This window comes from Staurois parvus, unplaced genomic scaffold (genome assembly GCF_062004578.1).
Source record: "Staurois parvus isolate SC_StPar_1 unplaced genomic scaffold, SC_StPar_1.0 ptg000303l, whole genome shotgun sequence".
Classification (NCBI taxonomy): Eukaryota; Metazoa; Chordata; class Amphibia; order Anura; family Ranidae; genus Staurois; species Staurois parvus.
This window is the reverse complement of record NW_028318099.1, coordinates 9,917,826-9,973,959: the sequence shown is the minus strand read 5'-3', so window position 1 is coordinate 9,973,959 and position 56,134 is coordinate 9,917,826. Positions and strand designations below refer to the sequence as shown.

Below are 56,134 nucleotides of genomic sequence, written 5' to 3'. Positions count from 1 at the left end.
CTTGTACCTTACACTAAGCTCTGTTTTCTCTCTTTCAGCTCCTGGCCCTCAGGCTTAGGACTTGTCTGTTCCATCACAGACTACACCTACACTGTGAAGATGTACACACTCTGGCTACTACCTTGCCACCTCATGGGCTCCTGGGGAGGATGGAGAACTTAAAGGCTGCTATGCCCTTTATTTAAACCAATGTACACACCTGCACACTTCACTTGTTGGTCTCCAGCTCAACACCGACACAGGGATAGAGGCTTCTTTCCTCCAAAAGCTCTTTGAAAACTCTAAAACTCTGATCTGGGAATTACAAAACCCAGGAAAAGAAATCAGAAAACCCCATTTTGTCCACTCAGAAACAATACTCTGGAACCCTTCACTCTGCATTACATGAGAACCACGGGTTGTCTTCAATCCCACTACTACAGTGGCAGGGCCTGGCACTCTCTCACAAACTCACACAAATTCTCCAGTTAATAGTGTTGATTTTTCTTGTCCTAGAAAGCAAAGTTGTGCTGCAACTGTCTGTAGTTAGCACCCCCTGAGACATGTATACATACCTGGGGGAAGGGGGACTAATTACAGAATGTTACAGCTGTTTTTCTGCTCCCAAAGTGAAAAAAAATGCAGCAGGCTAGTCCATTTTGCTTAAATTTCATTGCAGCAACTCAAAATGGTACTCAGTAATTTGTATGACCCCCACTTGTTTGCATGCCTGACAACATTGAGGCATGTCCCTAATGAGACGACGAATGGTGTCCTGGGGTATTTCCTCCCATATCTGGACCAGGGCATCACCGAGCTCCTGGACAGTCTGAGGTGCAACCTGGCAGCATCAGATGCACCAAAACATGATATCCCAGAGGTGTTCTATTGGATTTAGGTCAGGCGAGCGTGGGGGCTATTCAATGGTATCAATTCCTTCATCTTCCAGGAACTGCCTGCATACTCTCACCACGAGGCCGGGGATTGTCGTGCAAGCAGAAACACCACCTCCTGCGCTCAGGGACCCAGATCAGAAATAGGTGTATGGATCAGCCTCTATGGGAGTTTGACCATCAACGGAGCAAAGGTTGTGCAGCCCTTAAACAAGGCTGGGGGAGCCCAACCAATACTACAAATGAGAACAAAAGAAAGCGCACCAACCTTGTGCATTACCTCGATAAAAAAAATGTGAATTTATTAAAATAGGGTGTATACTCACAAACGTAGCAGTATAAAATGCATGTAAATTCCAAAATTGGAACACTGGAATACGAGACACATGCGAGTCCTATCAAATGGAATACGAGACACTCAGAGTACCCTAACGCATTTTAAAGGGCTCTGATGAAGAGGGAATCTCCCTTCCAAACGCATCAGCTGTACTCTGAGTATCTCCCATTTGGTAGGACTCGCATGTGTCGCGTATTCCAATTTTGGATTTTGCATGCATTTTATACTGCTACGTTTGTGAGTATACACCCTATTTTAATAAACTCACATTTTTTATTAGGGCATTGTCGTGCACCAGGAGGAACCCAGGACCCACTACAGCAGCGTAGGGTCTGACAATGGATCCAAGGATTTCATCCCGATACCTAATGGCAGTCAGGGTGCCATTGTCTAGCCTATAGAGGTCTGTGCATCACTCCATGGATATGCCTCCCCAGACCCTCACTGACCCACCACCAAAACTGTTGTGCTGAACGATGTTACAGGCAGCGCAATGTTCTCCATGGCTTTTCCAGACCCTTTCACTTCTGTCAAATGTGCTCAGGGTGAACCTGCTCTCATCTGAAAAAGCACAGGGCGTCAGTGGTGGACCTGCCAATTCTGGTGTTCAATGGCAAATGCCAATCGAGCTCTATGGTGCTAGGCAATGAGCACAGGGCCCACCAGAGGACATCGGGCCCTGAGGCCACCCTCATGTAGTCTGTTTCTGATTGCTTGGTCAGAGACATTCACACCAGTGGCCTGCTGGAGGTAATTTTTTAGGACTCTGGCAGTGCTCATCCTGTTCCTCCTTGCAGAAAGGAGCAGACACTGGTCCTGCTGATGGGTTAAGGACCTTCTACGGCCCTGTCCAGCTCTCCTAGAGTAACTGCATGTCTCCCGGAATCTCCACCATGCTTTGCGACTGTGCTGGGAGACGCCGCAAACCTTCTGGCAATGGCGCATATTGATGTGCCATACTGGAGGAGTTGGACTGCCTGTACAACCTCTGTAGGGTCCAGGTATCGCCTCATGCTACCAGTAGTGACACTGACCCAAGCCAAATGCAAAACTAGTGAACAACTGTCGGAAAAGATGAGTAAGGGGGGGGGGGTCAGTGGCCTCCACCTGTAAAACCATTCCTGTTTTGGGGTTCGTCTCATTGTTGCCCATATAGTGCACCTGTTAATTTCATTAACACTAAAATAGCTGAAACTGATTAGCTGCTAATTAACTGACCAGTTCAATATCCCAGGTGTTTAATTGACTTGATGCTATACTCTGATTAAACAGTGTTCCATTAATTTATTTGAGAAGTGTATAAACACGCAAGCAAACCCAACAGCAAGTAATCAAACATTCAGTGGTATCTATAAAGGAGGGCTGTATGTGTATCATGTCACTGGGCTCTAAGAAGTTTATTCCCCCATACAAACAGTGCAACATGAATCCACCCCTCTCTAACATGTTTCAACCTTATGGGCCTAATGATAGAGATTGCCCCAGTCTTCACAGAATTCATAGTTTTCTATGATTAAGCCTGAAATGGTGAAACACGGAGGGGTGGGAGCATGTTGCACTGTTTGAATACACTTTCTGAAGTCCGTGAGGGTATCATGGTGCAGTCCTTTCTTTGACTTGTATTTTAATGGATCATAAATGGGCTCTGAAGAACGACATTCGGCGTGTCTGCAATGTAGCAGGAGGCTGCTGAAGCTGTGTGCTTTTTATTATATACATTCAGTGATATCTATTTTATTTCACGACAAAAAAAAACAAAAAACAAACCCACCACGGTCATTTGCTGTGTATTTTATTTAAAAAACACACAAAGTAACACAAACATAATGGCACTTTTGGCTTGGCAGTTCAAGATTCACAAACATGTTTGTATTAAAGAGGCATTTCCTTTTATTAATGGCAATTAGGTTTACTTGTATACAATTTTTTACAGCATTAGAAATTTAGCTACAATTTTACAAAATATTGATGCACTCTATGCTACATTGGTAACACATCAAGCTCTTTTAGATTTTGGTATTCTCCCATTCTAGAGATCACAAATGGGATTTCTGAGGGACTGGTCCATACCACTTTTCACCTAAAAACAAAGAAATAGAACATGCTGGATAACATGAAACCCTCATTTGCTTACAATAAAGTCTTACTGAACAAAAAAAATATATTGTAGCTTATCAATCAATCATTTGGATGTAGTGACTGCATTAGTTTTCGTTTTTAAGCTTTCTTCCCTCTGTTTTCACCTGGTTATCCAGCCAGTAACATACCTCCTGTATCAGAGTGCCTACACTCTGGATGAAAGGAGCAACAGAAACACCTTTGGACAGCAACAATATTAAGGCTAAACTGAGGGGGGTTTGAGGGGAGAGCTAGATGGACTAGCAAATTTAGGTACACTAAAAATGTGAGCCGGAGTTTGGCTTCAGTTTGTTAAGCAGTTTCAGTTTTGTTCCTTTCGAGATAAAGGTTTTACATGAATAAAAGCTGATCAGTGCACCACACCAGTGTTAAATGGCTTGTCTAAACCCTCTAATTGCTATATCTGCAGTACAGCTTATTCTCTTGGGGGGGAAACTTACTGGCTAGATCACCGGGTGAAAAGTAAAGGAAAGAAAGCCTTAGAAAGGAAACTAATGCGGCCATCTCATCTAAGAACTGGTAACTGTCACTTAAATAGTTAATTTGGATGAAGATAGTGCAAATAAATGATCTTTACTAACAGATGCGCTCCCTGTGATTACAAAATTAAGAGTGCTCTGTGAAGTACAGAGGAATCATCTGGTGGAAGATTTGTTTGCAGCTCGATGTGATGCATAAAAATGCAAATATATCAGGCTATATGATCAGCACAGGTCGGCTGTCCATTTCCTTTTCCCACATGGGAGATTATGTAATGTGTTTGTTGTCTGTAAGGTAGATATGACTACGTCCCGAATGGGTGAACACAAAGGCTCCTCATGTGGCTCTCTTTTTTACGGTTCCTCAACACTAAAAGGATCCTCTAACAACTCTTCACGGAGCTGCCAGCTGTTTCCTTTGAACTGTGTACACTAGTACAATGATTCATGGGTGTTGCAGTCACATGTGCTGCTCTACTCAAACTAAACTAGAATGCACACACACTGCTCTTATTCAAGAAATAACAGGAAAGAAAAAAAAATAAATTATATCCATCTATATTCACACCTACACACCACAACTGGAAGCACACAACAGACCCAAACAACTGTATCTTTTCTCATTTGCAACACAAAGATGTGCTTTACAACATTTTGCAGCATTGGGAGGTTTCCTCTAGTTGGATAGTTCAGTGACATTTTAAGCAAGCATACAGCAAATACCGTTAGCTATATTGGAAGCTGACCAAGTAGTTTGGAATGATCTTTGAAAAATACTCTAAAACAAGCCCTTACGGACTGGTGCAGGTACTATAAAGTGCTTTTACTGTTAGTAAAGTGTACATCAAGCAAAAATAATTCTCTAGCACTGAAAAGAAAGGAGAAGGATTAGAACTCCTGTCTGATATTCACAGTTATCCAGGGCTCCATTAAAAAGGGATGTACCCTCATCTCCTGTCCTGATGACAATGGTTTCAATAGACAGGAAGCAAGGAAAAATCTGCAACAGGGACCAAACACAGAAATATACATTCAACCTGGGGTCTAGCCATCTTCTAGCTTACTAATAAAAAAGGGGGAATATTGATATATGTGTACAATCCTTTCTTTGGAATACATCACAGGACACAGGGTCAATCTCCATAACAATAGGGTTATGCTGCCAACTTCAGGAGACTTGATACTGCCAAAAAAACAAAAAAAAACAAAACCAAAAAACAGTTTTTGTAGCAAGCCATAAATCATGAAGGCAGATGAGTGTGATCTCCGTGTCCTGTGATGTAATTCAAGAAAATGATTTTACAGGTAAACCAAAAATCTCACTCTTACCATATATTCCAGGACACAGGGTATTTTCAACTCCACTACGACAGGGATGTCCCAAAGCACTGAATGAGGGAAGAGCAACACTGCAACCATGTTAGGTAAAAAAGGATGGCCGAGACTGGAGAACCACTTTGTAGTAGTGGAGCACCAGGAACAGTTCCCTACAGGAAAGAGCAACCAATTCTGACACTCTCCAAGCCAAAGTAATGCCAACCAGAACAATAACCTTCTGAATTAGAAAGACATAAGACAGTGGGGGGTAAAAAAAACACAAACAAAAAAAAACCCCACTGAAGCTTTGCCTAATGGGGAGGGGTTATGTTTACAAAGAAATTTCCCATCTATGAAAGTGGCAGTGTAATCTTATCGTAATAGAGATGAAGATATCCTATGTCCTGGAATGTACAATAAGAAAAGCGTGTTTTTTTTCTGTCTGTTGCTGCTGGAGAGTTCCTCTTACTTTCTGTCTGGTAAAACATTGTTAGCAGGACAAAGTTGAAGTAGTTTTAAAGCCTGAATATTTTTTACCTTCATACAGTCAGCTTTCCTCGCAGCCCCCTGCACCTCCTCATTGGCTCCCGCTGCTGTCAATCACAGCTAGTGAGGAGGGAGTGGGGCTCTGGAGAGAGCATGCACATGTGCCCTCAGAGGAACCAGCTTCCTATGGTGGCACTTGGCATTGGTAAGGAGCCCAGAGCATTGGCAGGGGACCCAAGAGGAGGATTGGGGCTTCTCTATTAAAAAAACAAAACAAAAAAAAACACCCTTGCACAGAGCAGGTAAGAATAACAGGGTTTTTTTTTTGTAAATATCAAAAGCACACCAGGGTTATTGCTACCGCCAACTTTTGGCCCTTTCTTGACTGCACAATACTGAACTGCTCCACTTTACCTCTTCTGCTTAACAGCAAAATCCGCTTAAAGGACAAGTTCACCTTTGGGCCACCGCCCTCCCTCCCTCCGACAGATATTACTGGGAGACTTCTTTACCTGTCAAATTTTAAAAATGTGCGGCCGTGCAGGGCTCTGTCCACACAGCAGCATCATTCACGGACTTCTGTGAATTAATGAACTGCAAGTTCTGACAGCCTTAGCGGCTGTCGCCTTGTAGCTTTCAATGAAAAATCTACACTATTACACAAAAACACATCTTCAGCAACAAAGAGACTGCCTGTTGGAAAAAATGTGTTTGGTTCCACTTTAATAACATGTAGTAGAGTTGCAAAGATGCACATTTTTTTTTTTCCCCATCAGCAAGTACCGATACTTGTGCTCAAGTACTTGCCGATACAGAAATCTTTGCAGTGCCATTTGAAGCAATGCAAAATGAATTGGCTCAAATTGCACTGCAAAGAACCACATGTGATTTGAACAGGAATGTGTTGAGATTTCTGTCCGAATCACAACACGGTGCGATTACAAAATGAATGACTCAAATTACACCGCACCCACAGGGAAACGGCATACAAGTCAGACAGAAATCACAATGCATTTCTGTCCAAATCACAAGTGATTCTTTACAGTGCGATTTGAGCCCATTCATTTTGTATGGGCTCAAGTTGCAACCATAAAAAGGTATCAGTTTCAGGTATCTGAACGAGCTACGAGTACTCATTACAGTTGCAAAGATACTGGTATCTGTGCTGATACAAAGCATTTTCATATGTGGTTTTAATAAATTATGTTTGGAAACCCACCTAGCTTGTGTGCTAAAAGTTCAAAGCGATCAGATCCAAAATACATCTCTGGCTTTCCATTTATGTGGGCCACAATAGAAGGCATACCAAACACCTGCAAGGAAAACAAAAATTAGGGAAAGGAATTAAAGCAATCTGCTAGTGTTCTTGCGAAAACGTTTGTCTCCATTTCCTTGCAAGCAAAATCTGACAAGCATTACTGAAGCTTACCCCATACTTTAAAGCAATATCAGTAGTCTCCTTGAGTTTGTTCTTAACCTCTGGTGAAGATATGGTGGCCAAAACCTTTTTAGCATTGTCCTCCGACATGCCTGCTTTTTTAGCAGCCTAAAAGGGAAACACAAAATAATGGAAATGTAAAAATTGTAACCAAAACACTATGAGAAGTACAAGCATGCCCTGTAAGAAAATGCTGTGGCTTACAGCATGAACCCCTTAACTGCTATGGTCCTTAATTGTTTTCACATCGAGCTGGGGACAATTTTCCAATGTACTTTAAAATCAGAGGAAGCAGATTATTACATAAATTAAACTAAAGTTTACAAATGACTCTAAAAGTGCTAGTAAAGGCTCAAGGTTTTTTTACCTTCATGCACTAAAACCTGTGTGCAGCAGCCCCCTAATATTTACCTGAGCCCCATCATGATCCAGTGATGCGCACGAGAGCCTTGGCTCTCCAGGACCTCTCTCTCTCCTTATTGGCTGTCAATTACAGCCAGTGAGCCAATGAGGGGAGAGGCTCTGTGTGTGAATGGACACAGAACAACGGCTCAAGATCAAGCCTGCTTGGATGTCCCCCATAACAAGCTACTTGCTCTGGGGGCACTTGGAAGCAGGGAGGGGCCAATAGCGCCAGTGGGGACCCGAGAAGAGGAGGATGGGGCTCCTCTGTGCAAAGCTATTGCACAGGGCAGGTAGGCATGACATTTTTTTTTTTTTAATTGCCTTTAAAATATTATCACTTTAAAATATACTAAAGGAAGAAAAAGGAAACATTTATAGAACTTAAGATTTTGAATTATTAAAATATATTTTTCCTAATAAGTTGCTACCAGAGCACACACTCAATCTCCAAAACTCCTACTAAGAGATAAGTGTGCCATTCTAATAAATCAAATCTAAAACTGTTTGCAGGCTTGGGAAATGAAAAAAATGAAGGCACACAAATATGTGAGTAAGACTTACTCCCTATACTACTACTCCTCTTTAGGTTTTATAGATTTGAAAGATGGGGGCAGCCTAATGTAAATCTTATCAGGGTGTATTAAAGAATTCCAAAACCTTGTTTAGTTAAAAAGGTAATCAGTGGGCAGATCTAATTTTTTTTTCACTCATACATAATTGATCATGCTCTAAAGCGTGTTCACACCAGCAGACATAGGGCTGCCTTGCCCAACAGACCATATGCAAGGATAAGGCAAATAGCCACATTTCCTATTGTTTCATTTCACACCAATGCACTACTTTGGTGTGAACTGACATTTTGCATTTTTGTAAAAAAAAAAAAACAGGAGCTTATTGCTCACACTTGACATTTCCTATGCCATCTGGATTTGGGGGTCTTTTTGAAATGATGAAATAGCATTGTGCTTCTTCCTGCCTACAGACTGGACTAAAGCCTTTTAAATTATGTATAATTTAATAGATTGTGATTAAAAGGTTATATTTTATTTACACTTTAACACTTTGGTTTTCCCAGATCTCATACATACATGGATCAGCCATAACATTATGACCACTGGCAGGTTATGTGAACATTATGGTTATCTTGTTATGCAATCTGAAAGTCAGCTGGATATATCAAGCAGCAAGTAAACACACTGAGGTAGATTTACTAAAACTGGTGCACTCAGAATCTGGTACAGCTGTACATGGTAGCCATAGTCTAACTTCAGCTTGTTCAATTCGGCTTTGAAAATAAAACCTGGAAACCGATTGGTTTCAATACAGAATTGCACCAGATTTTACACTTTACAGTTTTATTAAATAACTCCTGAAGTTGATGTGTTGGGGAAAAAAAAAAGGAAATTGCAGTTTGTTGTGTATGGGGCTGAGGAGCTGTAGACTGGTCAGAATGCCCATGCTGACCTGTGTTTGCAGTCAAAGTGCCTGCAATGGACAATGAGCATCACAACCTGACCACAGAGCAATGGAAGCAGGTGGCATAGTCTGATGAATCATGTTTTCTTTTACATCATGTAGATATCCATGTGCGTGTACGTCACTTACCTGGGAAGAGATGGCCCCAGGATGCAGTATGGCAAGAAGACAAACTGGCAGAGGTAGTGTAATGGTTTGGGCAATGTTCTAATCAGGGGCGGACTGACAACTCATGGGGCCCCTGGGCAACAGGGGATCATGGGGCACCTGTGTCCTCGCCCACACCCACAAAAGCCTATGAAAAAGCCAATGAAGGGTACCAGGGACATCTCATGGGGCCCCCTACTGACCCGGGGCCCTTGGGCAGTGCCCGAGTGCTCGAATGGTTCTAATGGAAAACCTTGATCCTGCTATTCATGTGAATGTTACTTATTACACACCACCTACCTAAATATTGTTGATGACAAAGTACACCCTTTCATGGAGCCAGTATTCCGTGATGGCAGTGGCCTCTTTCAGAGGGATAATGTGCACTGCCACACTGCAAAAATGGTTCAAGAATGCTTTGAGGAATGCTAGATTGACATGTTGACTTGGCCTCTAAATTCTTCAGGACTCAATATCAAACAAACATCTGTAGGATGTGCTGGAAAAATTTGTGAAATCCATGGAGGCTCTTCATCTTGCAACTTACAGGGCCTTAAAGGATCTGTTACTGATAGCTTGATGCCAGATACCACAGCATACCTTCAGAGGTCTAGCAGAGTCCATGCCTCGATAAGTCAGGGCTGTTTTGGTGGCAAAGGATGACCTACTCAATACTAGGTGAGTGGTCATAAATCTATGGCTGTTTACACACACACACACATACACACACTACTAGCGACAATGTTGTTGTATGCCTGCACAAAAACAGCTCCTTATATTTTTTTTTTTAAACAGGAATATATGTGACAGTATGACAAATACTGAAGCACAACAGGGACACAGTGGTCACTGCATAAAAATCACCCCACAAACAGAACTTGGACATTGGAATGTGCTGTTTATACAGATAATCACAGCCCATTATAACAGGAGAGTAATAATAGTACTATTACTAATAAAGAATACATATAATAAGATAGTCCTTACCTCCAGCATGCTCTCTGGTTCAGTAATATCTTTATCCTATAAAATCAATAACAAAATATAAGCACTGACACCATATACATCAATTACAGAAAAAAATAATAGGTATATGAAGCAGAACTGACTTCAGACCAGATTCGAATCCAAAGCTCCCTTGAAACTGGTTCTAAAAATTCAGGATGCGACATCTGAATAGCTGTGACAAAGCGCATGGCTGAGAGACTTCCTGTAAGAAAAACCAACAGGTACTTAGTATGGAGAAGCATGTGACTCATTTACCCTTCTAGAATGCAAAAGTGCTGGGCGATTGGTCCAGTATTATTAACATGAAAGGGACAATCCTCAGCTCCGCGGAAGTTCCAGTTGGATCAGACGTGTCAAACAAGCAAAACAATGGCCGGAATTGCATGAAATAATACTTCAAGGACAGTCTAGGATGGCTGTACTGCTCTTCCACAGATACAGTATAATGAGTGAGCATTGCTACACTATGGCAAGAAGAGTATTACTGGTCAAAATTAATAGATTGCAATACATGGAAAAAAAAAACCTGAAGAAATTAATACAGTTATGTTTAAAACCCATCTCCGGGGATAGGAAAAATGGTAAACGTGCGTTTTGTATTTGGTAACAATGGTGCTTGCCCCTTTCTTTGCAAGTGTTATACCTTGAGTTTGAGTTTGTTGCCATCTACTGGACTAATCAATGACAGCATCCATGTAATAGGCACACAGAAAGACAACTGTACTTGTATTTTACTTTTATTGAAATTACTTCCTCCAACCCCTCTAATGCCCACTAGGTGTTATACTTGCCTTCAGTACCAAGCAACAATCCTCACTATACGGCCCCTACACTTACAGTGGTTGAGGGGAGGGGGCGTTTTTTACAGGTGATTTTAAACTCTTATCACTTGAGACATATATAAAGCAGTGAATGTGACATTCAAACATTCACTGAAGGTAAATGAGTTTTAATAAACAAAACAATTCACCACCAGTGAATGTTTGCTAAATTCACATTTATTGCTGTTTGGAGGAGAAGTGGTCAACTGGCACTGATGTTGTGTATCAGCTGGAAAAGAAGCCCAGGAATATTCCACCCAAAAAATAGCAAAGCAGGAGACTATTTTGTCTATGTAAAAATTGGGTAACTGGCCCCATCTGTGCTACAAAAGGTGTGCTTGGACTGGTCCTACCAGCCCTACTGAAGTCAATGCATCTGCCCTTGGAAACTAATCTTTCATACCAGTCTGAGAAATATGCAATTTAAGTATTGTGGTATACATCAGATGGCCTAGAACTGCATGCAATTCATTAGCCAGTTGTTGGGAATCACCCCCTTGCCCTTTTTCCATTTCACATGGGACAATGATCACTTGACAGAACTGGGCCGGGTTCGAGTCCTCCACAAACATACAGCAATGCCTTATAGCGTATACAAGAGAAAACGCAAGGGGCCAAATGATGAGACTACTGTTAAACAATATGCCAGCTTGGTTGGCCAGACCTGTGCTGAGTGCATGTTACTATACCACAGCTGAGAGCCCAGAGCATTTATGATCTTTAAAAGGACTGACGTTGTAGGAAGACTGCATGTTATTATTATTGGCAATCTGGTAATTAATTAACCAGTTTGGTATGAGTGAGAGAGAGCTGGATCTGTCAGTTCTCCATAGCTCAATCATGTTCCACCCTAAATTGTAGTGTATAGGAGAACTATGCAATTCTACTCAGTTATGTTTAGGTTTTGTTTTATTTAACAACAAATGACAATATTGTCCTGTTATGTGCACTGTTTTTATATAGGATTTCTTTAGCTCCCAATTCCTAAGGTTCTAGGCCAGTTATCAGCTGAAAACATTTGCAATCATCAGTGTCCAGAGGTGTCTACTGATGGAACAGATTGCATTGTCTGTAATGGGAATGTGTGCACAAAAGTGGCTGATGCCACTGAATAGCTTCTACAGTTGTTATAGGTCAATACCCAACTTGCATCATTTGTTTTATTCCAACTCTACACCCATAAATAATAAGATGATACAGGTAAATCTTTCACAAAATGTTTAAATTTTATGTATTGTGGGCCTTCAATAAAATCTCCAGTTACATAAAATTTAACCTATGCTTGAAAAATATGGAGGCTGTACAGATAACCTTTTCAAAATTCAAGCGGCCTGACTGTCATATTAGGTCCTGACTTGAACAAGTATGCAGAATAGGAGTTACGATTTTACCTTGACCTCTAATATGCATGCTTATTCCAAGTCTGTGATTCAGAATATATTGCTGCCAGAAGCTACTTTTCTTGCATGGAGTTTAAGTGGTTGTAAAGGCTGAAGGTTCTGCACTGTTCTTCTATGCATGAAGGTAAAAAAGCAAAAAAAAAACAGAAAAAGAAAACCTTCCGTGTGTTGCTCCCTTCACAGCTCCCCAATACTCACCTAAGCACCCTCTTGATCCATCAATGTGTTTGGGAGCCTCAGCTGTCCTGGGTCTCACACTCATTAGCAGAGAAAGCAGCGGGAGCCATTGTACGTATCTTCAGTAAAGTCCATAGGACAGTCCTACAACCTTCAATTTCCTGCATAGGAAATTTATATTGTGGTGATTTGAGTTGGAACATACACCTGGATGTGTAGTATATATGGCTCTCTTTTGGATAGGGCTTTTGCACCATATAGGACATTCTTTGAAAGTGTATAAAAAGTATATAGACTATCCCTTTGGAAAAGACTATTGCATATAAGCACACCTTGTCAGTTATGGATTCAGATGCCTTCTCAACCATTGGTTCACGTACAGAGCCAAATGCCATTTTTTATGTTCCATACAGATCCATCATGGGACTTTATACAGTATGCTTCTGTTTGTAGCAGATATTACCCGACATCTGCCTTTATACTACTATATTGTACATAGATGAAAAAAAAAAAAAAAAAAGAATGGGAATTATGTATGATTTTATATTTGTGCTTATGATGTGTACAATAAAGATTGATTTGTATAGTACATTGGTCTAGGTTTACTCGGTTATTCATAGGAACCCAGTTCTATACAGATCTGAATTAGAGTCCTAAACTATCCTTTGTGTTTTATTTTTCGTATGGACTTTTTGCTAGGGACTCCCAAGCCTTTTTGACACATTATGAAAGCCCACGTAGCTGTGTGATTTTGAGGTCCTGGAAGGAACTCAATATAAAAAAAAAAAAAGTCAGGTTCCAAAAGGTAATATGTCACTTGTATGGAAACAAAAATTGCACTAATTGCAATACCTTAAAAAGGTGCATTGATCTCTTACAGTTATTTGTCAGAAAAAGCACAGACTAAAGTCAGCAATGGACTAACCTTTTTTAAGAACTACTTGAAAGAAATCACTTGGATGTTTCAGAGGAACCTGGAAGAATTCAGATAGTCTATTCAGATCCTGGTTCATGTAGATTCCTTTTTTGGGAACCAATGCAGGTGGAGAATTACCTATTAAAAAAATAAATATATTTTACACACATAGTATAGTCACAGTTTCTGAATTACCTGATGTAACCATTGCCCTATATACTGTATCACAACAAGGGTCAGGATGGAGTAATGCAACATCAGAGTTGGCAACCAAATGTTTAAATGGGGTTTCAACCTTCACTTCCTGGCTAGGGTCACCTGGTTCAGAACCATGTCAAGCACTTTCGAGGTCCAAGCTAAAAACTGAACCAAAAGAAAAAGCAGATCTAAACTCAAAAGCAATGTTAGTACTGGTTCTTGAAATAAACAACCTCAGATGAGGTCTCAGCAGGGAAACCTAACCAGTCAGCACTAGGCTGCAACTGAAGGTGGTTTTAGTATTAAATATAAAAGGTTGCAAACACCTAAAAAAATTTTCTGTTGTCAACTGAATGGGAAGCTTGCCTCTCTTTATATCTGCTTACAAATTAGCTGACTTTCACAACCTTTTTTTTAATCTCCAATTAAAGTTGCTAGTCCATGTTTGATTTCAGTTGCAGTAATGCCGATGGGAACCTCAGTTGACAACAATGACCAAATTTAGTCAAGGACGTAAATTGGGATTCCTGGAGGTAAACGTTTAATTAAGGCAGCTGGGAATCTCCCATTTAGCAGCAGTAGTGTGGTATGTACACCTTGGTTGGTGGTAGGTCATGACTGAGATGAACAATCTCGCTGGACACCAATGTGTTTATTTACTGAAACTGGAGAGTGAAAAATCTGGTGTAACTCTGCAAAAAAATCAGCTTCCAGGTTTCATTGCCAAAGCTTAATTGAATAAGCTGTCCTTAGAAGCTGATTGGATACCATGTACAGCTGCACCAGATTCTGAGTTCAGTTTTAGTAAATTAGCACAGATTACCTTGCTGAATGCTGTGACTGATGCTGGATTTACTTCTGGGGACATTAATAAAAACTTAAAATTTTAAAATCCTGTATGTGTACTTTTTTTTTGGGAAGGGGGTACTATTGTACCTCTGTGCTCATTCCCTAGGAGGAAATGTCAATAGACTAAGTATATAGTTTTTTTTTTTTGTTAAAGGATAAATTGCCTTCCTCTGGATCAACTGTGGGTATAGGATTATAACTTTTTTTTTTTTTTTTTTTTTTTATGGTTGAACTGGATGGACTTTGTCTTTTTTCAGTCAGACTACGTAACTTCACCCGTGAGAACATGCTACAGGTTCCAACCATTTTTTGGGTGGAACACGCAGCATGTTCCCACTTCCGGAGCTGCTGCCCACTCCATCTACTGACAGCTTGAAGGAAATATTCTCCCCCTGCTAGCTCCGCCCACCCGCATCAGTCACAGAATTCTATGAATGGAAAACTACAAGTACTGACAGCCTATCTGGCTGTCATTTTGCAGTTCTTAATGAACTACCATGGCACTGTTGAGTGATGTGGTAGTTCATAGTCTCCTCCTGTCAGTGTGTATTTGCCTGCCCTTACGAGCTACCAGCACACTGACACATCTGCAGCAGTCCTGCATGGCACCCACTTTTACCTGCAAAAAGATGTGCATTTACAGTTAGATCCATATATATTTGGACACAGGTACAATGTTAGTTTTTCAGGTATTTACCAAAACATATTCAAGCTACAGTTATATAATGGATATGGGCACACTCAGGTTTAATTTGAGGGTATGTACATCCAAATTGGAGGATGGTTTTAGGAATTACAGATCTTAAGAGAAGCCATCCCCCCTTTTTCAAAGGGACCAAAAGTAATTGGACAATTGAATCAAAAGCTGTTTCATGGCCAGGTGTGGGCTACTCCGTTATTTCTTCATCAATTAAGCAGGTGAAAGGTTTGGAGTTGATTCTAAGTGTGGTATTTGCATTTAGAATTTATTGCTGTGAACCTACATCATGCGTTCAAAAGGAGCTGTCCATGCAAGTGAAACAGGCCATTAGGCTTCAAAAATGAAACAAATCCATAGCAGCAACATTAGGAGTGGCCAAATCAACAGTTTGGTACATTCTGAGGAAAGAACGCACTGGTGAGCTCAGCAACATAAAAAAGGCATGGACGTCCATGGAAGACAACAGTGGGGGATGATCGCAGGATCCTCTCTATGGTAAAGAAAAACCCATTCACAACATCCAGCCAAATGAAGGACAATCTCCAGGAGGTGGGCGTATCATTGTCAAAGTCTACAATCAAGAGAAGACTTCAAGAGAGCAAATACAAGGTGCAAACCATTCAAAAGCCTGAAGCATAGAAAAGCCAGATTAGACTTTGCCAAAAAAAAAATCTAAAAAAGCCAGACCAGTTCTGGAAAAGCATTCTTTGGACAGATGAAACAATGATTAATCTGTACCAGAATGACAGGAAGAAAAAAAAAAAAGATTGGAGAAAGCTTGGAACAGCTCATGACCCAAAGCACACAATGTCATCTGTAAAACATGGTGGACGCAGTGTGATGGCATGGGTATGCCATGGGTTTATTGATGATGTGACAGAAGACAGAAGTTGCCAGATGAATTCTGCAGTGTTTAAAAAGATACTGTCAGCCCAGATTCAGTCAAATGCAGTAAAGTTGATTTGACGCTTCACAGTACACATGGACAATGATCCAAAACACACTGCAAAAACAACCCAGGAGCTTTTGAAGGAAAAGAAGTTGAATATTCTGCAATCGCTGAATCAATCACCTGATCTCAACCCAATTGAGCATACATTTCACTTGCTGAAGGCAAAACTTAAGGCAGAAAGACCAACAAAGAACAACTGAAGACTGCTGCAGTTAGAGCCTGGTAAAAGCATAAGAAAGGAGGAAACTCAGTCTTTGGTAATGTCCATGGGTTCCAGACTTCAGGCAGTCATTGCCAGTAAAGGATTCTCCAAAAAGAAAGCCTTTATTAATAAAGAACATAATGGTACAGAAGACATGTACAGTGTGCCTAAGCGAAACAGCAGGCACAACCTACAGCGACACAGCAGTAACTCAAACAAGAAAACACAGACAATGCAATGATACAAAACCCGACTACAATAAGGTTATGCTTGCAACAAACTGGAGCCAATATAGTATAGTATGGGGTGTAATTGCATCATATTCCCTGCGCTCGTGCTTCGCCATGCAGGGCTGTAGCAATAGGAAGAGTGGTCATGGCACCTGAACGTAGGATTCGGTCAAAAGCTTATGGCATGGGGAGAGTTACAAAACCGGCATACGTTGCGGTAGGAGCCGTTGATGGAAGTGGGGAGAGTGAAAGAATGGCATGTCTAGTGTTCCAGGTAGCATAGCAAAGCGAGAGGCGAGAAGAAAAGAGAAAGGAGAAAAGAGAGAAAGGGAGGTAGAGAGAAAAATGATAGAAGCAGAGAGGGGGGGATGGGGGTGGAAAGGAAAAAAAAAAAAAAATAATAATAATAGTGGGGGGGGGGAACATATGGGGTGAGTAATGACAGCAATATCTGGGGTTAATCATGTATGGGGATAGGAGTTAAGCTAACGCCAGAGTCGCGTGGGAAGGGATACATTGTCGAAGAGAGTCTCAGTGCCTACCACAAAAACTACTGTAAAGAAGTAACATCAGCAGGAAAGCCGGACCAAGTCAGACCTGATGGTCCATAAGAGACCTGTATGTAGGAGTAGTTGTGAAATAGATCCAGCAGGCCCAAATGTGGGAAAATTTAGTGTGAGTGTCAAGGGCCGACACAATTAGTTCCTCCATGTCTGCCATTTTACCCACACGGACAAGCCAATCACGAACAGAGGGGGGGCGAGAAGAGCCCCAAAGGACGGGAAGGCAGAGTCTGGCCGCGTTGACCATATGCATGGCCAAAGATCTATGATATTGTCCCCCCGGAAGGGAGGAGTGATGGAGGAGAAACTGGGCCGGACACAGATCCAGAGGCACGGTCGTCACCGATACTACAATCCTATGGACCTCTTGCCAAAACGGTTGAATGCTCGGACAGGACCACCAGATGTGTAAAAATGATCCGTCCGCAGCCCCACACCTCCAACAGGTATTGGGATAAGAAGGATTAAAATGAGAAATTCGTGAAGGGGTGCGATACCACCTCGACACCAATTTGTAACCGTTTTCCTGCGTCGAGACATTAAGGGAGCATTTATGAGAATATTTGAATACACGTGCCCAGTCGGAATCCGACAAATTATCATCCAAATCTCTATTCCAGGCCTGACAGGAGGGCAGGGAGTTATAGGCCCTATTCTCAATTAAGAGGGAGTAAATTTCTGAAATCAAATGCTTACGCGGTTCTCCTTTCGAGCAAATATCCTCAAAAGGGGTAAGAGGGCGGGTCCAATCACGGAAAGGTTTATGCGAGAGCAGATAATGCCTTATTTGCAAATAAACCCAGAGAGGAAAATCGCGGGTACCCAAGCTTTCATGCAGTTCGTGGAGTGATTTCATCTTGCCTTCGTGGAGAAAGTGTTTGGCCAAAATTTGATCAAGCGGCCAATGTTCAGATAGAAAGTCCTTGTGCATTCCAGGGGGGAAGTCAGGGTTGAGTCGGATGGAAGTGAGACAATTCGGAGACGCAGAAATAGATGCTGATCTGCAGGTATAGCGGAAGGCTTTCAGGGTAGGGCCTACCAAAGGGTGAGTGAGAAGGACCTGAGGCGTATGCTTCAGCGACAGCCAAGGGATCGAAATCAGGGGTGCGGACGAGAAGGCGTGTTCTAGTTGCACCCAGTCTTTAGAAGGAGAATGTACGTGCCAATCCACTACACGGCAGAGCTGGCACGCCAAATAGTAACGGTGAAGGTCAGGAAGGCTAATACCACCATTAAGTTTAGGGAGAATCAGTTGGGAATAAGCAATGCGCGGGCGTTTATGGTTCCATAGGAATAGAGAACAGAGCCTCCTACAGGATGTGAAGAAGGCAAGCGGTATGTGGATGGGCAGAGTTTGAAAGAGGTAGAGAAGGCGAGGAAGGATGTTCATTTTAATTATCGCAGCTCTTCCAAACCACGAAAAGCAAGGACGGTGCCATTTATTCAGATCCCCTTGGAGAGAACGAAGAGCGGGTAAAAAATTCTTAGCATATAAATCGTCGGGGTTGCGGGTAAGCTGTACACCTAAATAAGAAAGTGAGTCCCTTTCCCAATGAAATGGGAAACGCGACTCGCAATCAGAAACTACTTCCGAAGGCATGGTGATGTTGAGAGCGAAAGACTTGGAAAAGTTAATCTTAAAGTTCGACAAATAACGAAAAAATGCAAAGTCCTTTAGTAAATTCGGCAGAGTAATATGCGGTTCGGCAAGGAAAAGAAGAATATCGTCCGCGTAAGCCGCAAGCTTATATTCCTTATCCGAGACCGCAATTCCTTTGATGTCGGGGTTAGAGCGCAACTTCCGTAGAAGGGGCTCCAAGGAAAGGACGAACAAGAGTGGAGAAAGGGGGCAACCCTGACGCGTGCCGTTGCCCAAAGGGAAAGAGTTTGACAAATGGTCATTGACCCGGACACGCGCAGTAGGGCCTGAATACAGGGTCATTATAAAATTGAGCATCTTCTCACCCAGACCCAATTGCACCAAAGACTCCTTCAGATAGTCCCAGGCGATCCTATCAAAGGCCTTCTCCGCATCCAGGGAAAGGAAGAAACCGGGAAAGTTAGATTTACAGAGCCAATGTTGGAGGTTGAGGGCCTTAATGGTATTATCCCTGGCCTCCCTACCCGGGATAAATCCAACTTGATCCAAGTGGATCAAGGAGGGGAGCAGATGAAGAAGTCGATTGGCAAGGATTTTTGCAAAGATTTTAATGTCCACATTCAGCAGGGAGATGGGTCTATAATTAGAAACCTGTGTGGCATCCTTGTCACCTTTAGGAATAACTGTGATATGGTCTTCAAGAAGGCGATTTTGAGGTTGAGGGTCTTGAGAGAAAGTGTTGAATGCCGATAGGAAAGGGGTACCCAGGATGTCAAGGAAAGATTTATAATAGGCCGCCGAAAAGCCGTCCGGGCCCGGACTCTTACCCGGTTTCATCCGTTGCAGAGCACACAACTCATTCAGGTCTGTTTCCAACGATGCAGCCAAGTCCTCCGAGAGGGCCGCCGGGCCGTGAAGGCGGAGAAACTCGGAAATCAGGGAGGCCCTGGAAGTGTCAGTGGGCAGAGGGGGATGTTCCGGAGGGAGATTATATAAGGAAGTGTAAAATTGTTCGAAGTGGGTGGCAATGTCAGGGTTAGATGTGGCCATAGTGCCATCAGAACCCCTGATTCTGTGCACCGTCATGCTGGATCTTTTCTCACGGAGAGCTCTGGCGAGAAACTTCCCACTCTTATTAGCAAATTCATAGTACAGCTTTTGTGAAAGAATGTACCATTTCTTAACCACCCTGCCCAGTTCAGTAAGAAGTTGTGAGCGTAGACTCGTTAGTTCAGATAAGGTCGACGCGGCCAGAGACCGTTTATGCGCCCTCTCCAAGGAGTGTATCCTGCCCGTGAGGAATTTCAAATGTTCTTGTCTATCTCTTTTGCGCTTTGTCGCCGCTGCAATGAGGAAGCACGGATAACACACTTGTGGGCTTCCCACAGCGTAAGGGGGGAGATATCAGGAGAGGAATTTAGGGAAAAATATTCCGTCAGATTGGAGCGTATCTCCTGTAAAATAGCAGAATCTGCAAGAAGGGAAGCATCCAGGCGCCAGAATTTCGAGCGAATGAACACATCAGGGAACCGCAAGGTCATGGTGATGGGGTGATGGTCGGAAAGAACCATTGGTTCTATCGAAGCAGCATGGAGGAGTGGGAGATCCGATTGCGACAGGAAGAAATAATCTATCCTGGAATATTTATTATGGGGAGCAGAGTAAAATGTGTAGTCTTTCACAGAAGGGTGAAGGGTTCTCCAGGAGTCATGCAATTGTAGATGTTGTAGTTGTGTGCGTATTTGTTTAAGGGCCTTGAACGGCAGAAAGGAGCTACCTGAAGAGGAGTCTAACAGTGGGCTTAGTGGGATATTCAAGTCGCCCCCTAAAATCAACATTCCGGATTGGAACCCAGCCAGGGCGGTGGTAATTGAGCGCATGAAAGAAACCTGCTTGGTGTTAGGAGCATAAACATTGGCCAGCGTAACAGGTCGCTTAGCACAAAAACCCTTTACAAACAGGTATCTGCCTTCTGGATCAACAAGGGAGTCCGACACCGAGAAAGGACAATATCTAGCGAGTAAGATGGCAACGCCCTTTGATTTGGCTAGAGGGTTAGCAGCATGGAGAACTGTAGGGAAATGGAAATTGAAAAGTTTGGGGATAGAATCCTGGCGAAAGTGCGTCTCTTGGAGGAAGACCACATCCGCTTTTTGTTTACGCACGTAGGAGAGCAACATGGAACGCTTCTCGGGCACGTTCAGGCCCTTGGCATTGAGTGATAGGCATTTCAAGGACAATGGTCCTGAGACTGAGGTGGAGGCCGACATGATAACCCGTCAGTAAAATGCACTAGGGATGAGGGGAAAGGGAGAAAAGGGAAAAAAAAAAAAAGGGGGGGGGGGAGTATAATAAGAAAAAGTGGAAAAGATAAACGGCTTGAGGAAGAGACCCGCTGTTCCCTATGAGAAAAAAAAAAAAAACCCAGAAAAGAAGGGGGGCAAAAAAAAAAAAGGGGAAGATGACTAGGAGAGAAAGTATGTGGAAAGAGAAAGAAAAGAAAGAGAGGCAAGAAATGGAAACAAACGATATAGTAAAACACGCCGTACAGACGATCAGTAGGAGCTCACAGAGCCCACTGTGTGGGGAACGAGGAGGACGCCGAGACGAGAATAAACGCCACCACCGGCCGGTGGTCACGCCAAAATATGTAATCAGGTGAGAAGTTATGTGAAGAGGAGGGAGGAGTTCGGTAGTGACATAAGGTTTAGGAGGTTCTAGAAAAAACGTGCGTAGGAAGGGTCTCATACCAACTCCATGAAGTGGCAAAGTGTAAGCCATGTGTGGGGCACTAAAGCGCAGGCTGGGACAGGAATAAATTCTGAGAGGTGTAAATCAGGTCAAAAACCGTCCCCACGCTATCCAAGCCCGAGTGTCTGGTTAACTCTAGGACACATACAGTCAGGTCCATAAATATTGGGACATCGACACAATTCTAACATTTTTGGCTCTATACACCACCACAATGGATTTGAAATGAAACGAACAAGATGTGCTTTAACTGCAGACTGTCAGCTTTAATTTGAGGGTATTTACATCCAAATCAGGTGAACGGTGTAGGAATTACAACAGTTTGCATATGTGCCTCCCACTTGTTAAGGGACCAAAAGTAATGGGACAATTGGCTTCTCAGCTGTTCCATGGCCAGGTGTGTGTTATTCCCTCATTATCCCAATTACAATGAGCAGATCAAAGGTCCAGAGTTCATTTCAAGTGTGCTCTTTGCATTTGGAATCTGTTGCTGTCAACTCTCAAGATGAGATCCAAAGAGCTGTCACTATCAGTGAAGCAAGCCATCATTAGGCTGATAAAACAAAACAAACCCATCAGAGAGATAGCAAAAACATTAGGCATGGCCAAAACAACTGTTTGGAACATTCTTAAAAAGAAGGAACGCACCGGTGAGCTCAGCAACACCAAAAGACCCGGAAGACCACGGAAAACAACTGTGGTGGATGACGGAAGAATTCTTTCCCTGGTGAAGAAAACACCCTTCACAACAGTTGGCCAGATCAAGAACACTCTCCAGGAGGTAGGTGTATGTGTGTCAAAGTCAACAATCAAGAGAAGACTTCACCAGAGTGAATACAGAGGGTTCACCACAAGATGTAAACCATTGCCGAGCCTCAAAAACAGGAAGGCTAGATTAGAGTTTGCCAAACGACATCTAAAAAAGCCTTCACAGTTCTGGAACAACATCCTATGGACCGATGAGAAAAAGATCAACTTGTACCAGAGTGATGGGAAGAGAAGAGTATGGAGAAGGAAAGGAACTACTCATGATCCTAAGCATGCCACCTCATCAGTGAAGCATGGTGGTGGTAGTGTCATGGCGTGGGCATGTATGGCTGCCAATGGAACTGCTTCTCTTGTATTTATTGATGATGTGACTGCTGACAAAAGCAGCAGGATGAATTCTGAAGTGTTTCGGGAATATTATCTGCTCATATTCAGCCAAATGCTTCACAACTCATTGGACGCCGCTTCACAGTGCAGATGGACAATGACCCAAAGCATACTGCAAAAGCAAGCAAAGAGTTTTTTAAGGGAAAGAAGTGGAATGTTATGCAATGGCCAAGCCAATCACCTGACCTGAATCCGATTGAGCATGCATTTCACTTGCTGAAGACAAAACTGAAGGGAAAATGCCCCAAAAACAAGCAGGAACTGAAGACAGTTGCAGTAGAGGCCTGGCAGAGCATCACCAGGGATGAAACCCAGCGTCTGGTGATGTCTATGCGTTCCAGACTTCAGGCTGTAATTGACCGCAAAGGATTTGTAACCAAGTATTAAAAAGTGAAAGTTTGATTTATGATTAGTATTCTGTCCCATTACTTTTGGTCCCTTAAGAAGTGGGAGGCACATATGCAAACTGTTGTAATTCCTACATCGTTCACCTGATTTGGATGTAAATACCCTCAAATTAAAGCTGACAGTCTGCAGTTAAAGCACGTCTTGTTCGTTTCATTTCAAATCCATTGTGGTGGTGTATAGAGCCAAAAATGTTAGAATTGTGTCGATGTTCCAATATTTATGGACCTGACTGTATATAAGAGAAGGGTTAGAGTATGTGGAGACGGTCGCAAGGCCTGAAACGAGGGAAGACAAATGTGGGAGAGTGGAGGGCCAAGACGAGTATTGCAAGCATCTCCTTAACAAAAAACAAAGTTATCAACGGGTTAGCAGAGGCAAAACAAACGAAAATCAAGGCATTAACAATTAGAAACACAATGGAACCCCAAGTGGTTAGCAAATACAGACTCAACATCCCAGGATCAGCACCAGTGAAGCCGATACTAAACAAAGCACTGACCCTATACTGCGAGTGTATATAAGTAATATAATCAATGCCCCCATCATCACAAAAGGGACGAGCATCACCTCCCCCACAACCGCACGGCCACTAAGATCCTTAGAGCAGAGGGGAAATGAACCTCAAGGAGGCCCCGCCCATGCTATTATCCCTAGAAGCAGCTTGACAGCAAGAGCAGGAAACGGGAATAACCCAGTGAGAAGAAGGCAAGGCCAGGCGGGACAACCCTATAGGAAGCAGGGAAGGGGATGCTCGTTCATCTAACCACAGGCAAGAAGCAGTAACCCCAGGAACCACCCCCCAAACTCCCCCCACCACACCCACCCCCAAATCCACCCCCCATCCCGACATCAGCCCACCTCCACAGCCCCAAATACAGTGCATACAATACTCAGCCCTCTTGCGCCCCCACTGAAGAAGTCAACTGGATATAGCAGATCACAGAACGCCAGGGAGAGGCTGAGTTCAGCTGGGAGCCGCTTCAAAGATAACAGAGCGTCAGACAATGAGGCAGGATGAGGTCCCTTGGGTACGAAGAGGATGCAGCAAAAGGTGGGCGGACGATCCGGAAGCTGACCACTAAGTCGGATATGTGAGCGACCAGTTCACTGGGCGGGTTCCAGATGAGGAGGGGACAGAAGTTCAGCTGGGGGATCCGGGGAGCCAAATCTCAGCAGTAGAGAGCGAGCCGGGGGTCAAGAAATCCACACCGGAGCAACCGACTATCACTCGCAGCAGGTCTTGGAACCAATGAGGCAGGGGTACAGTGGAGACACCCCCAGGGCGTCTTTCCCTTAGTGGGTGCTGGTCAGAGTCCAGAGGTGTAGATTCCCCAAAAAGCTAACAAATGGGAAGGGAGTCCAGCGCAAAACAGGTTGCGAGAGAGGAGGCATTCGGGGCTCCTTAGGGAAGGCCATGGGAACAACAGAAGAAGTATAATTAACCACAGGCAGCTGAAAAAAATTACATAGAAGTGGCCCGATGAAAGGGGAGCGGGAGCCGTTTAAGGCTCGTGCCGTTGCTTTCTGTGCGCGGGGGAGGCCGATGGGCTAGAAGCGGCCACCGCGCCTCCAATGGGAGGTCTTGGAGGAGTCGAAGGGACAGTCCGTCTTCTACGAAGGGAATGACCCTGCCAGTCCATTGCACCATCTGCTGAATTTGGGGTTAGGGTCGGAAGCCCTCTCAGAGACCCCTGCCAGTCAGGCAGGTCGATCAATGGGATATTCAGTGACGAGCAAAAAGATGGTAGATCTTCAGGAATTCGCAAATCATATGTGTGGCTACCAACCCGAGCTGAAAGGCAAAACGGAAATCTCCATCTATATAGAATATTATGGGAACGCAGCGACTCTAGTAGTGGCCTCAAAGCTCGCCTTTGTTGTAGGGTCATGCTGGATAAATCCTGGTACAGTTGTATATCCACTCCTTCATATGACAGATGCCTTCTGATCCTAGCGCATCGAAGTATATCTTCCTTGAGCGGGAAGTGAACAATGCAGCAAATGATATCTCTGGGTGGATCCGCATCGCTCCCCCTGGGCCGACTTGCTCTGTGTACACGCTCTATCTCACTAGGGGTCGCCGGCGGGCGACCCAGAAGGTCGTTAAAGATGGCTGTCACTGCCTTAGGTATATCAGGGTTTTCCACGGATTCTGGTACACCGCGGAGTCTAATGTTATGTCTACGGCCACGGTTATCTAAGTCTTCAATCTGCCTGTAGAACTCTCTGATAGTCGCAGTGTGGACCCCTGACTGTCGCTGTAAGTGGAGTATAGCATTCTTGTTGCTACTGGAGACCGTTTCTACCTGATCCAGTCTTGAGCCCATTGCGCGGATGTCTTCCCTTAAATCATTAAGGGCAGTGGTCAGGGTAGTGGCCAGGGAGGCCTTTATATCAGAGGCCACAGCATGTAAATCTTTTAGGGACAAGGACTGTGTGGCAGGAGAGAGATCATGCTGTGGCACTGTGTCACTTCCAGCCTGCATAGCCATGCAGGAAGAGCAGCCTGTGTCAGAGGCTGAGGCTGCAGAGGGAGGGGGAGAGGGGGATTGAGAGAGAGAGGGAGGTGGCTGCGGCCCTGCTCTCTGTGCCTGGGAGCTAAAGAGCTCCTTAATGTGTCTCCCTGCTGGCTTGGGGCCCCTTGGGGACCGCGATCGGGTGCCGGAGAGCGTCCGGTCGTGTTTCCCCATGATGTGAGGGGTCTGTCTTACCCCTCCCGACCACGCTGTTTGGCAGTCCGATCCGGCCAGCGGGAGCTCTTAGATTAAGCGGCCATTCCGCTCGGCGCCAAGCCACGCCCCCCAGTAAAGGATTCTCAACAAGATATTAAAAACGAACATTTATGATTATATTAATTTGTCCAATTACATTTGAGCCACTGAAAATGGAGGGACTGTGTATTAAAATGGTTGCAGTTCCTAAAATGTGTACTTGATATTTATGTCCAACCCCTTGAATTAAAGCTGAAAGTCTGCACTTCAAATTTATTTGGATTGTTTTGTTTAAATTTATTCTGGTGTCATACAGAGCCAAAAGTATAAAAATTGTGCCTGTGTCCAAATATATGTGGACCTAACTGTATTTTTTTACTCTGTTCTGTGTTTGCATACCTGTTGCTTGTATTATTCCCCCAAGGAATCCAGGACGAAGCTGAATATCTACATTCCATATATTTCTATATCGGCACAAGACCTGATCAAAAGAGAAAAGTAACATTTATTTCATGCATACTCGTAGCTTATCACATATTCCTAAATATCCCCATGCTTATTTTCATGAATAAAACAGTAAAACACTGCACATTTCTTGTGTAGTAATTAGTCCATTTAGGCCCAAGAACATTGGATGTTTAGTTCCTGTGCATCAAATCCCAGCATTTCCATGCACCTGGGAGGTATAAGTGCAGCATCCAGCCCCATTGTCTGCCAAAGTCTGACAGGTTACAAATGCACTGCAGCTGAACATTATACCAAGGGCTACTTGTGTTTGGTGCCCTATGTGATCAGGGATATACCCCCGGAACACAGGCATTCTTAGACTAACAAACTTGCAGGCAGGAGGGCTGGACATTGTATCTGTGCTTCCTAGGAGCTTGAAAGTGCAGCGATATGATGCACAGCAACCAAAACACCGTGTGCATGGCTGGTAATAACTAGAAAAATAAAAAATAAAAAAAAAAAATCACACGTGCAAGAAATACAGCATGTAAAATAGAGATGTTGACATTAATGCCACATGATAACTCTACAACTGTGAGATACAATGCAGCCCACAGGGTAATGGGTGACTGGTTTCAGGGATCCTGCTCCCTTTTCTCAGAAAGTATTCAGACCTTGACTGTATAAATCCTTATCCTACCAACTGCAGCCTTGTCTCAGCTTCAGTTGAACTAAAACAGATTTGCGAAGATCTTTCTTACATAAGATTTAGTATTTGTTAAAACTCTAGTAATGTATTTATATTAGAAAGTAAAAGCAACCCAGAACCCATCAGGAATAGATCCAGGGGTGTACGTACCAGTGGTTATGAACCTGTGCCTTACAATACTACCTATGCTTCTATACCTTTGTTGTTAAAGGTGGTTGTAAACCTTAGACATGAAATATGAACAAAGCATATTCCCTACAGAGTGTACTTGTCTCAATTAAAAGCAAAGTGTCATTTCTGTCAGCCTCAGCTCTGTTTGTGCTGTGTGAAGGTGGGGGGGGGGGTAGTCTCTTCCCTCCAATCAGTTCTCATAGCTCTCCTCACTGAGCTCTGCAGAGTAAACTTCAGCTTTCTGCCCCCGTTTTTCTGAACTCTTACATGCTGTATAAAATCAGCTCTTGCATGGATGTAGATAAGAGAAGACTGCAGATAAAACAGGTACAACTTATGCAGGATGATTTGTTTCATCTCTGTATATCAGAGGCCAGTCACTTCACTGCGTATATGCAAGAGTTTAAAAGCAATATAAAAATAGATTAATTGACAATACTACCTAGCCATGAAATCTGGTACATTCACACGCATATGACAACGCAGCTAGCAAGGAGACGGCTACTCTGACAGACAACACTTTTCTCCATCTGCAAGCACTTGATTGGAACATTTTAGCTGACAGCCCCCCCTCCTCCTCCCCCATTCCTCAGAAGTCACGTTTCAGGCAAGTGCTTAGAGACTGGGAAAAGTGTTCTGCTAAATCCTGTGCAATCCTTACCCTGTGCTGGGCACATATATCCCCTACACATCCTTTGGAGAGAAGAATGTTTAGAAGTAAACCGTCTTATCCTTTACAGCCAAGCATGCTGCCTTCTTAGCCTCTGTTTGATCTGAAGTTGCAATGCTGCTGCACATGCGATCAGTTATGACACCAACAATTAGATGCCTTGACAGTCTGGGTGACAGCACAAGCAACTGAGACAGTTCTCACTCACAGCATAACTGGGAAACATTTACAGTGATGGGTTTAGTTTCACTTTCACAGAAATTGTTAGAGACACAAAGAAAAAAAAAATGTGTGCGAGATGCGAGAATCCTTGTACAGAAGCGTTTTGTTACTTCAAGGTGCATACTACTATTTGTAGGGCACTAAAACATAACCTATTTCTGCTCTAAGAAGGTTTTGAAGCTGTAGAAATACACAGCAGGGGAAGTGGACAGCTGAGTTACAAAATGTTGTCATTCAAATCTGTTTTTAAATGAGATGGTTCTCTGTATAATTATGTTTTTCTTTACATGCATAAAAGAAATAACCACATTTTGGCTTTTAAAAAATAAAATTCTATAAAAGTATATATTCTTAACTTAAATAGTCCCTTCAATTGCTCTCAGACTCCTTCAAATTGCTTTTCTGGCTGCTGTGATCTGACTTCCTGTTAGAGGACGGCTACTTTCATTCTCCATGATCCCTTTGAATGTAGAAGATAATCACCCTCTCTTGCTGAGACACACTATGGACTATGGGAAGAGCTTTGTACGTGACTGCAACTAATGTGCACTGCTCATGCTGGATGTGTATGGATCATTTTTGGAAAATACGGATATCTGTTAAGGTCGGCTCACACCATGCCTGCACAGGAAAGCACTTCATGCTAAATGGGCTAAAATCATACTGCACCAAAAAGTCGTGCATACACTACTAGAAATGCACCACAACCAGATCACATAGTACTTTTGTACTATGCAATCCGATGTGGGCCAACGCACTGTGTTTGTGATGTGTTTAACCACCTACCGCACGTCATATAGTAATATGACGGGCGCAAGGTGGTTCTCTCGTTCTGGGAGGAAGTTATATGACGTCCTCCCATTCTCACTGCGCATGCGTGGCCAGTCAGTGCCGCCTAACAGTGCCAGCCAGTGCCGCCTAACAGTGCCAGTCAGTGCCGCCTAACAGTGCCATGTATCAGTGCTGCCTTTCAGTGCCCATCAGTGATGCCTGCCAATGCCCATCAGTGCCACCTACCAGTGCCTCCTTATCAGTACCCATCAGTGCCACCTATCAGTGTCCATCAGTGCAGCCTATCAGTGCCGCCTCATTAGCGCACATCAGTGAAGGAGAAAAATCACTTATTTACAAAATGTTATAACAAAAAGTAAGAAAAAACTTTTTTTTCAAAATTTTTTGTGGTTTTTGGTTTGTTTAAGAAAAAATAAAGATCCCCAAGGTGATTAAATTCCACCAAAAGAAAGCTCTATCTGTCATTAAAAAAATGATAAAAATTTCATATGGGTACAGTGTTGTTTGACCGCGCAATTGTCATTCAAAGTGCGACAGCGCTGAAAGCTGGAAATTGGCCTGGGCAGGAAGGGGGTATACGTGCCCTGTAGGCTAGTGGTTAAAGTGATATTTAAAAATAAACACACACATAAACCTGTTATACTTCCCTGCTCTGTGCAGTGGTTTTGCACAGAGCAGCTCTGATCCTCTTCTTGGTCCCTCCCTCCTGCAGAGTGCCCCCAGAGCAAGCAGCTTGCTCTGAGGGCACCCAAGCAGGCACGCTCCCAAGCCGCGGCTCTGTGTCCATTCACACACACAGCCGTGGTTCAGCCCCACCCCCTCCCTGATTCACTGGCTGTGGTTGACAGCAGCAGGAGCCAATGGCTCCCGCTGCTGCCTCAGCCAATCAGGAGTCCCCAGAGAACAGAGGCTCTCAAGGACATTGCTGGATCAAGAGGGAGTTCTGATAAGTATGGGGGGGCTGCACACAGGTTTTATTGCCTTCATTCATAGAATGCATGAAGTTAAAAAACCTTCAGCCTTTAGAACCACTAATTTATTATTGACACCAGCTATAAATCGCAAGTACACCGTTTTGAATGCAATTTGAATCGCACAGAAACACAGTGCATCCCTATGCAGGCATGGTGAGAACCGGCCCTCTACGTCACTATAATGTTTAGTGCTTAGGACAAGCCTTGTTTCTTGTGTTGAATAGGCAGACAAGCGTGACCTTGGTATATAGTTTGTGTTGTAAGAAGGTTGTTCATTGTGTGCACTGCTTATCAGCTCAGATTTATCCTATTACTTTATCCTATAGATTTCTATAGAGATGCAACCTTCTCAATAGCATGAATTGGCTTTGCATTGTCTAAAGCCCTAAATCATAAGCATTGAATCCTTGCAGTGAAGGGGCAACTCCACTGCAATGGAGCAAGTTCATTTTAAAAATGGAAAGGCCCCATCTGATTCATCCATTTAAGCCATGTGTAGCAAGAAACGTACCCAGTATGTCTGAGGGCTCATTCATAGGTGTGTGCATGGTGGCAAGCGTTAACTATGTGTAGTATGCTGTGGTGACAAATAATTATGTACACTGGACAAAACCACCAAACATAAGCCCAGCACTTGTAAAAGGAATACAAAATAATATATACAATGTGTCACATAATGGAGTTGGACAAAATTACTGAAACACTAGGTAAAAACGCAAATAGTTACCAAATATAGTGTTGGACTGCCTTTGGCATCCAAGACGGTCTGAATTCCCATTGGAAATGACAAATATAAGTCTTGGATGGTGGATATTGGAATTGGATACCACTTCCAATGCAAAATTCATTCCAGTTCTCGCAGAGATGCCAGAAGCCGAAAACAAGCCCGAACCTTGTTCTCCACAATCGATCATAGTGGCTCTATGATATTGAGGTCCGGTGACTGCAGTTCCCAGAGAAGGCGAGTGTCTGCATGCTCATCAAACCATGATATGAAAACACTGTGGGTTTATTTACTAAAGCTGCTTCACTCAGAATCCGTGTACCTGTGCATCGCAGCCAATCAGCTTCTAACCTCAGCCTGTTCAATTAAGTTTTAGCAATAAAACATGGAAGCTGATTGGTTTCTTTGAAGACGTGCACAAGATTGAGTGAACCAGCTTTAGTAAATAAACCTCCAGTTGTGTGAATCAGAGCACGATCGTCTTGGTAAATGGCGCTGCCTTCGGGAAACAATGTCTACACCATGGGTGCTCATGGTCGGTCAAAATTTGTACATAGTCACTGGCAGGGACTATCTTTCAAAATGTGATGATGGGGCTTGCAGAATACCAAGATATGGCTGCCCAAACCATGACTGTGCTGCTACCACCATTCACTGCTGGCACAAGACAATCCTGGATGTAAGCTTGGGATGATGTTTGTAAAACATGTCCAGTGGTTGGGAACAATACGAAGTTCGATTCATTGGACCATATTGCAGTATTGCATTGATCAACAGTCCATGATTTATGGGTGTTGAACCTCTCTCTCCTCTTCTTTAGTATTAATATCAGTCACTAGTGGTTTGACAATTGAAACTCACCCCTTCAATGTTTTGCTTATAAAGTTCCCTCGGCACAGTTTTTGTGGAAATGGGCTTTGGAAGATTAGGATTGAGGTCCGCAGTCACTTTTGCAGCAGTTTTCTTAGGCTACGTTCACACTAGCTTTGACAGCAGGCGTCAGAGAAGTGGTTTTAACGCTTCTCAAACACCTATGAAAATTCTGCACATGGCAGCACACAGTGCTGTTCACACTGAAGCGTTAGCTTCCCAGCAAAACTGATGCCTCATGTCCAGTCAGGAGGTGTTGAAGCCTCCCATTCAAGTCTATGGTGAGGCTTCTCAAACTCCTGGCAGGTGTTTGCGGAACATTAATACTATTAAACTTCATTACAGGCGTTTGTGGTGCGGTTTTAACACTTTGCAAACGCCTATCAAACATCTCAAAAATGCACATAGGGCATTTGGGGAGCGTTAAAAACGCCTGTCAAATGCTATAGGAGTTAGAAATAAAGTCAGGTGTGAACGTAGCATTAATCTGGTTCAAAATCCTGTGTCTCTTTTGGTCAGTTAACTGCACTTCTGCTTAGCAGACAACATTTGAGCAGAAACTGTATATGCCGTCATAACCTTTGATACTGTATCTCGTAACACGGCAAATAAATTGGCAACTTCAGTCACAGAGGCACCAGCTAAGTGGGCATCAACAATTTGCTCTCTTTGAAGCTCAGACATGACTCCGTATTACTAGAAGCGCACTCAGTGAATGATAAAAGTGAGGCTTCTCACCTGTTAGCTAGGTGTCTCATCACACAGTGGAAGCAAAAGATTACATCACTTCTGCTTTTAATGCGAAACAGGTCACTTTCACACCTGCAGATTATGTAGTGTTTCCATATTTTTGTCGAACCCCCAAAAAATAGCTTTTCAAAATGTTACAGAATCGAGTATTTACTTTTTCACGGGTAGAAGGCATCTCAGGTGGATATTTTTTTTTTTGTGGTGGTGGAATATGAATATATCTCCAGGATATAAATTAGCCATTTATTGTTGCACTGAGTAAATACAGATAAATGGTCCCAAATAGTACCATCCTTAGTGACAATAAATCCCCACAACAAGTGTTCATAAAAAAAAATATGTCCATATGGTTAAAAAGAAAATGAATCATTCATGAAATCAGATGTCCGTGATATCTTAGGTGAGACCCGGTGAAATGTGATTAGTGAATCCACCACCTACACATACAGGGGTAGATTTATTAAAGCTGGTTCCACTCAGAATCTGGTGCAGCTGTGAATGGTAGCCAATCAGCTTCTGACCTCAGCTTGTTCAATTAAGCTTTTGAAATAAAACCTGGAAGCTGATTGGTTTCCATGCAGAAGCGCACGAGATTCTGAGTGAACCAGCTTTAGTAAATAATCCCCACAGCCTCTTACCGAATCTTCAGACCCCAAGTTATAGGTGGTCTGACATGGCATGAAGTTGCATGAATTTAGAATGGGATTGTTCAATATAGAAATGCACTCGTGGAAATTCCACTGCCATCTCATGCCCCATGAATAACTTGACATAAAAGAGATAGACCTCCAATAAAGTAGTACCATCAAAGAGTTTATTAACGCAAGCCAAAAAACTACTAGCAGAAAATCTTCCTATTAAGCACATATAGTATTAAACACCGCAGTTCCAGTAAAGCGTGGTGACGTCAGCATCGGCCCCACCCCACCGTACCTTCCATCCTAACAGACACTGTCAATGGGATCAGTCTCCATGGAATGTACGTCGGGGTGGAGCCTTTATGGATTTAAATATTAGGAGGACTGATATGTAAACACCATCTGTATGTTGTTTTCAATTCTGCAAAGTATTTGTTCTACATTTGACACATTGTATGTACTATTTTGTATTTATTTTATAAGTGATGGGCTTATGTTTGGTGGTTTTGTCCGCTATACATTATTATTATACAGTATTTATAAAGCGCCAATAGTTCGCTCAGCGCTGTACATTACAAAGGGGGACAGAACATGTGACAGAACAATACCAATACAATGCAAAACATGAGGGGATCGAAGGCCCTGCTCTTTCGAGCTTACAATCTAGGAGGGAGGGGATAGTGGCACAGGAGGAGATAGCTGTGGGGGATGGAGTGGTAGGAAGAGTGGAGGAGGTCGGCAGGTTAGCAGGGCGTGGGGTAGGCTTCCCTGAAGAGATGGATTTTCAGGGTTCGCCTAAAGGAGAGGAGAGTAGGTGATAATCTGATGGGTTGGGGCAGGGAGTTCCAGAGGATGGGTGACACCCTGGAGAAGTCCTGGAGGCGGGCATGGGAGGAGGAGACCAGGGAACTAGAGAGAAGGAGGTCTTGTGAGGAGCGGAGTGTGCGTGCTGGGCGGTACTTGGATATTAGGTCAGTGATGTAGTTCGGGGCAGTATGGTGGACAGCTTTGTACGTCAGTGTTAGGATTTTGAATTTGATCCGTTGCGCAATCGGAAGCCAGTGGAGGGATTTCCAGAGGGGGGTGGCGGAAACGGAGCGGTTGGAAAGCTGAATGAGTCTGGGAGCCGTATTCAGGATCGACTGAAGCGGGGATAGCCAGCGGCGAGGCAGGCCAGTGAGGAGGGAGTTGCAGTAGTCGAGTCGTGATACGATGAGGGAGTGGATGAGCTGTTTAGTGTTTTCTGGGGTTAGGAACGTGCGGATTTTGGCGATGTTGCGGAGGTGGAGTCTGCACGAGTTTGTTAGTGATTGGACTTGGGGCTGGAAGGATAGGTTGGAGTCTAGAATGACACCAAGTACTCTGGCCTGCGGGGCGGGTTTGATGGTGGCGTTGTTGGATGTGACGGAGAAGTCAATAGGGGGTGGTGTCCGGGCTGGGGGGGGAAGACAAGAAACTCGGTTTTGGAGAGGTTCAGTTTACACATAATTATTTACACATTTGGGGTGAGGCAGCTTTGTGTTATTGATTCACTTGAGTAGATTTTTCAATTATTTATAGATTTTTATTTTTAGCCCAGAGGTTAAACATACATTGTGAATGGCAACCCAGCTCATTGAACAGAAGAGCGCAGCACACTGCATATCGTGTGTGTTGTGGTGCACAAAACAGTCCAGTGGCTAGTAAATATCAACCCTTCATATTGTCAATTCCGGGAAACATTTATTTTATCAGGACAAGTAGATTTGGACCCCAATTTAGTCCTTTTGACAAGTAGTTTAAAAAAAAAAAAATGATACTCCCCTGCACACATGACCCTCTTTAAAGATGCAGTGTGTGTGGACTGCATATATGTGAAGGCCCTCCATAGGAAAACATTTTATTTACCATGTCATGCAATTTACAGTGGTCTGAAATGAATTACAAACCGCATCAGTGTGAACCAGGGCTAGAGGAGATACAGGGATCAGAAAGTCAGATTGCAGAGTGTGTGACCAGCATTGGGTGGGTAGCAGTCATTGATCAAAAAAATACAGAGCAGGCTGCAATCTATAGCTAGCCATACACTATACAATCTGATTGCACAATTCCCTATAGATCTATCATCGATCTAGTATGAGGGGCTTGCCTGATTGGATAGAAACTAAAATTTAGGTCTGTCCACATATTACATAGTTTTGGTAAATCTTACAGAAGTTGTATAGACATGATATAATCAGACTGTGTAGTGTATGGCCAGCTTAAAGGAGATTTTATAATCAGATTGTATAATGTATGACCAGTATTAGAGGGTAGCAGTCATTGGATAGAAAAAAAAGAACAGGCTGCAAACTAAAGCTAGCCATACACTATACAATCTGATTGTACAATCATTTAGAGGTATCAAAATTCTACAATACAAGACCAAAAAATCCATTCAGTCTGTGTCCAATCAGGCAGCTTCATACACTACAGAGCTGATAGTAAATCTGGTTGATCTACCATTACATATGTACTGCAATGTCTGTTTTGGATATATAATTGGTTAGATTAGGTAGGTGCTCAGATCACACAGTTCTGAGGAATCTAAATTCAATTGTATGGTCAGATTGTAGTGTGTATGGTGATGCTAAAGGAGATCGCACAACCAGATTGTACAACCTAATTATTATTTCAGGTACTTATATAGTGCCATCAAGTTACGCAGCACTTTACATATATATTGTACATTCACATCAGTCCCTAACCCTCAAGGGGCGTACAATCTAAGATCCCTATCTCACATTCATACATACACACACACTAGGGCCAATTTAGACAGGATCCAATTCACCTACCACCATTTCTTTGGAGTGTGGGAGGAAACTGGAGTACCCAGAGGAAACCCACGCAGGCACAGGGAGAGCATGCAAACTCCAGGCAGGTGGTGCCATGGTTTGGATTTGAACCAACAACCCTAGTACTGCCAGGTGGAAGTGCTAACCATTTTGCCACTAATGGTGACCATACACACAATCTAATTGAACGATTCTTCACAATATGATCGGATCTAGGCAGTCTGGATGAAAATTCGGATTGTGGGAGAGCAGATTGATCATTAAAGTGGTAATAAACTTTTTTTTTTTTTAATTTTATCTACAGGTAAACTTATTTGTAGGTAAAATGCATATCTCCTAAACGTGCAAGGTTAAGGAGATACTTTTTTTTTTTTTTAAGCTGGCACATGCGCTCCAACCCCCGTTTAGCACAGGCACGAGAGCCCATTCATTTGAATGGACTCCTGTGCAACGTAGGGAAGAAGTCCCTGCGCTTCTTTGGAAACCGCAGCCCACACGTGAAGCTCGGTTCCCAGTACGGTTGCGTTTTCTAGTGTGAGCGGCGTGCCATTAGAACTAATGGCACCCACCCGCGGGTCTGCATTTCTCTGTGCGGGTGGAGCGGCTGCACGGATTTTCGTGTGGATCAGCAGCGGCACCACCCGCACAGATGTGAACCAGGGGTAAAGGAACGTCATACTAGCGATACATACTAGCACATTATGACATGACCTTGCAGGGGACCCCCCCTTTCCTGCAGTTTACTTCCACTTTAACTGTATGGTTCATCAAACCATTATTCCAATCGGTCAGTAAATTGATTGTAAAAGCCCTCTGTATATAAAATGGTTGTGTATTGCCAGCATAAAGGCCCCCCCTGGACTGGCACAGAGTACAGTGCAGGAAGGAGGAGGGAAGGGTCACTGCTTACTACTGTGCTGGGTCATACCAACTAACACAGCAAAGGGGGGGGAGGTTAGAGGACAACTTTAAAGGGCATGACAGGTGATGTCCCACACTGTAACAGAATACATTGTAAGAAGAGCAGAACCTCCCCCCCCTATACTGTCACTATGCGGTCCGCTCTCATTCCACACAGAACTGCAGGACCGCAGAGCTGCCTTGTCCTGGTCCCTCTCCCTGCAGGCTCTCACCTCAAACCCAAACCAGGAATAGGGGGAGACCACATCATAGAAGAGCTCCAGAACCTTCCGCTGAGACATGTCTGCACCCACTACACGCCGGAGAGCATTGTGGGAAAGGACGGACTTTACACTTCTGCAAATTGTGTGACCTTGTGCCTGCCGCCATCTGCTGGGGACTGCAGTGATTGCAGCAAGAAAGAAGGCGTTCAGGCTTTCTCTGTTGGGGGGATTTACTAAACCTGGAGAGTGCAAAATCTGGTGCACCCGTGCATGGTAGCCAATCAGCTGCTAATGTCAGCTTGTTTAACCACTTGCCGTGTGGAGGATTTGCCCCCCTCCTGACCAGGCCATTTTTTGCAATATGGCGCTGTGTTACTTTAACTGACAATTGCGCAGTCATGCAACGCTGTACATAAATGAAATTTATGTCCTTTTCCATACAAATAGAGCATTCTTTCACTGGTATTGATCACCTCTGCGTTTTTTATTTCTTGCACTGTAAACAAAAAAGACAAGATTTTGAAAAAAAAAATAATATTTTTGACTTTCTGCTAGAAAACATATCCAGTAAACAAAAAAATCAAAGTTCATAAATGTTGTATTCTGCAACATGTCTTTGCTAAAAGCAAATCCCAATACGTGTAAATGAATTGGTTTACATGAAATTTATAGCATCTACAAATGGCGTTATATATACACTGGAATTTATTTTTTTATACTAGTAATGGCGGCGATCAGCGAATTATAGCGGGACTGCGGCGGGCATTCTGACACTGGGGGGGGGGGGGGGGACTGACTAACTGCCACTAACATCCCCAGTGACACTAATACAGTCATCAGTGCTAATAAAAAGCACTGACACTGTACTAATGGGCAGGAAGGACACTGGGCAGGAAGGGGCTATCAAAGGGTTAACTGTGTGCTGGATGCTGTTTTACTGTGTGCTGTGTGTGCTTTAGTCCTCATGCACACTGGACGTTTTTACAGCGGCTGTTTTTGGCTTTTGGCATTTTTTTCTACAGCCAGTAAACTCCCCAGCATGTTATCCTATGTGTCCATGCACACATAGACTGTAATCAACGTTTTTTGGCTGGAAATAAAACCCAGGACTAGTGGTTTTCTGGAGGAGTTTTTTAGCTATACAAAACGCTTAACACCGAAAAACGTGGCAAAACGGCGTTTTTTGGACTTTCTTTTGACCAAACGTGACTTTACAAAGCTAACATTGCCAGCGTTATCAAAACGTCCAGTGTGCACGAGTAGAACTATAGTCAAAACTTTTTTTTTTATGTTGGATACAGTAAGGGAGAGTTACAACCCGTCAGTTTATTTTTTGCCATCTGAGTCCCTTTGGGGAGATTTCCCTTCACTTCCTGTCCTATAGCCAAAACAGAAAGTGAGAAAATATCTGCAAATTAAGAGAATTCCTTAGGGACCCCCCCCAAGGTCACCAAAATGAGTGTTTCCATTGGAAAATTTCCCCTTCATTACTTTTCTGGCGACAACCCAAAATCTGTGGGGTTTTTCACTCTCTATTACAGTGATAATGGTAAACAAGACTTACCCTAGGTTCACATCTGTGCGGGTGGTGCCGCTGCGGATCTGCAATAAAATCCGTGCAGCTGCATCACGCCGCCCGCACTGGAAAATGCAACCGTACTGGTAACCGAGATTCCCATGCGGACTGCGTTTTCAGAAGAAGTGCAGGGACTTCTTCTCTGCATGTCATGGGCACAGGAGTCCATTCAAATGAATGGGCTCTCGTGCCCGCGCAAAATGTGGCCCGCACGGCCGCATTTATGTGCACCAGGGCTAATAGAGAGGGTGAATCCCCCTAATGGGGGCACAGACTACAGTAAGAAATGGACAGATGTTCTAATCTATCTCCACTCCACCCAAAACTAAAAAAAAAAAGTGTTGCCTTTAGTTATACTTTAAACTTTGACAAGAACATCTGCACTAGATTTTGCTGGCTTCAGTTTTAGTAAATCAGCCTCTATATGTGCATCCACTGGCCAGCATGTCTCCACCACTCAGACTTGGGGACAGTTATTAAAGTGGAACTTAGGTCATAAAAAAACTGAAAAATAAAAACTGCAAGCAGGCAGACTGTTTATATCAATAGGGACATGCAATAAAATAAACCTACCTGTGTGCTCGCAAGCTTCTTAATGGTCAGTTGACACTGGAACATGCGTGTTCTTATGCTGCACCCTTGTTCCATTTTTGACAGCCTGTTCATCTGAATGGACTGCAGAACACACTGGAATGTGCAAAACGTAAATCACACCATTCCAAACCGCATTGTACTGCAGTACTACACAGTTTGTTGGACACAAATGTGCTGCGTTTTTGGTAGATGTATTTGGGGCAGGGGTGGACTGACCATTCAAGCACTTGGGCACTGCCCGAGGGCCCAGGGGTCAGTAGGGGGCCCCATGAGATGCCTCTGGTACCTTTCATTGGCTTTTTTTGGGTGTGGGCGAGGACACAGGGGCCCCGTGATCCTCTATTGCTCGTGGGCCCCATGAGTTGTCAGTCCATCCCTGATTTGGGGTGCCATTAACAGTTCATTGGTACCTGTGCAATTGTCGCAAGGGTAGCGCATTCAGGTGTTGTGCAGAAACGTGCAAAAACCACACCTTTACAGCACCACCTTCTGGTCTGAACAGGTCCTTAAAGGATAAGTTCACATTTTGACAAAAAAAAAATAAATGCACATTTTTTTGCTGTTAAAAAAATGTGCATTTATTATTTTTGTCTGCAGGAGCCTCTAAAGTATTGCACCAGTGATCCGCTGATCGCTGGTGCTATGCAGGTCTCCTACAGATCTGTCAGTGTATCTGCCTGCCCATACAGAATGTACAGGCAAGCAGATATACTAACAGGAAGAATGAATGAACTACCACAGTAGTTCATTGAGAACTACAAGCTGATAGCTACTAAGGATGTCAAAACTTGTAGTTTCTCATTCACAGAGGAGCACACATGGCCACGTTTTTTAAAAAATTTGATAGCTAGCAAGGAGGGAGAAGATCCCCCGCTAGCTGTCAAAGCAATGAGAGGGGAGGAGCAGGGGTCTGACCGTAACACACTGAATATGGGTGTAACATGTAACATGTCACGAAAAGTGAACTTATCCTTCAAAGTGGAGATCCACCCTTTTAAAAGGGAAAATTCCACCTTAACACCCCGGTCACATCAAGCCCGACTTTGAAATCGTGCGACTTACAGTGAAGTCGCACAATTTCAAAGTCGGGAGACATGACTATTTCAGGTGTGATTTGTAAGACATCTGACACAGATGTCTATGCAAATCACACAAAAAGTAGTGCATGTATTACTTTAGAAATCAGTGTGGCTCCGACCAAGTCAGAACTGCACCGATTTGACCGCTGTAATTGTGGACAATTGGGTGTGACTTGGCATACAATTTGGAAGTCGCATGGCATGCAAATCGCATGCCAAGTCGCGCCCAGTACGACCAGGGTGTAAGGCCTCAACCCCCTCTGCCTGTTAAGGATTGGTGCCTTTGGGGAGTGAGGGTATCTGATTTTGACAGGTACCTGCTCCCACTTAGGCTGCGATCGCCTGGGCGATCAGAAGAGGAAGTTCTCCTCCCCCCCGCAGGTCCCAGAGGACTGTGGGATCATTCACAATGTGCAGCATGCGCATGCGCAGTGGGCACCTGAGTGTGAAGCTGTCACAGCTGGGTGCCCAAACTTAAGATGCTGGCACCAGGGACACAGGACGGCTGGTGAACCCGGCTGCGGTGAGGACACCGCTGGCTCCTAGGACAGGTGAGTCTCTGTTTTTTAAAAGTCAGCATCTACAGTTTTTGTAGCTTCTGACTTTTATTCTTTTCACCAGAGAGTGGAGCTCTGCTTTAAGGGCCGGGGTCTAAATAAAGATGGTAGTGGTCTTTTGGTTCTCTGTCAGAGGAGTGCGCCTTTGTATGCCATCTGATTCTGCAGCTGTTATAGGGTGAAATGCAATATTACTTCTGTTTCACACGAGACCTGAGGCTACAGGCTGGTTGCGGATGCAGGAATCACACATGTTCCTGCACCTGCAGTCACATCGCTTTTCTGTTATGAGACGTGGGGGGTCCCATTCATCCTGAGTAGCACGATTGTGAGAACCGCACAGAAACTGCATGGTTAAAAAGACCGTGCGGTTTCCATGCGGATGCGTTTAGGAAAAGATGCATGCTGCTCAGGGGCGGACTGACAACTCATGGGGCCCCCGGGCAATAGGGGATCATGGGGCCCCTGTTTCCTTGCCCGCAATCAAAGCACACCCAAAAAAACCTATAAAAGGTACCAGGGGCCTTTCATGGGGCCCCCTACTGACCCCGGGCCCTCGGGCAGTGCCCGAGTGCTCGAATGGTCAGTCCGCCCCTGATGCTGCTTTTTTTGTGTGAAACACGGGCACAGCAGCGCATTAAAATGAATGGGCTGCAGTGTCCATGCAGAGACACCGGAGGCAGTGTGCAAAGCAGAGAAATTTGGGTGTTGCAACAGTGGGAGGGATTTAAAACTAGTACAGAACACAGGTGTCAAAAGTATGTAACATACAAGGGTCAGGAGTGTACAATGTATAGAGTGCAGGGGTCATGTGAAAAACTAAAACCCGTAAGTGCAAAAACACAAAAAAGTGCACTTAAGGGTGTGCTTTTGTCCACCCCCGAAGGGGTAGGACCTCTACCCTGATCCCCTGGGGCGCAAGGCTCCTGACAAGGACAAAGGGTTTCCTACATGGTCTACCTAGCCAAAATGCCTGGCGGACCCCTTTCCTTGTGGCTAGCCACAGCCAACCACCAAGTACTAGGTCAGGGAGCTCTCACATAGAGAACCCCCAGGAACAGGGGAAAAAGGAACCTTATGGCCACACATCCTCCCCCTAGACATCAGGGCAGGCCGGAGAACCCACGCCCTCCATCCTAGTGAAAAAAAGAACACACCCAAAAGTGAAAGGTGACAAAACAGTGAGGAAAAAATAAATAAGTGGCCATGCAATTGTGCACTGGCTAGGCCCTGAGGCTGACAGCTATAGCTGGTTGGATCGACTTGAGTACAACCAGCCTGCCCATAGATGGATCGAACCTCACACAGTCCCTGCTGAACAGACTGAGATTCCATCCATTTATGGCCGTCACTGATATCGCTTGATAAAAGAGTTATTTTGCTTAATGCGTTATTGTCCAAATGTATTTATTTTTGTGAAAATAGATGGGGGTGTTTATTGCACACCGAATTTATTCCTTCTTTGAATCTTGAAGTTTATACTCTGTTGAGACACTGGTTTGTGGTGTGCAAAGTAGGGACATGGCATGCAGAATTAATTACCGCATTAAAATAGTGCTTTGTTTATGCAAAATCACCTAGAAACACCTGCTAAAATTTCCCACAACACAGAACACCAAATGTATATTAGCAGGATAACCAAAATGACATCCTGTCTCACAGTTAATTGCCCTATGCAAACTCGGAGCATTTGCTGCATTCGTGTTTAGGGAACGCAAAGCTCTTATTTTTGTGAAAGCGTGACAACAAAAGGCCATGTTTTGTTTTGAAAAAATGCTGCTGATATGAGTGAAGTGATTTACAATGAAAATATATTTCCATTGTCTGATTAAGCTGAACGAAATAATAGAAAAAAATAAAAAATTATATATATATATATATTTATATATATATATATATATATATATATATATATATATATATAGTGAAGGAAATAAGTATTTGATCCCCTGCTGATTTTGAATGTTTGCCCACTCACAAAGAAATGATCAGTCTAAAAGTCGAATGGTAGGTGTATTGGAACACTGAGAGACAGAATAGCAACAAAAAATTCAAAAGAAATGCATGTCTAACACATTTTTAGACTGATCATTTCTTTGTGAGTGGGCAAACATTCAAAATCAGCAGGGGATCAAATACTTATTTACTTCACTATATATATACAGTGGGGATCGAAAGTTTGGGCACCCCAGCTAAAAATTTGTATTAATGTGCATAAAGAAGCCAAGGAAAGATGGAAAAATCTCCAAAAGGCATCAAATTACAGATTAGACATTCTTATAATATGTCAACAAAAGTTAGATTTTATTTCCATCATTTACACTTTCAAAATAACAGAAAACAAAAAAATGGCGTCTGCAAAAGTTTGGGCACCCTGCAGAGTTAATCTCTTGTACTGCCCCCTTTGGCAAGTATCACAGCTTGTAAACGCTTTTTGTAGCCAGCCAAGAGTCTTTCAATTCTTGTTTGAGGTATCTTTGCCCATTCTTCCTTACAAAAGTCTTCCAGTTCTTTGAGATTTCTGGGCTGTCTGTCACGCACTGCTCTTTTAAGGTCTATCCATAGATTTTCAATTATGTTGAGGTCAGGAGATTGTGAAGGCCATGGCAAAACCTTCCGTTTACGCCTCTTGATGTAATCCCCCGTGGATTTCGAGGTGTGTTTAGGATCATTATCCATTTGTAGAAGCCATCCTCTCTTTAACTTCAGCTTTTTCACAGATGGCATCAAGTTACCATCCAAAATTTGCTGAAATGTTATTGAATCCATTTTTCCTTCTACTCGTGAGATGTTCCCTGTGCCACTGGCTGCAACACAACCCCAAAGCATGATTGATCCAACCCCATGCTTAACAGTTGGACAGAGGTTCTTTTCATTAAATTCTGTGCCCCTTCTTCTCCAAACGTACCTTTGCTCATTCCGGCCAAAAAGTTCAATTTTAACCTCATCGGTCCACAGAACTTGTTTCCAAAATGCATCAGGCTTGTCTATATGTTCATTTGCAAAGTTCAAACGATGATTTTTGTGGTGAGGACGTAGAAGAGGTTTTCTTTTGATGACTCTTCCATGAAGACCATATTTGTACAAGTATCTCTTTATAGTGGAATAGTGTACCACAACTGCAGTGTCTTTTTAATAGAATAGTTATTTGTGAGCCACCAGGAGTTAACTTACTCTATTATTAGTGTTAATTGTGTGCTTAAGTGAATATTAATTAAATATTGGATCGCCAGGCACTAATTACACCCTCTCTAGGTGTATGAAATTAAACTATGAATTCTTATACTGTACCGCGCTCCAATATTTTGGTTGTGTGAATTTCTTAATATACCACCTATAATCCAATCATTACTTACTTCTATGGTGCTTAAATATACAATTAACATGAATTAATTTATAAATATGAATTAAAAAATTATATGTGATTATAACAAATATTAATAAAAAATTAATGAAAAATTGGAATGTCAATTCTATGTGAATAAAATAATAAAAAATTAATAAAACATTAAAAAAAAAAAAAAAAAAAAAAAAAAAGGGAAATGTCAATTATTTTCTTTGAATTTGGGATGGTGTTGTTATTCAATTTAGTTAATGTGATAAGTCTGTGTTGGCAGCTTGAACCTCTCCCTCGTCTCCTCTCCTCTCTCCTCAGCTCAGCTTTCTCAATTGTGCTTTCTTCACTGGCTGCTTTGTTTATTCCTCCATATACGGAACATGCAGAGAAGGGAAAAGAAACATAGTGTCTTATCCGGGATATAAGTGATTTATTGCTCTTTGATCTCCCACTCACATTGTGTAAATGTAAATAACGCTTTGAATACAATGTAACAAGATCCTGCTTCAGACAGCCTGGCTGATGTGTTTGCTTGCAGTAAATATACTCGCTGTTCCTCTGTGGATGCGTGATAACGTCACCGCCCCTCCCCTACGCGTTACGCTACAGGGACTCGTAGCTTCCTCTGGGGAAGCTACGAGTCCCTGTAGCGTAACGCGTAGGGGAGGGGCGGTGACGTTATCACGCATCCACAGAGGAACGGCGAGTATATTTACTGCAAGCAAACACATCAGCCAGGCTGTCTGAAGCAGGATCTTGTTACATTGTATTCAAAGCGTTATTTACATTTACACAATGTGAGTGGGAGATCAAAGAGCAATAAATCACTTATATCCCGGATAAGACACTATGTTTCTTTTCCCTTCTCTGCATGTTCCGTATATGGAGGAATAAACAAAGCAGCCAGTGAAGAAAGCACAATTGAGAAAGCTGAGCTGAGGAGAGAGGAGAGGAGACGAGGGAGAGGTTCAAGCTGCCAACACAGACTTATCACATTAACTAAATTGAATAACAACACCATCCCAAATTCAAAGGAAATAATTGACATTTCCCTTTTTTCTTTTTTTTTTTTTTTTTTTTTTTTTTATGTTTTATTAATTTTTTATTATTTTATTCACATAGAATTGACATTCCAATTTTTCATTAATTTTTTATTAATATTTGTTATAATCACATATAATTTTTTAATTCATATTTATAAATTAATTAATGTTAATTGTATATTTAAGCACCATAGAAGTAAGTAATGATTGGATTATAGGTGGTATATTAAGAAATTCACACAACCAAAATATTGGAGCGCGGTACAGTATAAGAATTCACAACTCCAGTGTCTGCCAGATCTTTCTGGAGGGATCGTGCAGTCAAACGTGGGTTTTGAATTGTTTTTCTCACAATCCTGCGAGCTGTTCTGTCTGATATTTTTCTTGGTCTTCCAGATCTTGCTTTAACTTCCACTGTTCCTGATGACTGCCATATCTTAATTACATTCCGAACAGAGGATATTGACATCTGAAAACGCTTTGCTATCTTCTTATAGCCTTCTCCAGCTTTGTGAGCATAAACTATTTTCAGTTTCAGTTTTCTAGACAACTGCTTAGAAGAACCCATGGTGCTGATTGTTGGGGCAAGGTCAGATGAGTCTGGGCATTTAAAACCTTTGAGATTGACATCACCTGGTCTTCCCAGACGATGATTGAGAACAATCCATGACACTGGCAGGTCTCAGCTTTGCAAAGGGGGCAGTGCATGCTATAAATTCTGCAGGGTGCCCAAACTTTTGCAGACGCCATTTTTTTGTTTTCTGTTATTTTGAAAGTGTAAATGATGGAAATAAAATCTAACTTTTGTTGACATATTATAAGAATGTCTAATCTGTAATTTGATGCCTTTTGGAGATTTTTCCATCTTTCCTTGGCTTCTTTATGCACATTAATACAAATTTTTAGCTGGGGTGCCCAAACTTTCGATCCCCACTGTATATATATACACTGTATATTGAGTTAGGGATAGGTAGCAGGTATAACACTCCCCAGGGTGAGCAACCTTTTCATGCACATACTGGTCCAGTAGTACAGCCATGTGTCCACCAGAAGGTTTTTCCTCCTTCATGATCAGGCCATTTTTTGCTATTTCTGCACTACTTTAACTGGTAATTGCGCAGTCATGCAATTCTGTACCCAAATAAAACATATTTTTTTCACACAAATATAACTTTATTTTAGTGGTATTTGATCACCACTGTGTCTTTTCTTCTTTATCATAAAAATGAAAATAGACTGAAAATTCTCAAAAAAAACTATTTTTTTTACTTTCTTCCATAAAACATAACCAATACAAAAATAAATAAATACATCAAATTTCTTCATAAATTTGGGCCAAAAATGCATTTTACTGCATGCCTATGGTAAAACAAAATCATAATAAATTGATTGGTTTGTGTGAAAGTTATAGCATTTTCAAAATATGGTATACAGTTGCAAGAAAAAGTATGTGAACCCCTTGGGATTACGTGGAGTTTTGCATGAATTGGGCATAAAATGTGCTCTGAACGTCATCTAAGTCACAACAATAGAAGAACACAGTCTGCTGAACATAATACTACACAAACATTAGATGTTGCCATGGTTTAATTGCACATAACATATAAACATTCACAGTGCAGGGAGGAAAAAGTATGTGAGGCCCTAGATTAATGACTTCTCCCGGAGCTAATTGGAGCCAGGAGTGAGCCAACCTTGACTCCAATCAGTGTGATGATATTGGACGTGTTGCTGACAGCTGTCCTGCCCTTAAAAAACACACACCTGTTTTGGGTTTACTGGTTTCAAGAAGCACTGTCTGATGTGAACCATGCCTCGCAGAAAAGAGCTCTCAGAAGACCTACGATCAAGAATTGTTGACTTGCATGAAGCTGGAAAGGGTTACAAAAGTATCTCCAAAAGCCTTGATGTTCATGTGTCCACGGTAAGACAGACTGTCTACAAATGCAGAAAGTTTAGCACTGTTGCTACTCTCCCTAGGCGCGGTCGTCCTGTAAAAATGACTGCAAGAGCACAGCGCAGAATGCTCCATGAGGTACAGAAGAATCCCAGAGTGTCAGCTAAAGACCTACATGAATCTCTGGCACATGCTAACATTTTTGTTGACACATCTACAATAAGGAAAACATTAAACAAGAATGGAGTACATGGGAGGACACCACGGAGGAAGCCATTGCTGTCCAAAAAGAATATTGCAGCACGTTCGAAGTTTGCAAAAGAGCACCTGGATGTTCCACAGCACTACTGGCAAAACATACTGTGGACAGATGAAACCAAGATTGAGTTGTTTGGGAAGAACACACAACACTATGTGCAGAGAAAAAAAGGCCCAGCACACCAACATCAAAACCTCATCCCCACTGTAAAACATGGCGGAGGGAGCATCATGGTTTGGGGCTGCTTTGCTGCCTCAGGGCCTGGACGGATTGTTGTCATTGATGGGAAAATGAATTCCAGAGTTTATCAAGACATTTTGCAGGAAAACGTACAACCATCTGTCCGCCAACTGAAGCACCGCAGAGGATGGGTGATGCAACAGGACAATGACCCAAAGCATACAAGTAATTCAACAAAACAATGGCTGCAACAGCACAGAATACGCCTTCTGGAGTGGCCCAGTCAGAGTCCTGACCTCAACCCGATTGAAATGCTGTGGCATGACCTTAAGAGAGTGATTCACTCCAGACATCCCAAGAATATTGCTACACTGAAACAGTTTTGTGAAGAGGAGTGGTCCAAAATTACTCCAGATTGTTGTGCAGGTCTGATCTGCAACTACAGGAAACATTTGGTTGAGGTTATTGCTGCCAAAGGAGGGTCAACCAGTTATTAAGTCCAAAGGTTCACATACTTTTTCCTCCCTGCACTGTGAATGTTTACATGTTATGTGCAATTAAACCATGGCAACATCTAATGTTTGTGTAGTATTATGTTCAGCAGACTGTGTTCTTCTATTGTTGTGACTTAGATAACGTTCAGAGCACATTTTATGCCCAATTCATGCAAAACTCCACGTAATCCCAAGGGGTTCACATACTTTTTCTTGCAACTGTAGATACTGCAATTTTATTTATTGATCTATTTATCTATTTTTTACTAGTAATGGCGGTGATCAGCAACTTAGTGGAACTGATAGTGCAGAAAGCACTCTGACCCTAACTGGCGCTGGCTGGGAGGTACACTAACTGGCTGACACTGACATCACTAATACAGTGATCAGTGATAATACTATACACTGTCACTGTACTAATGTCACTGGCTGGGAAGGGGTTAACATCTCGGGAGTTAAGTGTGTGCCTAACCAAGTGTTAATGTGTGTAATATGTGTTGCTTTTTACTAAACAACCAGATTGTTCCCTGTGCCATAGTTCTGGAAAATCAAAAGGAAATTGTACAGAGATTGTACAATCAGATTGCATTGTGTATGGCCACCTTTATACACCTAAAATTAACTAGTTGCACTTTTGGTGCCATTAGTTATTAACGGCACGCCAACACAGAAGCAAACACATTTTTCCATGTAAAAAAAAACGAGTGGCAGATATAGCAAAATGCATAGTAAAAAACATGCAACCCACATCACACTAAAATGTACCATGAGTCACATGTAGCACAGCTCTTTGAAATCAATGGGCTGCCCTATGGGCTTTTTCACATGGGCATTTCTTATGAACGTTTTTCATCTGTCCGTTTATGGATGAAAAACGGACACCCTTGTACTTCTATGGACTAGAGCAGTGGTCGGCAAGCCGCGGCTCGCGAGCCACATGCGGCTCTTTACACACTTTAATGCGGCTCTTCTGTGTGCCGGGCACCCGCTCCCCTCCCTCCTCTCGGGCGGCCGCCCCAAAAGTCAAGACTCTGCAGCTAGCCCAGCAATGGGCAAACTACGGCCCGGCGGACCTTTTAATCCGGCCCGCGGAGCGTGGCAAACATTGGCTGTCAGGATGTAGGCGGGGCAGCGTGACGAACTCCTCTCCTCTCACAGTCCGCCCTGAAGACCGGAACGGCGCGGGAACACAGCGAGAGGAACGCGCAGAGCAAAGGTAGGTGAATTGACACAATATGGGGAATGAATTACTATAGGGGGGATGAATTACTATAGGGGGGATGAATTACTATGGGGGATGAATTACTATATGGGGGATGAATTACTATATGGGGGATTAATTACTATGGGGGATGAATTACTATGAGGGATGAATTACTATATGGGGGATGAATTACTATGGGGGATAAATTACTATATGGGGGATGAATTACTATGGGGGATGAATTACTATATGGGGGATGAATTACTATGGGGGATGAATTACTATATGGGGGATGAATTACTATGGGGGATGAATTACTATATGGGGGATGAATTACTATGGGGGATGAATTACTATATGGGGGATGAATTACTATATGGGGGATGAATTACTATGGGGGATGAATTACTATATGGGGGATTAATTACTATGGGGGATGAATTACTATATGGGGGATGAATTACTATGGGGGATGAATTACTATATGGGGGATGAATTACTATGGGGGATGAATTACTATGGGGGATGAATTACTATATGGGGGATGAATTACTATATGGGGGATGAATTAGTATGGGGGATGAATTACTATATGGGGGATGAATTACTATGGGGGATGAATTACTATACGGGGGATGAATTACTATATGGGGGATGAATTACTATGGGGGATGAATTACTATATGGGGGAGGAATTAATATGGGGGATGAATTACTATATGGGGGATTAATTACTATGGGGGATGAATTACTATATGGGGGATGAATTACTATGGGGGATGAATTACTATGGGGGATGAATTACTATATGGGGGATGTATTTTCAGTTTGTAAAATGTGGCTCTCAAAATAAATTTCAATCGTGGTTTTGGCGAGATTTGGCTCAGTTGAAAAAAAAGGTTGCCCACCACTGGACTAGAGAATGTAAATGGATGATCATCCGTTTACATCCGTTAATGTCCTTATCGTTAACATCAGTTTTTTTGAATGGAAGAAAACCCTATTTTTCTTCTGTGACAAAACCCAGAACAGAGGGAAAACGGATGTAAGCAGACATAGGGTTCTTTTTTGCACCTGTTTTTGCATTGGTAAAGGATGTAAAAAAAATGATGTAAAAACTGACTAGAAACCGATGAAAATATGGATGTAAAAGGATGAAAAATAGATGTAAACGGATCAAAAACAGATGTATACGGATATGAAAAAGGAGGTAAAAAGTGAAGTCTTGATCCGTTTAGCTCCAATTTAAAAAAAAAAATGTGACTGAACTGATGAAAAAAACGGAACACCCGTGTGAAAGAGCCCTAAGTGTGTCACGGGTAAAACAAGCCAAAAAACACTCTCACTATGCTAGATGTAAATGGAACCAGAAAGTGAAATTGGTTTGTTTACACAGAACAACGAGGCTACATCTGTGTGTTTCCAAACGCATGGCACACTGAACAGAAAATGCACGCTTTGCCTTGCATTTCAGAAATGCGCTGCAACAAAAATCATAGTAAGAAAAGCACAACTCTCCACTCTTACTGTACAAAAACATACTGGAGCTTCTTTGGGGCAATTATTACGCATATGGCAGCCCATTCAAGTGGATGAGCTGCTCTATGTGTGACAAGCGAAAATGCTCCAAAACACCCCAAAAAAACGCAAGCAGGAATGTGAGTTCCCACTATGCAGAGATGTGAACTGGGCTTGACAGCTGAGTGTCTCTGTCCATTCCTTCCTATGTACTTGTATAAAGATGGCCATACACAATGCAGTCTGATTGTACAATCAGATTGTATAGTTTATGTGAACTTTACAGATCCCAGAACACAATTCTCCTGTTTTCAATACTACAGCTACATCCACATAGGCTGTTATATGTTCACTCAGCATGTCAAATGAATGATCTATGCAACATGAAAGTTAAGGTAGAAAAATAAAAATCGATGACTGTGTATTTAGTGAGAACAGTGATCTCTGATTTATTGTTTTTCATTTAACATTCATGCACCTGGAAGTGGGTGGGAGGTAGGAGGGTAGATGATACAATGTGTACTAATGAGGTCAGCTGGTCAACTCCTTCCTGTGTCATGACCTAAAGTCTCTGCAGGAGATAAGACAGAAGTAATGGAAAAGTTTTTTTGTACAGCCATCTGCAGTAAATAAGTTGAATTTGTGTTCATGTTGGACACAATCATGTGAAAGGGAAGTAAAAAAACAAGGTAAGTTAAAAAAAAAAGGATTTTTTTTGCAGAGAGCCTATAAATAAAATCTTCTTTAAGATTTACTCCTCTTCCAGGCTCCTTTCATATACCTTTTGGGACCTCTAAGTGGAGTATTCCATGAAACGCGTCGGACCACAAAAGACCAGCAAATGTAAACCATTTTTATAAAATGTTAGGTGAAACTGATGAACAAGACTGCATTATGGATTGATTTTATTAAATATTGTATATTAGTAGTTTTTATATTGAATGAATAAAGTATATTTTTTAATAGTTGTGCCTCCAAAATCCCATCTTTCACAATACACTACTAGAAATGTACAATTCAGGGGTGTGGCACTTTACAGTTTATTTAGGATTTTTTCTGAAATGGTTGTTGGGATTTAAAGTGTATGTATAGCCATTTTTTTGTATTAGGGGTAAGGTAAGTGAGCGCAATCAGAAAGAGTGAGCAGCTAACATACAGGGTAATCCTCAACACCTTGAATCGTAAAAATATAAATGGGGTATGTAGCGCTAGAGAGTATATAAATCAATCAAAAAAATGTATCACCATACATAATAAGTTAATACATAACACTTCTATTATAGAGGTATAAGGTCAAATAGACGTAAAATGTTCATATAGTATATCAGGAGAGGTATTGGATGTAATCCCAATGTGCTTCAAATCCAGCTTGATAAAATGGAAAAAGATATAGTGTGGTTATGCGCTTACCACATAGACATACAATTTGGGCATTGTATGTAAATCATCATAAGCTGGACATCAAGGTCTGGTCAGCAGCATGAGGAGCATCTGGTCACCATAGTGGACACTCAGGGATGATGGTACACACACTCTCGAGGGTCCCCTCAGACTCACCAGCAGGTCCAACGTTGTCCAGGTATCTAATGGCCCTTCACTCCAGAACACCACCTTGCAAAGCTCATCATAAACGAGCATAAGCAAAAACATCCAGGTCAGATTCCCAGGCTACCTGGTGGCTAGTGGTTCCCTGGTGGTAAAAGGCGTCAATTGGGTGGATCCCCTGACATGCTTCGAGCAGCACGCTCGTTTCCAAAGGGTTTTTTTTGTATTAGATAGAGTGGGGAAGGGCTTAAACCCCTATAAGGTTCTTTATTCCTGACTCTGCCCCTGTTGTGGTGCTTTACCCTCTATTTATCTTGTGAGTTTTGTCACCAGGGCAAAGAGTGATGAGAAATTCAAAGTGTTAAGGCTGCCACCAGAACAAAAGTTAAGGAGAAATATTCTCATGGAGCTCCTGTTCTGTTGACAGCTCTATAAGAGGGCAATTCTACTTACAGTATTTTGTAGAAATTTCTTTCTGCTTTCTGTTTGTCCAGTAAAGGAAGTGAAGGTAAAACTTCCCAATAAGACACAGACAACAAAAAAATAAGCTGAAAAGGGGTTTAACCCTTAAATGTTCTATCCAAAATGTAAACAAGTTTTGGTTATACATAAACTTTAAGGATAATTATTGAGCAAAATACATATTGTTATGTGTGTGGGGCTTCATCCTTGATCCGTATGTCTTCTTGTTCCTCTTTGTTTTCAGCTAGACTTCTATGTTTATTTCAAATACAATGACTATTGTACAGTATTTAGTACGATATATACTGTGTATAACAGTATAACACTTATATGTTCTATGATGCTACCTAATTGTATGATTTTTGTCATATAAAATAGTTTTTCAGGTGAACATTATGTTTGATTGTTCCAGTTACTATTCATTTTATGTATTGTGCATTTAGGTATCTAGATGTACTGTATGCTTTTGGGGTAGAGCTGGTCACTACGGAGCACCTCTGAGTGTTTGCTGAGTTTGTGTTCTCTTTCTTTCCTTGATGTGAAACACAATCAATCTCTCTCTCTCTCCTGGCAGTACTAGGATCGTTGGTTCGAATCCCAGCCACGGCACCACCTGCCTGGCGTTTGCATGTTCTCCCTGTGCCTGCGTGGGTTTCCTGCAGGTACTCTGGTTTCCTCCCACACTCCAAAGACATGCTGGTAGGTTAATTCGATCCTGTCTAAATTGGACCTACTATGTATATGTATGAATGTAAGTTAAGGACCTTAGATTGTACATCCCTTGATGGTTAGGGACTGATGTGGATGTACAATATATATATATGTAAAGCGCTGCATGAATTGAGCGCTATATAAGTACCTGAAATAAATAAAAATATATATAGAATATATACACTATTACATAATGCTTCTCTTACTGGATCATTTGCAATTTCAAATAAAAAGGATGGAAACCTTAATTTCAAATACAATTAAAATCATGTTAAACACTATATTTAATTTTTTGAAGATTAGGAGATTATTGTAAATATGTTAATGTAAAGCTAATGTCCTTGACTCCCATTTACCTGTAATATCTTTTGTACTTCGTTCTATAGATAAAGGAACACACAAAACACGTATCTCACATTAAACTTAAGAAAAAATGAAAACAACTTTCTACAGAAAAATATTCATATTTCTATTAATTTGCTTAAAAGAAACAATTTAATTACATATTTCAACGTCTTTATTCAAGTTCTATTTTAAACTAACATGCAGGGGCGGACTGACCATTTGGAAAACTCGGGCACTGCCTGAGGGCCTGGGGTCAGTAGGGGGCCCCATGAGATGCCCGTGGTACCTTTTTCATAGGCTTTTTTGAGTTTGGACACAGGGGCCCCATGATCCCCTATTGCCCGGGGGCCCCATGAGTTGTCAGTCTGCCACTGCTAACATGTATACACAGATAAATAAAGAGGATGCTTTATTTGACAAGAATGGAAACAAATACCAGTTCTGATGCAGAGGTATAAAAGCAAAAAGTCAGGAACACTTTAGCAGAAGTTACATATATCATCTAATCTGTGTGATCAAAGATTACCCTTGAGCCTTCTTTCCTTAACTTGTTATGAATTAACACCAAGATACTGTAAGTAAGCAAATATACAAGTATCATGGTCCACAGTATCAAGAAAAAAAAGGAGCCATATATCACACAAGTTGAGAGTACAGCCACCCAATGCTAGATTTGGCAGTTGAACATGACAAACAAATCAGGTGGATCCAGATGTTTGGTACTTCAATCAACCAGACTGTGAAGAGGCTAAATTGGCAGTCTATCTGTGATGTCTGAGACAAGGAGATCAGTTTGTGTCTCTAAATATTGCAAAGACTAATATCTAATCTTCAAAGTAATCACATGTATTTATATTCTAGACAGAAAAACTAAATTTAGATCTTGCAATTGATTAATCACATGAAAAATTGTCATAGAAACTTCTAAAAACAGAGTGCTACGCCTGCCCCTATAATAATGAAAACAATATTTCTAAAGCAGTATTAGCAATACATATAGAAAAACATAGAGTATTTAATGTATCTAGATGTTAGTAGCATTTGTTTCACCACAGTCAGTACTGGACTTCAAACCCAAGACATGTTTTATAGCGTTGGTTAGTTTTCTGTTTCCTGTGATTAATATAATAGAATTTATTGTTGGAAAAGTTGAAATCATTATAAAACAAAGAGAAAACATCAAGGTCCCTACTTCTGTAGTGTCATTGAATATGGCATTAAGTGCTCCATAAAAAGCTAAGTAAAGTATAAGAAGAAAGGTAACAGTCCTAGCAGCAGACAAGTGAGAACTGACTTTTGCATTGCTGAATCCTTCTCTGTTTTGTTTGAGTCGTTTCATGTGCCTGCATAAAGAGGCGATGATTGTCCCAGCTGTGATAAAAACAATGGTGAATGCAACGGAGGAAAACAGCATGTATACCTGAAACAGGCAATGGCAACTGCTCTTAATATTGTAAACCATGGGATGTGTGATGTTCCCAGAGAAGGTGGCATTTGTTAAGGCCATATATAAGTAAAGATCCCAATAGGCTGGCAGCCCAACGGTCCAAGACATAACAAATGATAGTGCCAACAGACAAGGTACTATAACTTTAAGCTTTGCCTGGAGTTTGTAGAAAAATGTCCCACTGATAGTAACAATCTTCACACAATAGTAAAAACACAGACAGGTGGAGCACCAGAGACTGGAGAATGCCAACGAAGACATAACTGTTGCCAGGGCATTGACTACCCTATCATGGAAATAGAATGTCACAAACATGAAAAAGCAAACCTCATTAATTAGAATTGTTCCTTGGAAGGCCATGTTGGATATGACAATGCAGTTGATGATCACATCACAGGGGTTGAGTTCCCGAGTCTTCCTCCAGTTTACAAAGTGGACAATCAGAATAAACATGTTTCCTGTTACACCTGACAAAAAAAAAGAACAGTGAATAACCACTGCCAAAATAGGGTTTAATTCCGGCATTCTGAATCAAGATAAAACAAGGCCTCAGTCTTCACAAGCTTGATGAGTTATGGTTATGGTTCCTGATAGCTATCGTTTGGACAGCCTGTCTTGATTAATGTATGTTATAAATTAATTCCTAAATTTGATGTATTATTGCATTAGTTGGAAGGTGATCACTGGCTTTTTTGCTAAAGAAAACAGCAGCTTTAGTTTAAATATATTCATCATCCATCTGTCCTTTTCAGATGAAGAGTTTAGTGCTCTCATTATTTATCTGTGACCAGCGATGGACAAGGTTGTCTTTCCCTCTAGCTGCATCCTGTTTTCAATTTCATAATTCAAAGTAAATTTAGGATTTGTCATTAACAAAATTTGTTTTACCATCCATGAACAAACAAAACAACATAGAGACAAGGAGATACATATATTTGCAAGTCAATACAGCATTTGTCAGTTTACTTCCCCTGCTTCTGTCTGACACATACAAACAATGTGGCTTCTTCATCTTTGACTTTTTTTTCTAATGCTGAATGTAAAGATACTCCTTCTTTCTGACAAGTTTGATATTGCATAACAATTAGTTTTCTTCCTGCCCAGCACAAAAAAAAATAATTTCAGTAGATTTCCAAGGTTGTTGGTATATATAAGTGAGCTTCCTATACAAGATAAAGGAACATTTTAAACAAATGTAATATTCTTCTCCTAGTGGGTGACTGTCAAAAAATATCAATATCA

The 56,134-nt window shown here is 42.3% G+C and overlaps 2 protein-coding genes across 2 annotated transcripts; both read right to left on the bottom strand.

Annotated features, from left to right (window-relative positions):
• Positions 1-2,984: 2,984 nt before the first annotated feature.
• GSTK1 (glutathione S-transferase kappa 1) lies at positions 2,985-36,805 on the bottom strand. Its single transcript, XM_089683218.1, has 8 exons — positions 36,654-36,805; positions 26,137-26,218; positions 13,428-13,556; positions 10,206-10,306; positions 10,084-10,119; positions 7,060-7,176; positions 6,850-6,943; positions 2,985-3,289 (listed from the first exon to the last, which is right to left on the bottom strand). Exons 1-8 carry the CDS (start codon positions 36,720-36,722, stop codon positions 3,246-3,248), a joined length of 672 nt encoding a protein of 223 aa, XP_089539344.1. The 5' UTR covers positions 36,723-36,805; the 3' UTR covers positions 2,985-3,245.
• Positions 36,806-54,469: 17,664 nt separating this feature from the next.
• LOC149457774 (taste receptor type 2 member 9-like) lies at positions 54,470-55,417 on the bottom strand. Its single transcript, XM_089683117.1, has one exon. It carries the CDS (start codon positions 55,415-55,417, stop codon positions 54,470-54,472), a length of 948 nt encoding a protein of 315 aa, XP_089539243.1.
• Positions 55,418-56,134: the final 717 nt, after the last annotated feature.

What these genes read in the sequence shown, in the direction of transcription:
- GSTK1 (XM_089683218.1), bottom strand. Translation starts at nt 36,722, where the DNA reads ATGTCTCAGCGGAAGGTTCTGGAGCTCTTCTATGATGTGGTCTCCCCC. An exon ending in GGATTCGAATCTGGTCTGAA is followed by an intron (nt 10,120 to 10,205) that starts GTCAGTTCTGCT and finishes TTGATTTTATAG; the next exon opens with GATAAAGATATTACTGAACC. An exon ending in ACTTTTAGCACACAAGCTAG is followed by an intron (nt 3,290 to 6,849) that starts GTGGGTTTCCAA and finishes CTTTGTTTTTAG; the next exon opens with GTGAAAAGTGGTATGGACCA.
- LOC149457774 (XM_089683117.1), bottom strand. Translation starts at nt 55,417, where the DNA reads ATGCCGGAATTAAACCCTATTTTGGCAGTGGTTATTCACTGTTCTTTT.